General features: G+C 39.5%; 1 protein-coding gene across 1 annotated transcript; it reads right to left on the bottom strand.

The window, feature by feature from the left end:
* Positions 1-17,411: 17,411 nt before the first annotated feature.
* On the bottom strand, positions 17,412-51,432 carry LOC128663469 (histone H2A.V). Its single transcript, XM_053717813.1, has 5 exons — positions 51,208-51,432; positions 39,934-40,011; positions 39,719-39,832; positions 23,907-24,036; positions 17,412-17,749 (listed from the first exon to the last, which is right to left on the bottom strand). The coding sequence occupies exons 1-5, from the start codon at positions 51,208-51,210 to the stop codon at positions 17,688-17,690; spliced, it is 387 nt and encodes a 128-aa protein (XP_053573788.1). The 5' UTR covers positions 51,211-51,432; the 3' UTR covers positions 17,412-17,687.
* Positions 51,433-72,089: the final 20,657 nt, after the last annotated feature.

The raw sequence follows: 72,089 nt of genomic DNA on the forward strand, positions 1-72,089 counted from the left end.
TAGCTAAAGTAGAAACTGTTCCCTCCACCTTAGGGACCGTTTGCCATAAGTCCCTTGTGGTGGCGTCTATTGGAAACATTTTTCTAAATATCGGAGGGGGTGAGAACGGCACACCGGGTCTATCCCACTCCTTAGTAACAATTTCAGTAAGTCTCTTAGGTATAGGAAAAACCTCAGTACTCGTCGGTACCGCAAAATATTTATCCAACCTACACATTTTCTCTGGTATTGCAACTGTGTTACAATCATTCAGAGCCGCTAACACCTCCCCTAGTAATACACGGAGGTTTTCCAGTTTAAATTTAAAATTTGAAATATCTGAATCCAGTCTGTTTGGATCAGAACCGTCACCCACAGAATGAAGTTCTCCGTCCTCATGTTCTGCCACCTGTGACGCAGTGTCTGACATGGCCCTAATATTATCAGCGCACTCTGTTCTCACCCCAGAGTGATCACGCTTACCTTTTAGTTCTGGTAATTTAGCCAAAACTTCAGTCATAACAGTAGCCATATCCTGTAATGTGATTTGTAATGGCCGCCCAGCTGTACTCGGCGCTACAATATCACGCACCTCCCTCTGAGCGGGAGATGTAGGTACTGACACGTGAGGCGAGTTAGTCGGCATAACTCTCCCCTCGTTGTTTGGTGAAATTTGTTCAATTTGTACAGATTGATTTTTATTTAAAGTAGCATCAATACAGTTAGTACATAAATTTCTATTGGGCTCCACTTTGGCATTGCAACAAATGACACAGGTATCATCTTCTGAATCAGACATGTTTAACACACTAGCAAATAAACTTGCAACTTGGAAATACAATTCAAATAGAATAATATTAAAACGTACTGTGCCTTTAAGAAGCACAGAAGATCTATGACAGTTAAAAATTAATAAATTGAAACAGTTATAGCCTCAATCCTTGTAAACAACACAACTTTAGCAAAGGTTTAATCCCATTAGCAAAGATAACAATTTCTGAAAGCAGGAAACAAATTACAGAATAAAAGTTTTTATTTCAGTCAAACTATAATTCTCACAGCTCTGCTGAGAGAAATTACCTCCCTCAAAATAAGTTTTGAAGACCCCTGAGCTCTGTAGAGATGAACCAGATCATGCAGGGAATACAATGAGTTGCTGACTGAAATATTTGATGCATAGTAAAAGCGCCCCTCCCCCACACACACAGCAGTGAGGGAGAACAGAAACTGACAGAAAAAACAGATTTAAGCAACTGCCAAGTGGAAAAATGGTGCCCAAACATTTATTCACTCAGTACCTCAGCAAATGAAAACGATTTTACATTCCAGCAAAAACGTTAAACATAATCTCTAGTTATTAAACAGCTTTATGTCTTTCTTACAGTGTAATTCTAGTGAAGTACCATTCTCCCAGAATACTGAAGTGTAAAGTATACATACATGACATTATATCGGTATGGCAGGATTTTCTCATCAATTCCATTGTCAGAAAATAAAAACTGCTACATACCTCTATGCAGATTCATCTGCCCGCTGTCCCCTGATCTGAAGTTTACCTCACTCCTCAGATGGCCGAGAACAGCAATATGATCTTAACTACTCCGGCTAAAATCATAGCAAAACTCTGGTAGATTCTTCCTCAAACTCTGCCAGAGAGGTAATAACACACTCCGGTGCTATTTTAAAATAACAAACTTTTGATTGAAGATATAAAACTAAGTATAATCACCATAGTCCTCTCACACGACCTATCTAGTTGCTGGGTGCAAGAGAATGACTGGGAGTGACGTAGAGGGGAGGAGCTATATGCAGCTCTGCTGGGTGAATCCTCTTGCACTTCCTGTAGGGGAGCAGTTAATATCCCAGAAGTAATGATGACCCGTGGACTGATCACACTTAACAGAAGAAAGTATTGCACACCAAATTTGGAAGCTTTAACCCTTAAAATAACGGAACCGGAGCCGTTTTGAACTTTAACCCCTTTACAGTCCCTGGTATCTGCTTTGCTGAGACCCAACCAAGCCCAAAGGGGAATACGATACCAAATGACGCCTTCAGAAAGTCTTTTCTAAGTATCAGAGCTCCTCTCACATGCGACTGCATGCCATGCCTCTCAAAAACAAGTGCGCAACACCGGCGCGAAAATGAGGCTCTGCCTATGCTTTGGGAAAGCCCCTAAAGAATAAGTTGTCTAAAACAGTGCCTGCCGATATTATATCAAAATACCCAAATAAAATGATTCCTCAAGGCTAAATATGTGTTAATAATGAATCGATTTAGCCCAGAAAAAGTCTACAGTCTTAATAAGCCCTTGTGAAGCCCTTATTTACGATCGTAATAAACATGGCTTACCGGATCCCATAGGGAAAATGACAGCTTCCAGCATTACATCGTCTTGTTAGAATGTGTCATACCTCAAGCAGCAAGAGACTGCTCACTGTTCCCCCAACTGAAGTTAATTGCTCTCAACAGTCCTGTGTGGAACAGCCATGGATTTTAGTGACGGTTGCTAAAATCATTTTCCTCATACAAACAGAAATCTTCATCTCTTTTCTGTTTCTGAGTAAATAGTACATACCAGCACTATTTCAAAATAACAAACTCTTGATTGAATAATAAAAACTACAGTTAAACACTAAAAAACTCTAAGCCATCTCCGTGGAGATGTTGCCTGTACAACGGCAAAGAGAATGACTGGGGTAGGCGGAGCCTAGGAGGGATCATGTGACCAGCTTTGCTGGGCTCTTTGCCATTTCCTGTTGGGGAAGAGAATATCCCACAAGTAAGGATGACGCCGTGGACCGGACACACCTATGTTGGAGAAAAGTCTATCTTTAAACTTAAAGGGACAGTCAACACAAAATTTCAAATAGGTAATTCCTAAACACTTTCTAACGATTATTCATTTGAACATAGCCCAATTTAGTAGCCTAAAGCGTTTAAGTTTTAGTACTTACTTTTGTTTCGTCTGTTTAAAATGTCCGTCTGCCCCCTCCCATATTTCGTCACCAGTATCTTCATGGTTGTGCAGCTCTAACAGGTCATTTTCGCCCGTACACACTCCCGGGTTTTGCGCATGCGCAGTGCGCTGCTAACGCTGTAACGGGGAGGTTTCAAATAGGGACTCTAAATCCCTTCTCATTTTCCTGGATGAGAATGTGCATTCTGTGAACTGAATTCCGGCTGCAGTTTCATTCCTATCCCATTTCCTCTTTGCTATATGGTAAGTGATTTTCATAATGCTACATTTATAATGCTACCTTTATTTATAATGCAAACGAAACAGTACAATGAAGGAAAACCGGCCAAATAGTGACTCAAATGCAGTATGCGGATAAAAAAGCAGTGTATTCAAACCGAGCGTGGCAATCACAAGAGTAAACTGCTGAAAGGTTGTGTGCTGAAAGATACACTAATGGACTGCAGACTCTATCCACTACGTGTTCATTTCTGGTATTTTTGTTTGCGATTGTTGTAGGGCACTCCTACCTGCCCTCCGGATAGCACTAAGCAGAGCCGTTCACTTTATGGAGCTCCAGAGAAAGAGGAAGTCACATGATCTTCCTTAAATTAATACTATGCCACAAAAAGCGCACGCATTCGGCTGCTCTATCTCCACAGAAAATCAAACCGCTCTGGCTGGGAACAGTTTACAGCCTAAGGAGCCGACCCAGCTCAAACTGTATTTGGCTCCCAGTTATTGCACCAAAGCACACTGACATCTCCATAAATAAGCCCATTAAGTTAACCCCTTCCTCTAAGGGGCTAAACACTGTCTCTCTGTCACATAAAAAACATAATTTATGCTTACCTGATAAATTCCTTTCTTCTGTTGTGTGATCAGTCCACGGGTCATCATTACTTCTGGGATATAACTCCTCCCCAACAGGAAATGCAAGAGGATTCACCCAGCAGAGCTGCATATAGCTCCTCCCCTCTACGTCAGTCCCAGTCATTCGACCAAGAATCAACGAGAAAGGAGTAACCAAGGGTGAAGTGGTGACTGGAGTATAATTTAAAAGATATTTACCTGCCTTAAAACAGGGCGGGCCGTGGACTGATCACACAACAGAAGAAAGGAATTTATCAGGTAAGCATAAATTATGTTTTCTTCTGTTATGTGTGATCAGTCCACGGGTCATCATTACTTCTGGGATACCAATACCAAAGCAAAAGTACACGGATGACGGGAGGGATAGGCAGGCTCATTATACAGAAGGAACCACTGCCTGAAGAACCTTTCTCCCAAAAATAGCCTCCGAAGAAGCAAAAGTGTCAAATTTGTAAAATTTGGAAAAAGTATGAAGCGAAGACCAAGTTGCAGCCTTGCAAATCTGTTCAACAGAGGCCTCATTCTTAAAGGCCCAAGTGGAAGCCACAGCTCTAGTGGAGTGAGCTGTAATTCTTTCAGGAGGCTGCTGTCCAGCAGTCTCATAGGCTAAACGTATTATGCTACGAAGCCAAAAAGAGAGAGAGGTAGCAGAAGCTTTTTGACCTCTCCTCTGTCCAGAGTAAACGACAAACAAGGAAGAAGTTTGGCGAAAATCTTTAGTTGCCTGCAAGTAGAATTTGAGGGCACGAACTACATCCAGATTGTGTAAAAGACGTTCCTTCTTTGAAGAAGGATTTGGACACAAGGATGGGACAACAATCTCTTGATTGATGTTCCTGTTAGTGACTACCTTAGGTAAGAACCCAGGTTTAGTACGCAGAACTACCTTGTCTGAGTGAAAAATCAGATAAGGGGAATCACAATGTAAGGCTGATAACTCAGAGACTCTTCGAGCCGAGGAAATAGCCATTAAAAACAGAACTTTCCAAGATAACATTTTTATATCAATGGAATGAAGGGGTTCAAACGGAACACCCTGTAAAACGTTAAGAACTAAGTTTAAACTCCATGGTGGAGCAACAGCTTTAAACACAGGCTTGATCCTAGCTAAAGCCTGACAAAAGGACTGGACGTCTGGATTTTCTGACAGACGTCTGTGTAACAAGATGGACAGAGCTGAAATCTGTCCCTTTAATGAACTAGCTGATAAACCCTTTTCTAAACCTTCTTGTAGAAAAGACAATATCCTAGCGATCCTAACCTTACTCCAGGAGTAACCTTTGGATTCGCACCAGTATAGGTATTTCCGCCATATTTTATGGTAAATCCTTCTGGTAACAGGCGTCCTAGCCTGAATCAAGGTATCAATAACCGACTCAGAAAAACCACGTTTTGATAAAATCAAGCGTTCAATTTCCAAGCAGTCAGCTTCAGAGAAGTTAGATTTTGATGTTTGAATGGACCCTGTATCAGAAGGTCCTGTCTTAGAGGTAGAGACCAAGGCGGACAGGATGACATGTCCACTAGATCTGCATACCAAGTCCTGCGTGGCCAAGCAGGTGCTATTAGAATTACTGATGCTCTCTCCTGTTTGATTTTGGCAATCAATCGAGGAAGCAGCGGGAAGGGTGGAAACACATAAGCCATCCTGAAGTTCCAAGGTGCTGTCAAAGCATCTATCAGAACTGCTCCTGGATCCCTGGATCTGGACCCGTAGCGAGGAAGTTTGGCGTTCTGGCGAGACGCCATGAGATCTATCTCTGGTTTGCCCCAACGTCGAAGTATTTGGGCAAAGACCTCCGGATGAAGTTCCCACTCCCCCGGATGAAAAGTCTGGCGACTCAAGAAATCCGCCTCCCAGTTCTCCACTCCCGGGATGTGGATTGCTGACAGGTGGCAAGAGTGAGACTCTGCCCAGCGAATTATCTTTGATACTTCCATCATTGCTAGGGAGCTTCTTGTCCCTCCCTGATGGTTGATGTAAGCTACAGTCGTGATGTTGTCCGACTGAAACCTGATGAACCCCCGAGTTGTTAACTGGGGCCAAGCCAGAAGGGCATTGAGAACTGCTCTCAATTCCAGAATGTTTATTGGTAGGAGACTCTCCTCCTGATTCCATAGTCCCTGAGCCTTCAGAGAATTCCAGACAGCGCCCCAACCTAGTAGGCTGGCGTCTGTTGTTACAATTGTCCAGTCTGGCCTGCTGAATGGCATCCCCCTGGACAGGTGTGGCCGATAAAGCCACCATAGAAGAGAATTTCTGGTCTCTTGATTCAGATTCAGAGTAGGGGACAAATCTGAGTAATCCCCATTCCACTGACTTAGCATGCATAATTGCAGCGGTCTGAGGTGTAGGCGTGCAAAAGGTACTATGTCCATTGCCGCTACCATTAAGCCGATCACCTCCATGCATTGAGCTACTGACGGGTGTTGAATGGAATGAAGGACGCGGCATGCATTTTGAAGTTTTGTTAACCTGTCTTCTGTCAGGTAAATCTTCATTTCTACAGAATCTATAAGAGTCCCCAAGAATGGAACTCTTGTGAGAGGAAAGAGAGAACTCTTCTTTTCGTTCACTTTCCATCCATGCGACCTTAGAAATGCCAGAACTAACTCTGTATGAGACTTGGCAGTTTGAAAGCTTGAATTAGAATGTCGTCTAGGTACGGAGCTACCGAAATCCCTCGCGGTCTTAGTACCGCTAGAAGGGCACCCAGAACCTTTGTGAAGATTCTTGGAGCCGTAGCCAATCCGAATGGAAGAGCTACAAACTGGTAGTGCCTGTCTAAGAAGGCAAACCTTAGATACCGGTGATGATCTTTGTGGATCGGTATGTGAAGGTAAGCATCCTTTAAATCCACTGTGGTCATGTACTGACCCTCTTGGATCATGGGTAAGATTGTCCGAATAGTTTCCATTTTGAACGATGGAACTCTTAGGAATTTGTTTAGAGTCTTTAAATCTAAGATTGGCCTGAAAGTTCCCTCTTTTTTGGGAACCACAAACAGGTTTGAGTAGAACCCTTGTCCTTGTTCCGACCACGGAACCGGATGGATCACTCCCATTGTTAACAGATCTTGTACGCAGCGTAGAAACGCTTCTTTCTTTATCTGGTTTGTTGACAACCTTGATAGATGAAATCTCCCTCTTGGGGGAGATAATTTGAAGTCTAGAAGGTATCCCTGAGATATGATCTCTAGTGCCCAGGGATCCTGAACATCTCTTGCCCAGGCCTGGGCGAAGAGAGAGAGTCTGCCCCCTACTAGATCCGGTCCCGGATCGGGGGCTCTCGGTTCATGCTGTCTTTGGGGCAGCAGCAGGTTTCCTGGCCTGCTTGTTTTTGTTCCAGGACTGGTTAGGCTTCCAGCCTTGCCTGTAACGAGCAACAGCTCCTTCCTGTTTTGGTGCAGTGGAGGTTGATGCTGCTCCTGTCTTGAAATTCCGAAAGGGACGAAAATTAGACTGTCTAGCCTTAGCTTTGGCCTTGTCTTGAGGTAGGGCGTGGCCCTTACCTCCCGTAATGTCAGCGATAATTTCTTTCAAACCGGGCCCGAATAAGGACTGCCCCTTGAAAGGTATATTAAGTAATTTGGACTTAGAAGTAACATCAGCTGACCAGGATTTTAGCCACAGTGCCCTGCGTGCCTGTATGGCGAATCCTGAGTTCTTAGCCGTAAGTTTGGTTAAATGTACTACGGCCTCCGAAATGAAAGAATTAGCTAGTTTAAGGACTCTAAGCCTGTCCGTAATGTCGTCTAGCGTAGAGGAACTAAGGTTCTCTTCAAGCGACTCAATCCAAAATGCTGCCGCAGCCGTAATCGGCGCGATACATGCAAGGGGTTGTAATATAAAACCTTGTTGAACAAACATTTTCTTAAGGTAACCCTCTAATTTTTTATCCATTGGATCTGAGAAAGCACAGCTATCCTCCACCGGGATAGTGGTACGCTTAGCTAAAGTAGAAACTGCTCCCTCCACCTTGGGGACCGTTTGCCATAAGTCCCGAGTGGTGGCGTCTATTGGAAACATCTTTCTAAATATTGGAGGGGGTGAGAACGGCACACCGGGTCTATCCCACTCCTTAGTAACAATTTCAGTTAGTCTCTTAGGTATAGGAAAAACGTCAGTACTCGCCGGTACCGCAAAGTATTTATCCAACCTACACAGTTTCTCTGGTATTGCAACGGTGTTACAATCGTTGAGAGCTGCTAAGACCTCCCCTAGTAGTACACGGAGGTTCTCCAATTTAAATTTAAAATTTGAAATATCTGAGTCCAATCTGTTTGGATCAGAACCGTCACCCACAGAATGAAGCTCTCCGTCCTCATGCTCTGCGAGCTGTGACGCAGTATCAGACATGGCCCTAGCATTGTCAGCGCACTCTGTTCTCACCCCAGAGTGATCACGCTTGCCTCTTAGTTCTGGTAATTTAGACAAAACTTCAGTCATAACAGTAGCCATATCTTGTAATGTTATCTGTAATGGCCGCCCAGATGTACTAGGCGCCAAAATATCACGCACCTCCCGGGCGGGAGATGCAGGTACTGTCGCGTGAGGCGAGTTAGTCGGCATAACTCTCCCCTCGCTGTTTGGTGAAATTTGTTCACATTGTACAGATTGACTTTTATTTAAAGTAGCATCAATACAGTTAGTACATAAATTTCTATTGGGCTCCACCTTGGCATTGGAACAAATGACACAGATATCTTCCTCTGAGTCAGACATGTTTAACACACTAGCAAAAAAACTTACAACTTGGTTATAATCTTTTTTAGCAAAAAAACGCACTGTGCCTCAAAGAGGTACTAACGATTAAATGACAGTTGAAATAATGAACTGAAAAACAGTTATAGCATCAAACTTTAAAACAACACAACTTTTAGCAAAGGTTTGTTCCCATTAGTAAAAAACAACACTAATTAAATTTGTACATAAGAAAACAAAACAACGTTTTTTATTCACAGTCACTATAAGAATTCTCACAGCTCTGCTGAGAGAATTTACCTCCCTTCAAAGAAGTTTGAAGACCCCTGAGATCTGTCAGAGATGAACCGGATCATGCAGGAAATATAAAAGTAGCTGACTGGAATTTTTTGATGCGTAGCAAAGAGCGCCAAAAACGGCCCCTCCCTCTCCCACACAGCAGTGAAGAGAAACGAAACTGTCACAATTAAAGCAAAAAACTGCCAAGTGGAAAATAATGCCCAAATATTTATTCACACAGTACCTCAGCAATGTAAACGATTCTACATTCCAGCAAAAACGTTTAACATGAGAATAGTTATTAAAAGGATTAGTGACCTTTAACACAGTAGTTCCGGTGAAATACCATCCCCAGAATACTGAAGTGTATACATACATGTCATTTTAACGGTATGGCAGGCTTTTCTCATCAATTCCATTCAGAAAATAAAAACTGCCACATACCTCAATGCAGATTCATCTGCCCGCTGTCCCCTGATCTGAAGCCTTTACCTCCCTCAGATGGTCGAGAACAGCAATATGATCTTAACGACTCCGGTTAAAATCATAGTAAAAAATCTCTGTCAGATTCTTCCTCAAACTCTGCCAGAGAAGTAATAACACGCTCCGGTGCTATTTTAAAATAACAAACTTTTGATTGAAGTCATAAAAACTAAGTATAATCACCATAGTCCTCTCACACATCCTATCTAGTCGTTGGGTGCAAGAGAATGACTGGGACTGACGTAGAGGGGAGGAGCTATATGCAGCTCTGCTGGGTGAATCCTCTTGCATTTCCTGTTGGGGAGGAGTTATATCCCAGAAGTAATGATGACCCGTGGACTGATCACACATAACAGAAGAAACAAGGTATTAACCCTATATTAAAGTACCTGCACACTGCTTTTTAAAATCCTTACCAAGGATAATGCCAAGTCCCATAATCTGCAGCTTTCAGTGCCAACCTTCCCCAGCACTTCGTTGGATTCTAGCCGTCCGGCAGGAGGACAGCTCACACAGCGTGGAAGGACGCCAATTCCTTACAGAGGCCTGTGGAAAAAAGAAAGATCAAAGAAAACCTACTCTGGCTTTCTATACTAGGGCAACAAATATGTTATGAAAACGCAGCAAGGCCCTCCTTACAAGTTGCTAACTGTTTTAAAACCACCACTACTACGGTTAGACCCAATCCTTGAAACAAAGGAAAGATCATAATAAACCTACTATGGCTTTCTAAAAAAACAATAAAATCTTGCTTGTAGCAAAGAATCTTCAGACACCAAAAACTTCACCTCCTCCATGAACAGAGGCAAATGACTGGGGTTTGTGGGGAGGGGAGTGATACGTAACAGCTTGGCTGTGGTGCTCTTCGCCTCCTCCTGCTGGCCAGGAGTGATATTCCCAACAGTAATTGATGCCGCTGTGGACTCACCATATTTTAGGAAAGAAATATTTATTTTCAATTGTTCTCTCAGAGGCGAGCTAAAAAAAGCCCTTGTGTTTACATAGAGGGGTGCAATAATGAGATGTGTTCTCTCTGAAAGCTCAGACTATTTTAATGGATTGTCATTTAAAGAGCAAAAATAGCTATTTAATATACAAAATAAACCTAAAAAGGTACAATTTTCCATACACTAAACTCTACAGCTAGTATAATAAGTAATTTGCTTTCCCCTTGTGTTTTAATTTTACAGGGTACACTGTCCCTTTAAGAGAGCTGATGGTCACGAATAAACCTCTACAGGTGAATCATTTGCAGTATATCCTCTCTAAAAAACTTTTTTTTATTAAAAAACAGCTACAAAATCCCCAAATCCAGAATTCCAAACTCATTCTGAAATCCAAACTTTAACATTTTAAAAAAATTTAAATTAAAAATTTATATTTTCCCTGTCTCAAGTCACAATCGTCTCTGCCTTTTGTTTATTTTTGTACGTTCTAAAATGTAAATAAGTATATTTAAAACAAATTACCGGATTACAGTAATGTACAATATTTCTGAGGGTATTATTTATACAAAAGTACTAAATATTATATAAAAACTATCTTTAGGTTGCACCTGGAAGCTGTATTAAAGCTATGGTAAATCCTAGAGTTTGTGAAAAGCTAGGGATTCACCAGTGGAACAAATAAAACATAATTTATGCTTACCTGATAAATTCCTTTCTTCTGTAGTGTGATCAGTCCACGGGTCATCATTACTTCTGGGATATTACTCCTCCCCAACAGGAAGTGCAAGAGGATTCACCCAGCAGAGCTGCATATAGCTCCTCCCCTCTACGTCACTCCCAGTCATTCGACCAAGGACCAACGAGAAAGGAAAAGCCAAGGGTGAAGTGGTGACTGGAGTATAAATTAAAAAATATTTACCTGCCTTAAAAAACAGGGCGGGCCGTGGACTGATCACACTACAGAAGAAAGGAATTTATCAGGTAAGCATAAATTATGTTTTCTTCTGTTAAGTGTGATCAGTCCACGGGTCATCATTACTTCTGGGATACCAATACCAAAGCAAAAGTACACGGATGACGGGAGGGATAGGCAGGCTCTTTATACAGAAGGAACCACTGCCTGAAGAACCTTTCTCCCAAAAATAGCCTCCGATGAAGCAAAAGTGTCAAATTTGTAAAATTTGGAAAAAGTATGAAGCGAAGACCAAGTTGCAGCCTTGCAAATCTGTTCAACAGAGGCCTCATTCTTGAAGGCCCAAGTGGAAGCCACAGCTCTAGTAGAATGAGCTGTAATTCTTTCAGGAGGCTGCTGTCCAGCAGTCTCATAAGCTAAACGAATTATGCTACGAAGCCAAAAAGAAAGAGAGGTAGCGGAAGCTTTTTGACCTCTCCTCTGCCCAGAGTAAATGACAAACAGAGAAGACGTTTGTCAAAATTCCTTAGTTGCCTGTAAGTAAAATTTTAGAGCACGGACTACATCCAGGTTGTGCAGTAGACGTTCCTTCTTTGAAGAAGGATTTGGGCATAAAGAAGGAACAACAATCTCTTGATTGATATTCCTGTTAGTAACTACCTTAGGTAAGAACCCAGGTTTAGTACGCAGGACTACCTTATACGAATGAAAAATCAAATAAGGAGAATCACAATGTAAGGCTGATAATTCAGAGACTCTTCGAGCCGAGGAAATAGCCATTAAAAATAGAACTTTCCAAGATAACAACTTTATATCAATGGAATGAAGGGGTTCAAACGGAACGCCCTGTAAAACATTAAGAACAAGGTTTAAACTCCATGGTGGAGCAACAGTTTTAAACACAGGCTTAATTCTGGCCAAAGCCTGACAAAAAGCCTGGACGTCAGGAACTTCTGACAGACGTTTGTGTAACAGAATGGACAGAGCTGAGATCTGTCCCTTTAATGAACTAGCAGATAAACCCTTTTCTAAACCTTCTTGTAGAAAAGACAATATCCTAGGAATCCTAACCTTACTCCAAGAGTAACCTTTGGATTCACACCAATATAGGTATTTACGCCATATCTTATGGTAAATCTTTCTGGTAACAGGTTTCCTAGCCTGTATTAAGGTATCAATAACTGACTCAGAAAATCCACGTCTTGATAAAATCAAGCGTTCAATTTCCAAGCAGTCAGCTTCAGAGAAGTTAGATTTTGATGTTTGAAGGGACCCTGTATCAGAAGGTCCTGTTTCAGAGGTAGAGACCAAGGTGGACAGGATGACATGTCCACCAGGTCTACATACCAAGTCCTGCGTGGCCACGCAGGTGCTATTAGAATCACTGATGCTCTCTCTTGTTTGATTCTGGCAATCAATCGAGGAAGCAACGGGAAGGGTGGAAACACGTAAGCCATCCTGAAGTCCCAAGGTGCTGTCAGAGCATCTATCAGGACTGCTCCTGGATCCCTGGATCTGGACCCGTAACGAGGAAGCTTGGCGTTCTGTCGAGACGCCATGAGATCTATCTCTGGTTTGCCCCAACGTCGAAGTATTTGGGCAAAGACCTCCGGATGAAGTTCCCACTCCCCCGGATGAAAAGTCTGACGACTTAAGAAATCCGCCTCCCAGTTCTCCACTCCCGGGATGTGGATTGCTGACAGGTGGCAAGAGTGAGACTCTGCCCAGCAAATTATCTTTGATACTTCCATCATAGCTAGGGAGCTTCTTGTCCCTCCCTGATGGTTGATGTAAGCTACAGTCGTGATGTTGTCCGACTGAAACCTGATGAACCCCCGAGTTGTCAACTGGGGCCAAGCCAGGAGGGCATTGAGAACTGCTCTCAATTCCAGAATGTTTATTGGCAGGAGACTCTCCTCCTGACTCCATTGTCCCTGAGCCTTCAGAGAATTCCAGACGGCACCCCAACCTAGAAGGCTGGCGTCTGTTGTTACAATTGTCCAGTCTGGTCTGCTGAATGGCATCCCCCTGGACAGATGTGGCCGAGAAAGCCACCATAGAAGAGAATGTCTGGTCTCTTGATCCAGATTCAGAGAAGGGGATAAGTCTGAGTAATCCCCATTCCACTGACTTAGCATGCACAGTTGCAGTGGTCTGAGGTGTAAGCGTGCAAAGGGTACTATGTCCATTGCCGCTACCATTAAGCCGATTACCTCCATGCATTGAGCCACTGACGGGTGTTGAATGGAATGAAGGGTGCGGCAAGCACTTTGAAGTCTTGTTAGCCTGTCCTCTGTCAGGTAAATCTTCATTTCTACAGAATCTATAAGAGTCCCCAGGAAGGGAACTCTTGTGAGTGGAACGAGTGAACTTTTCTTTTCGTTCACCTTCCATCCATGTGACCTTAGAAATGCCAGCACTAACTCTGTATGAGACTTGGCAGTTTGAAAGCTTGAAGCTTGTATCAGAATGTCGTCTAGGTATGGAGCTACCGAGATTCCCCGCGGTCTTAGTACCGCCAGAAGAGCACCCAGAACCTTTGTGAAGATTCTTGGAGCTGTAGCCAATCCGAATGGAAGAGCCACAAACTGGTAATGCCTGTCTAGGAAGGCAAACCTTAGGTACCGATAATGATCTTTGTGAATCGGTATGTGAAGGTAAGCATCTTTTAAATCTACAGTGGTCATGTACTGACCCTCTTGGATCATAGGTAAAATTGTCCGAATAGTCTCCATCTTGAACGATGGAACTCTTAGGAATTTGTTTAGGATCTTTAAGTCCAGGATTGGTCTGAAAGTTCCCTCTTTTTTGGGAACCACAAACAGATTTGAGTAAAACCCCTGTCCCTGTTTCGATCGTGGAACTGGATGGATTACTCCCATTAACAAGAGCTCTTGTACGCAGCGTAGAAACGCCTCTTTCTTTGTCTGGATTGTTGACAATCTTGACAGATGAAATCTCTCTCTTGGAGGAGAGTATTTGAAGTCCAGAAGGTATCCCTGAGATATTATCTCTAGCGCCCAGGGATCCTGAACATCTCTTGCCCAAGCCTGGGCGAAGAGAGAAAGTCTGCCCCCCACTAGATCCGATCCCGGATCGGGGGCCCTCAATTCATGCTGTTTTAGGGGCAGCAGCAGGTTTCCTAGTCTGCTTGCCCTTGTTCCAGGACTGGTTAGGTTTCCAGCCTTGTCTGTAGCGAGCAACAGCTCCTTCCTGTTTTGGTGCAGAGGAAGTTGATGCTGCTCCTGCTTTGAAATTACGAAAGGAACGAAAATTAGACTGTCTAGTCTTGGCTTTGTCCTGAGGCAGGGCATGGCCTTTACCTCCTGTAATGTCAGCGATAATCTCTTTCAACCCGGGCCCGAATAAGGTCTGCCCTTTGAAAGGTATATTAAGCAATTTAGACTTAGAAGTAACATCAGCTGACCAGGATTTTAGCCACAGCGCCCTGCGTGCCTGAATGGCGAATCCTGAATTCTTCGCCGTAAGTTTAGTAAGATGTACTACGGCCTCCGAAATGAATGAATTAGCTAGTTTAAGGACTCTAAGCCTGTCCGTAATGTCGTCCAGAGTAGCTGAACCAATGTTCTCTTCCAGAGACTCAATCCAGAATGCCGCTGCAGCCGTGATCGGCGCAATGCATGCAAGGGGTTGCAATATAAAACCTTGTTGAACAAACATTTTCTTAAGGTAACCCTCTAACTTTTTATCCATTGGATCTGAAAAAGCACAGCTATCCTCCACCGGGATAGTGGTACGCTTAGCTAAGGTAGAAACTGCTCCCTCCACCTTAGGGACCGTTTGCCATAAGTCCCTTGTGGTGGCGTCTATTGGAAACATTTTTCTAAATATCGGAGGGGGTGAGAACGGCACACCGGGTCTATCCCACTCCTTAGTAACAATTTCAGTAAGTCTCTTAGGTATAGGAAAAACCTCAGTACTCGTCGGTACCGCAAAATATTTATCCAACCTACACATTTTCTCTGGTATTGCAACTGTGTTACAATCATTCAGAGCCGCTAACACCTCCCCTAGTAATACACGGAGGTTTTCCAGTTTAAATTTAAAATTTGAAATATCTGAATCCAGTCTGTTTGGATCAGAACCGTCACCCACAGAATGAAGTTCTCCGTCCTCATGTTCTGCCACCTGTGACGCAGTGTCTGACATGGCCCTAATATTATCAGCGCACTCTGTTCTCACCCCAGAGTGATCACGCTTACCTCTTAGTTCTGGTAATTTAGCCAAAACCTCAGTCATAACAGTAGCCATATCCTGTAATGTGATTTGTAATGGCCGCCCAGATGTACTCGGCGCTACAATATCACGCACCTCCCTCTGAGCGGGAGATGTAGGTACTGACACGTGAGGCGAGTTAGTCGGCATAACTCTCCCCTCGTTGTTTGGTGAAATTTGTTCAATTTGTACAGATTGACTTTTATTTAAAGTAGCATCAATACAGTTAGTACATAAATTTCTATTGGGCTCCACTTTGGCATTGCAACAAATGACACAGGTATCATCCTCTGAATCAGACATGTTTAACACACTAGCAAATAAACTTGCAACTTGGAAATACAATTCAATTAGAATAATATTAAAACGTACTGTGTCTTTAAGAAGCACAGAATATCTATGACAGTTGAAAATTAATAAATTGAAACAGTTATAGCCTCAATCCTTGTAAACAACACAACTTTAGCAAAGGTTTAATCCCATTAGCAAAGATAACAAATTCTGAAAGCAGGAAACAAATTACAGAATAAACGTTTTTTATCTCAGTCAAACTATAATTCTCACAGCTCTGCTGAGAGAAATTACCTCCCTCAAAATAAGTTTTGAAGACCCTTGAGCTCTGTAGAGATGAACCGGATCATGCAGGGAATACAATGAGTTGCTGACTGAAATATTTGATGCATAGTAAAAGCGCCAAAAAACGGCCCCTCCCCCTCACACACAGCAGTGAGGGAGAACAGAAACTGTCAGAAAAACAGATTAAGCAACTGCCAAGTGGAAAAATAGTGCCCAAACATTTATTCACACAGTACCTCAGCAAATGAAAACTATTTTACATTCCAGCAAAAACGTTAAACATAATCTCTAGTTATTAAACAGCTTTATGTATTTCTTACAGTGTAATTCTAGTGAAGTACCATTCCCCAGAATACTGAAGTGTAAAGTATACATACATGACATTATATCGGTATGGCAGGATTTTCTCATCAATTCCATTGTCAGAAAATAAAAACTGCTACATACCTCTATGCAGATTCATCTGCCCGCTGTCCCCTGATCTGAAGTTTACCTCACTCCTCAGATGGCCGAGAACAGCAATATGATCTTAACTACTCCGGCTAAAATCATAGCAAAACTCTGGTAGATTCTTCTTCAAACTCTGCCAGAGAGGTAATAACACACTCCGGTGCTATTTTAAAATAACTAACCTTTGATTGAAGATATAAAACTAAGTATAATCACCATAGTCCTCTCACACATCCTATCTAGTCGTTGGGTGCAAGAGAATGACTGGGAGTGACGTAGAGGGGAGGAGCTATATGCAGCTCTGCTGGGTGAATCCTCTTGCACTTCCTGTTGGGGAGGAGTAATATCCCAGAAGTAATGATGACCCGTGGACTGATCACACTTAACAGAAGAAAAGGGGACTTTGTCATGAAGTATAAAATACTTCATGAAGCGGTCACCGCACTGAGCTCCTCAGGCAGCCCACGGCAGAATGCTATTTTGATGTAAGGCGACATTTCCACCTCTTAGCCAATAGTTGTGCAGGCTAGCTAGCGCCAAGCCGGATAGCTATCACGCTATTGGCTAAGAGGTGGAAAAGTCAACTCACAGCAAAATTGCGTTCTGCCGTGGGCTGCCTGAGGAGCTCAATGCAGTGAACGCTTCAGACAAATAAAGGACCTTTCAGCATGAAGTATTTTATACTTCATGACTGAAAATCCTTTATTTGTTCCACTGGAAAACACTAGCGTTTCAAAAACGCTAGGATTTACCATCACTTTAAGACATGTAAATATGGCCTAAGTTACATCAGACATGGTTATTTACACTTGGTCCCATCCCCTCTCCAAACTGTCCCATTTTAAAAATGCAGATATTCCAAAATCTAAACCTTTCCCTGTCCCAAGCAGTTTGGATAAAAGGATTTTCTACCCGCCTTTTTTTTATTAAAAACTTCATTTGTTTTTAAATATGCTGTACAGTGTGAACACTTCTATATATAAATAAATAAAAAATACAAAGAGACAAATAGTTATGTAAAAAATGGTTTATCTGTTCCATTTTTGTATAAAACACACGGGATATACCTAGCCAATCAACACACAAATTTCAGTCACATGACTCAAGAAGCTTTTTCTTTTGTGAAACTTTGAATCTAAACATACAAAGGTTTTCTCTTATGTCTACACTCTGGTGTCTATGCTCTTCCTTTATCTATTTAAAAAAATTAAAACAAAAAAAATTCCACATATCCCCATTTCTGTCCCAGTTACAGTACAATAGTAGAGGGTAGCAGGGTGTTGTCACTTTATGCAGTTTTCTGCTGTCCCTTCTTTCCAATAAGAGACTTGTGGATGTGAGGAATGACACCTGCAGAACCAAAGAAACAATTTAGGTTGTAGAATTCAACTCCGTTATACATTTGAATGAGACATTTTTTTTCTAGAACACAGCATTTCATGAATTAAACTTTGCTCTATCCAAAAAGAGTTAATTTGTTTAATCACAGCACTTTAGTTTTAGACTAAATATCTTAAGGACAATCTAAAGTGCTTGCATAAAAACTTTAGGAACACCACTTAAAGGGACAGTCAACCATAGAATTGTTATGGTTTTAAAAGCTAGATAATCCCTTTATTACTCATTCCCCAGTTTTGCATAACCAACAATTATATTAATGTACTTTTTACCTTTGTGATTACCTTGTATCTAGGAACCTTCTTCCAGCCCCCTGATCACATGACTGTGACTGTTTATTATCTATTGTCTTAAATTTAGCATTGTATTGTGCTAGATCTTAAATAACTTTCTGTGCCTTAACACAGTGTTATCTATATGGCCCACGTGTACTTTCTGTCTCTTTGTGTTGAAATGTGATTTAAAAAGCCTGTGATAAGAGGCAGCCCTCAAAGGCTTAGAAATTAGCATATGAGCCTATCTATGTTTAGTTCAAACTAAGAATACCAAGAGAAAAAAGCAAATTTGATGATAAAAGTAAATTGGAAAGTCAATTAAAATTAAAAGTCCTATCTGAATAATGAAAGTTTAATTTATACTTGAGTGTCCCTTTAAGCATGTTAAGTTAGGTAAAGGTTAATGGAATATTCAATGTTTTTTTTTTTTTTTAAAGAGATAGATCAATGAGCTACTACAATGATCAACCACAGTGTACAAATGCATCAATGTTAGGCTTGAGAAAGAAATAGTAGGCATGACCAATTCTCAGAAAAAACAAACAAATTATGCTTACCTGATAAAATCCTTTTCTTCCGTTGGAAAGAGTCTACAGCTTTATTCATTACTTTTGGGAAATAAGAACCTGGCCACCAGGAGGAGGTAAAGACACCCCAGCCAAAGGCTTAAATACTCCTCCCACTTCCCTCATCCGCCAGTCATTCTGCTGAGGAACAAGGAACAGTAGAAGAAATTTCAGGGTAAAAAAAAAAAAAAAAAAGTGCCAGAAGAATAAAAATACGCACCACGTAGAAAAAGGGTGGGGAGCTGTGGACTCTTTCCAACGGAAGAAAAGGAAATTATCAGGTAAGCATAATTTATGTTTTTCTTCCTAATTGGAAAGGGTCCACAGCTGCATTCATTACTTTTGGGAAAACAATACCCAAGCTAAAGAGGACACTGAATGCCACAACGGGAGGGTACAATAGGCAGCCCATTCTGAGGGTGGAGAGAGAAAGAGAAAAAAAGAGAAAGAGATTACACCCAACCCTCAGCATGTAAACCCGGGAGGCAGGCTACAATGCTAACCTAGATCCTGAAGATGACAACGCATTTCAGAAACCACTCCCAACTGGGCCAGCCCAAGCATCGGTAGGTCTTAAAAACAGAACAGAAGAACCCCAAAACCAGCTCAAAAACGAGTGGAAGAATGGCCACAGCCATCCAAACAGAGCACGGGTGCCAACCCAACTCCTTAGAAACAGACAAGGCCGTAGACCCAAAGGAATCTAACAAAAGGCCCACCATAGTCTTGATACGGAGCCAGCAAGACTCCAGATGGAACGTAACAACCCAGAGAAAAACACCCCTCTCTAAAAGGTTAACTCTCAGTTCCAACCTCCTGAATCCAAGAGAATCCCTAGAAAAAGGACCACACCTCCATAAGGAGGAGAATAAGCCCCCCCACACTAAGAAAAGGGATGGGGCCAAAAAGGCAGAGCATCTGCCCACAAGACAAAGCCACAGGCTAAAGGAGAGATCAATCTCCAATGCAGATTAACTTGGAAGGAATCCCCCTAAGAAATTAGCTTGCTAACACACATCCAATGTGCAATAGAGACACTGGAAACTCATTCGCCTGAAGAGCAGTGAATCCATAAGGTTACAACAGCAAGCTGACCAAGGGAAACCGACCATACAGGCGTAAGTCCAGCCCAATGAGCGTCAGCACTCAGACAACCTGGCCAACAGTGACCAGGTCAATTAGTCCAAGTAAAAGGACATAGCCCAAGTTCCCAGGAACCCTGAACCAGCCCTAGAGCCAAAAAGTCTGGCAACAACTCCACAAAGTTAAACACTGAGCGAAGCCTCAGCAACCGGAAGCACCAAGGAGAAAACAGATCCGAGTCCCCAATTGTTTAAACAAACAATATCCGAGAACTTAACACCACGTCTGATATAAAAAAAGAAACAGACCACAGGGAGATATCAATGCAATATCCAGATCACCAGATAACGAGATAACTTGCAAGTCCCGACCCAAGGAAGAGACCACCGCTTGCCAAAGTCCAATGCTCCAAAAGGAGCTAAGGCGTTAAGTCGTACGATACTAGAGCCTATAGACTGTCACACAGCCGCAGGACAACAAGCAAGATGATACCCTGAGGCCAAAATCACTCGAGCAAAGGCTGGTCTCCACATCACCTCCATACCATCAGAGGATCATAGAGGGAAAATGATGCACAGCATCCCCAGCTTCAAACATAGCCCAAGGAGACCACGCCCAGTGCCCCCAACAGGAAACGACCATATCCCGAAGGGGAACCCAGGTCCCTAAAAGGAAAGCCAACTCACATTAAGACAACAGAAGAAGACCAAAAATTCTCATAAAAAACATCTAGACAGTACACAGTCAATGTGCAATAGCTGCAGCTGGTCACATTCTACAACCCATTCGCAAGGCAGCTGAACTACCCAATAACTACTAGCTGCTGAGAACTAAGTCCAGAAGGACGATTCCCAGGGCCTAAAAAAAAAAAAAAGGCCAAACTGCTCAACTCAGCGGCAAGAGGGTGCAAGCCCACCAACCCTCCACTACATGGGAAGGAGCTTTAGGGTCTAACAACCCCAGACACAAGAGAGAGACACAGCGGAACTCCACTGACCCAGTCATCCAAATTGAAGGCTATAAGGACTGAGACAATCCTTTCTGCCTCACGGACCCACCGGTCCTCTAGAATGCCTAGTTGAACACAGAGGATAACCTGAGCACTCCGCGCCTCTACCTTTACCAGCCAAGCAGAGCGGCGCCACGTGTCCGAACAACTACCAGACAGAACCAGCCTGCAATCCGGGTCCTAACCATCAAGCCGCATAAATTCTCCCTCAGAGGGGAAGAAGGAAAACAGACAGGACATCCTATCGGATGAAAATAAAATAGAAGGCAACCCGTAGGTTTACGCCCCCCCCCCAGAAAAAAAAACAGGCCTACCGCAGGACCAGCCAAACAGAGCCCTGGTCTTCCAAAAAAACTGGAAAAGATCTCAATACATGGACAATCAGGAGAATACATCATCCCCACGTGTCTAATGAGGTTCGCCATTCGAAGAGCAGACTGAGTATTCCTGTATCCGATAAGGATAGGGTCGTTCAATAACTGAAAAACATGAGTAACACGCAAAGGCGTGCAATTCTGTAACGAAAGGCACAACACTCAAGGACAGTCACAACCGCAGGGAACTGTACAGTCCAAGGTGGAATACCCTGGACAACAGGAGCAGGGAAGGAAAGGCACCACCCTGTCCTCAAACTCTATTCAATTTAGGAAATAAAGGTTCATCAGGCAATATGACCCCTGGAACCCCTGAATTCGCCAAAAACTTCCTTTAGAAGAAGCGCAAATTCCTAAAACTAAAGTCTGGTTCCTTCGCAGCTGGAGGTTGAAAGGCAGCCGACTCTGACCCAAAAAGTTCATACTCTGAAGTCTCAGAAAGAACCGCATCCTCGAATAACCCTATCAGTTAAATCCAAAAATTATTTGATGTACTCTTGCGCTTAGCGGGGCGAAGAAAAGCATTAAGGCCGAAGACACCGCCGTCTGAGCTGCGCAGTAACGTCCGGAAAAAAAGGCCCCCCTCTAGATGGAGGATCCGCAATGCCACGGGAAAACTGCATGAGTATAGAGATAACAATGTAGGGTACGCACCTCACTGGACGACAACTCCTCAGAGGTGGACAGCTCTGTGGTATCAAACATGTTTGATATTATCACAATATCAAGGCATATGGAACATAATTGAGAGCAGGAACCAGGGTCTCCTTACCATATCAACAGGAATTACTTCTTAGGAATAGAGGGAGTGCCCTCTAAAGTAACAGAATCCTCCATCGCAAGTGCAATAACCGGAGAACTAGAGAAATAAAACATCTTATTTTAATCAAAACACACCTTTATACCCCAATGGCTGGGGCACTCACCACCTAATTCATATGACCGAGACAGTACTTAGATTTAGGACTCCCCTCTGATAGTCCGGTCAGGAAAGAGGGAATGAATCACATAGTGCACAATGCAGGACTGACCCTGCTATGAGAGAAAGCGCGCCAAGCTTGTAAGCTGCATGGCTCTCAAAGTGTAAGTGAAACCTGTATATTCCATAACAGCCTATGAGCCCAATATTTTACACATAAAGCAGCATAAAATCAAATAAACATATAAGATTATTATTCCCCCCTGTTCAATAATCCCCCTAAGGAGATATTAACCCTTGATTCTATAAAGATAAAAAGGCGCCACACTGTGACCCTGTCTTCTGTGTTAACATTATATAATAAAAAAATTAAACGATCTTACCTGAATCTACGCGGTGGAACAGGAACACAGCCTTTTAAGTGTGACAGGTCATAGCATTGCTCCTGACATGGACTTGAGAGAAAAAGCAGTCTGTGAAACTTGTCAACGCCGATTGCTGTAGGAGCTGTTAATACGAGTCGGGATGGTCTACAACGTTCACCCAGGCACTCAATGAGAAGCTTATAGGGCTACTTAAAACTCCCGTCCCATTGCAAAGAGTAGTATCCTCCATAAGAGACAAAACAAATTCTGACACTTCTCTGCTAACCTCCTGGGACGAAAGGCAAAGAATGACTGGGGGATGAGGGAAGTGGGAGGAGTATTTAAGCCTTTAGCTGGGGTGTCTGCCTCCTCCTGGTGGCTAGGTTCTTATTTCCAAAAAGTAATGAATGCTGTGGACTCTTTCCAATTAGGAAGAAAGAGGGGTGCAGATAATAAAAATACATCACTACTATACACAAACATTCTATGGGGAATTCAAACAATGCATTTGTCTTTAAAGGGACATTATACACTCATTTTTTCTTTGCATATATGTTTTGTAGATGATCTATTTATATAGCCCATAAAGTTTTTTTTTTTTAAAAGTATAGTTTTGCTTATTTTTAAATAACATTGCTCTGAATTTCAGACTCCTAACCAAACCTCAAAGTTTGATGTGAATACCGTCAGCTACCTTCTCCAGCTTGCTCCTGTTTGTGTAAAGGGTCTTTTCATATGCAAAAGAAGGGGGAGGAGGGAGTGTCTTTTTTTTCCATTTGCAATGGGCTTTCCAGCTAACTTTTCAACATAGCTAAACTAAGAGTTTCTAAGTAAGTCTTTAAACAGTTTTATCATGGATTTTTATATCAGTATCTGGGCATCTTGTTCTTTATAGTAGTGTCTATTACATGCAGTTCTATAAAAATGAGTGTATACTGTCCCTTTAAGTAATATAGAACTAAATAATGTATTGTCTTCTTTTATTGTATTTAAAGTCTGAAAATTGTGTTTTCCCGCATCCAAGACACACATTCTTTGGTGGATGTTTAAAACAGTGTAGTGAGGACGCTCTGATGAGGTTTTTCGATAAATACATACAACATGACTTTACTGTAATGTTGAATCTGTTTAACATGGAGACTGAAACAGGAAACTGCTCTCACAAATCAATGAGAAAGTATCCGTATTGACAACATACACCTTAATTTGTGGCAAGGAAATAATCCCTTTTATGCCCTTAGGATGTTCCGTGCAGGGCTTTAACGCCCTTAGGACATCTTTTGGTATTCACCTTTTGCTTTAAAAGGCTAAAGATCGGACTGGGGGAGTGACAAGCATCATAAGCAGTCCCCCATGATCTGGTCCCAGCCTTGAAATCATGTGATTGCATCACTGATTGCCTAGTTTAGTTTTTCAAGCAAGTGTTTACATCAAAACTTTGTTCTGATGTTAAATACTTGCCCCGGGCATGAAGGGGTTAAGAAAATTGAAAGCCACACAAAAAGAAGAGAAACATACCTCCTCCTGCAATGGTAGCCTTAATGAGAGAGTCCAATTCCTCATCCCCACGGATGGCTAGCTGCAAATGACGAGGAGTAATACGCTTCACTTTAAGATCCTTGGAAGCATTTCCTGCCAGTTCCAGCACCTTGAAAGTAATAAAAAAGCATGCACATTCAGGAGACGGATAACTATTAAACTAATTTCACCCTAAATAATATAGCCAATTGTTAAGACTTAAAATAGCTGAAAAATTATAAAATGCTGTAATAACGTTTAAATGGACATTCTATTGTAAAAATAATTTTTTTTTGAAAGGCATTCCTTTAGTGTACCAAAGGGACATATTAAACTGACAAACTACATGATCATATTCATTACAGCATGTTTTTTTTCCATTAGTAATCCTAGATTAAATGGAGAGTACACTGTAAAATAGTTTTTCCATTAATGTATTTTAAATGACTTGTTATACTGCAGAGTATAAAATATTTGAGAAATTCAATTTTCATGCTTATTTGTGTATATGAAGTAGCTGATTTTGTGCTTTGAAACCACAGCCTATTACAATGGGTTGAACTTAAATGTGATTTCAGATCTCATTATGTTCTAAGTTTGTGTAAACAGACTTGCTTCCTTATCTTTTATTTTGCTGGAACACCAAAGCTCAATACATAGAGAGAACAATGGAAAATTATCATTTTATTACTTAACTATCCTGCATCCCACTGAGAGTGTAATCTCTTCTGCTGGCTGTTTTTACTTAGGCTATTCAATAGTCTATACTCCAGTATTAAATTGTTCAGTGTAGGTGGCAATACCACAGGCTAAATCAGCTATTTCAAATGCTGAAATAGGAGTAAAGAAGCTACGTGTAACCAATTTAAGACACTCTAGCAGGTTAAAAGGATCATTGGGAATAACCCTTTGAGTGCTAACGACGGCTCTGAGCCGTCACAAATTTTCCCAGTCAGGTGCAGACGATGGCTCAGAGCCGTCGCTAGCACTCGCCAACCTTGAGGGCAATCTAGGGGCTCCCATCGACTCCCACCCCGGCGATCGGGCCTGTATAGTGACAGACATTGCCGGGGCTTCATGCTTTGCGTGAGGATGTCACGCGCAATGACGTCATCGTACAACTTTATTTAAAAAATACAATGCACAATATAGGGAAAGGGGGCATGCTGCTTAGAAGCCTGTATCTCAGGCACCTAAGCAGCTACAGACCCCCAAGACCCACCGTTGGAAAGGTAATTGCCTAACCTTTCCAACAGTATAATTCTTGGGGATCTGAAAGAAAGAAAAAAAAGTTGAAAAATATATAAATAAAAAACCTCAAATCCAGCTTAGCACCCAGGTGGAAAAGTGCTTAGCACTCAAAGGGGAGATTTTTTTTGGGTGAACTGTCCCTTTAACTGTTTACCACTGCAAAATTGCCCTGCTTGCCATTTGAGCCCATCAGGTAAGCATAAATAGTTTGTTTTTTTTCCTTCTGATAAATTATTTTCTTTGGCAGTGAGAGACCACGAAATCCATTCATAACCTATGGGAAATGCCTTACCTGACACCCGAAACAAAGCATTAAATATCACTAAGAGTTCCACCAAACCCCCTCAGTAGTTCAAGCTGAGGATAAGAAAAAGTAGAGAGATAAAAGGGGTACAGTGGTGCCATAAGACTGCTGCCACTAAATTATTTCAGGGCGGGTTCATGGACTCTCACAGCCAAGAAAGAAAATAATTTATCAGGTAAGCAAAAAAACATAATTTATGCTTACCTGATAAATTCCTTTCTCCTGTAGTGTAGTCAGTCCACGGGTCATCCATTACTTATGGGATATTAACTCCTCCCTAACAGGAAGTGCAAGAGGATCACCCAAGCAGAGCTGCTATATAGCTCCTCCCCTCTACGTCACACCCAGTCATTCGACCGAGAACCAAACGAGAAAGGAGAAACTATAGGGTGCAGTGGTGACTGGAGTATAATTTAAAATTTAGACCTGCCATAAAAAACAGGGCGGGCCGTGGACTGACTACACTACAGGAGAAAGGAATTTATCAGGTAAGCATAAATTATGTTTTCTCCTGTTAAGTGTAGTCAGTCCACAGGTCATCCATTACTTATGGGATACCAATACCAAAGCTAAAGTACAAGGATGACGGGAGGGACAGGCAGGATCTTTACACGGAAGGAACCACTGCCTGAAGAACCTTTCTCCCAAAAACAGCCTCAGAAGAAGCAAAAGTGTCAAATTTGTAAAATTTGGAAAAAGTATGAAGAGAAGACCAAGTTGCAGCCTTGCAAATCTGTTCAACAGAGGACTCATTCTTAAAGGCCCACGTGGAAGCCACAGCTCTCGTAGAATGAGCTGTAATTCTTTCAGGAGGCTGCTGTCCAGCAGTCTCATAGGCTAAACGTATTATGCTACGAAGCCAAAAAGAGAGAGAGGTAGCAGATGCTTTTTGACCTCTCCTCTGTCCAGAATAAATGACAAACAGGGAAGAAGTTTGGCGAAAATCTTTAGTTGCCTGTAAATAAAATTTCAGGGCACGGACTACGTCTAGATTGTGCAGAAGTCGTTCCTTCTTTGAAGAAGGGTTAGGGCACAATGATGGAACAACAATCTCTTGATTGATATTCTTGTTAGTGACTACCTTAGGTAAGAACCCAGGTTTAGAACGCAGAACTACCTTATCTGAATGAAAAATCAGATAAGGAGAATCACAATGTAAGGCCGATAACTCAGAGACTCTACGAGCAGAGGAAATAGCCATTAAAAACAGAACTTTCCAAGATAACAGCTTGATATCAATGGAATGAAGGGGTTCAAACGGAACACCCTGTAAAACGTTAAGAACTAAGTTTAAGCTCCACGGTGGAGCAACAGTCTTAAACACAGGCTTAATCCTGGCCAAAGCCTGACAAAAAGCCTGAACGTCTGGAACTTCTGACAGACGTTTGTGTAAAAGGATGGACAGAGCTGAGATCTGTCCCTTTAAAGAACTTGCAGATAAACCCTTTTCTAAACCTTCTTGTAGAAAAGACAATATCCTAGGAATCCTAACCTTACTCCATGAGTAACTCTTGGATTCGCACCAGTGTAAATATTTACGCCATATCTTATGATAAATTTTCCTGGTAACAGGTTTCCTAGCCTGTATTAAGGTATCAATTACTGACTCCGAAAATCCACGCTTTGATAAAATCAAGCGTTCAATTTCCATGCAGTCAGCTTCAGAGAAATTAGATTTTGATGTTTGAAAGGACTCTGAATTAGAAGGTCCTGTCTCAGAGGCAGCGACCAAGGTGGACAGGATGACATGTCCACTAGATCTGCATACCAGGTCCTGCGCGGCCACGCAGGCGCTATTAGAATCACCGATGCTTTCTCCTGTTTGATCCTGGCAATCAATCGAGGAAGCATCGGGAAGGGTGGAAACACATAAGCCATGTAGAAGACCCAAGGTGCCGTCAGAGCATCTATCAGCGCCGCTCCCGGGTCCCTGGACCTGGATCCATAACAAGGAAGTTTGGCGTTCTGGCGAGACGCCATGAGATCCAGATCTGGTTTGCCCCAACGTCGAAGTATTTGGGCAAAGACCTCCGGATGAAGTTCCCACTCCCCCGGATGAAAAGTCTGGCGACTTAGGAAATCCGCCTCCCAGTTCTCCACGCCTGGGATGTGAATCGCTGACAGGTGGCAAGAGTGAGACTCTGCCCAGTGTATAATCTTTGAGACTTCCATCATCGCTAGGGAACTCCTTGTCCCTCCCTGATGATTGATGTAAGCCACAGTCGTGATGTTGTCCGACTGAAACCTGATGAACCTCAGAGCTGCTAACTGAGGCCAAGTCAGAAGGGCATTGAGAACTGCTCTCAATTCCAGAATGTTTATTGGAAGGAGACTTTCCTCCTGAGTCCATGATCCCTGAGCTTTCAGGGAATTCCAGACAGCGCCCCAACCTAAATGGCGTCTGTTGTTACAATTGTCCAGTCTGGCCTGCTGAAGGGCATCCCCCTGGACAGATGTGGCCGAGAAAGCCACCATAGAAGAGAATCTCTGGTCTCTTGATCCAGATTCAGCATAGGGGACAAATCTGAGTAATCCCCATTCCACTGACTTAGCATGCACAATTGCAGTGGTCTGAGATGCAGGCGTGCAAAAGGTACTATGTCCATTGCCGCTACCATTAAGCCGATTACCTCCATGCATTGAGCCACTGACGGGTGTTGAATGGAATGAAGGACACGGCAAGCATTTAGAAGTTTTGTTAACCTGTCTTCTGTCAGGTAAATTTTCATTTCTACAGAATCTATAAGAGTCCCCAAGAAGGGAACTCTTGTGAGTGGTAAGAGAGAACTCTTTTCTTCGTTCACTTTCCACCCATGCGACCTTAGAAATGCCAGTACTAACTCTGTATGAGACTTGGCAGTTTGGAAGCTTGACGCTTGTATCAGAATGTCATCTAGGTACGGAGCTACCGATATTCCTCGCGGTCTTAGTACCGCCAGAAGAGAGCCCAGAACCTTTGTAAAGATTCTTGGAGCCGTAGCTAACCCAAAGGGAAGAGCTACAAACTGGTAATGCCTGTTTAGGAAGGCAAACCTTAGATACCGGTAATGATCCTTGTGAATCGGTATGTGAAGGTAGGCATCCTTTAAATCCACTGTGGTCATGTACTGACCCCTTTGGATCATGGGTAAGATTGTCTGAATAGTTTCCATTTTGAACGATGGAACTCTTAGGAATTTGTTTAGGATCTTTAAATCCAATATTGGTCTGAAGGTTCCTTTTTTCTTGGGAACCACAAACAGATTTGAGTAAAACCCTTGTCCGTGTTCCGACCGCGGAACCGGATGGATCACTCCCATGAGTAAAAGATCTTGTACACAGCATAGAAACGCCTCTTTCTTTATCTGGTTTGTTGACAACCTTGAAAGATGAAATCTCCCTTGTGGAGGAGAAGCTTTGAAGTCCAGAAGATATCCCTGAGATATGATCTCCAACGCCCAGGGATCCTGGACATCTCTTGCCCAAGCCTGGGCGAAGAGAGAGAGTCTGCCCCCCACTAGATCCGTTTCCGGATCGGGGGCCCTCACTTCATGCTGTCTTAGGGGCAGCAGCAGGTTTTCTGGCCTGCTTGCCCTTGTTCCAGGTCTGGTTAGGTTTCCAGCCTTGTCTGTAGCGAGCAACAGCTCCTTCCTGTTTTGGTGCAGAGGAAGTTGATGCTGCTCCTGCCTTGAAGTTACGAAAGGCACGAAAATTAGACTGTCTAGCCCTTGGTTTGGCTCTGTCTTGAGGCAGGGCATGGCCTTTACCTCCCGTAATATCAGCGATAATTTCTTTCAAACCGGGCCCGAATAATGTCTGCCCCTTGAAAGTTATGTTAAGCAATTTAGATTTAGAAGTCACATCAGCTGACCAGGATTTTAGCCATAGCGCTCTGCGCGCCTGAATGGCGAATCCGGAATTCTTAGCCGTAAGTTTAGTTAAGTGTACTACGGCATCAGAAATAAATGAATTAGCTAGCTTAAGGGTTTTAAGCTTGTGTGTAATCTCATCTAATGGAGCTGTGTCAAGGGTCTCTTCCAGAGACTCAAACCAAAATGCCGCCGCAGCCGTGACAGGCGCAATGCATGCAAGGGGTTGCAATATAAAACCTTGTTGAACAAACATTTTCTTAAGGTAACCCTCTAACTTTTTATCCATTGGATCTGAAAAGGCACAGCTATCCTCCACCGGGATAGTGGTACGCTTAGCTAAAGTAGAAACTGCTCCCTCCACCTTAGGGACCGTTTGCCATAAGTCCCGTGTGGTGGCGTCTATTGGAAACATTTTTCTGAATATAGGAGGGGGTGAGAAAGGCACACCGGGTCTATCCCACTCCTTAGTAACAATTTCAGTAAGTCTCTTAGTTATAGGGAAAACGTCAGTACTCGTCGGTACCGCAAAATATTTATCCAACCTACACATTTTCTCTGGGATTGCAACTGTGTTACAATCAATCAGAGCCGCTAACACCTCCCCTAGTAATACACGGAGGTTTTCCAGCTTAAACTTAAAATTTGAAATGTCTGAATCCAGTTTATTTGGATCAGATCAGTCACCCACAGAATTAAGCTCTCCGTCCTCATGTTCTGCAAATTGTGACGCAGTATCAGACATGGCCCTAGCATTATCAGCGCACTCTGTTCTCACCCCAGAGTGGTCTCGTTTACCCCTAAGTTCTGGCAATTTAGACAAAACTTCAGTCATAACATTAGCCATGTCTTGTAAAGTGATTTGTAATGGCCGCCCTGATGTACTTGGCGTTACAATATCACGCACCTCCTGAGCGGGAGATGCAGGTACTGACACGTGAGGCAAGTTAGTCGGCATAACTTCCCCCTCGTTGTCTGGTGAATGTTGCTTAACATGTACAGATTGGCTTTTATTTAAAGTAGCATCAATGCAATTAGTACATAAATTTCTATTGGGCTCCACCTTGGCCTTTGAACATATTGCACAAAGAGATTCCTCTGTGTCAGACATGTTTAAACAAACTAGCAATTAGACTAGCAAGCTTGGAAATACTTTTCAACTGAATTTACAAGCAATATAAAAAAACGTTACTGTGCCTTTAAGAAGCACACAAAAAAACTGTCACTTTGATATAACAATGAACCGGTTTAGTTATAGCAATAATTTTTTCATATGAAATGCATTAATTTAGCAAAGGATAGCACCCATCAGCAAATGGATTATTAACCCCTTAATACCAAAAAAAAAAACCGATTGACAAATAAATACGTTTTTTATCACAGTCAAAGCACAGTCTCACAGGTCTGCTGTGAGTGATTACCTCCCTCAAACTAGTTTTGGAGACCCCTGAGCTCTGTAGAGACGTCCTGGATCATGCAGGGAGAATAAGGAAGACTGTGACTGAATTTTTAATGCGTAGTAAAAGCGCCAAAAATAGGCCCCTCCCACTCTTAATACAGCAGTGGGGAAGCTCAGTAACTGATTTTATACAAAATAAACGACAGCCAAGTGGAAAATAATGCCCATAAATTTTCACCAAGTACCTCAGAGAAAAAAACGATTAAACTGTCAGTAAACGTTTTAAATATATGAATAAGAATAAAAGCCTGTTGCTAGTCGCTATCACTGCAGAGAGGCTAGAGTTATATGTATACAGTATTTTCTTAGTGAAGTGCCATTCCCCAGAAATACTTTGGTGCCAACATACATACATAACAGCCTGATACCAGTTACTACTACTGCATTTAAGGCTGTACTTACATTATATCGGTATTAGCAGTATTTTCTCAGTCAATTCCATTCCTTAGAAAATAATATACTGCAACATACCTCTTTGCAGGTGAACCCTGCCCGCTGTCCCCTGTTCTGAAGTTACCTCGCTCCTCAGAATGGCCGAGAACAGCAAATGGATCTTAGTTACGTCCGCTAAGATCATACACAAACTCAGGTATATTCTTCTTCTAATACTGCCTGAGAAGAAACAACACACTCCGGTGCTGTTTAAAACAACAAACTTTTGATTGAAGTAATAAAAAACTAAATTTAATAACCACACTCCTCTCACACATCCTATCTATTAGTTAGGTGCAAGAGAATGACTGGGTGTGACGTAGAGGGGAGGAGCTATATAGCAGCTCTGTAATGGATGACCCGTGGACTGACTACACTTAACAGGAGAAATAATATTTTCTTTTTAATGGCAGTAAGAGTCCACAAAATCCATTTATAACCTTTGGGAAACTAATACCCAAGCGGTGGAGTCCACTAAAAATGTAGGGAGGGAAAGGTAGGGTTAGCAGTCATAAATACTAGGCACCAGCGCTTGAAGAACCCTTTACCCGAAAGACGCCTTTGTTGAGGCAAAAACATCAAATCTGTAAAATTTTGTGAAAGTATACAATGAGGATCAAGTAGAAGCCCTAGGTTTATGTTCAACTGATGAATCATTCTTAAAGGCCCAGGAAGAAGACATGGCATGAGCAGAATGTGGCGTAATCAATGATTGAGGCTGCTGACCTGCTTCTATATACGCTATGCGAATCAAACTTCTGAGCCAGAAGGATAGGGAAACAGCTGTGGCTTTCTGACCTTTGCGCTTACCAGAATACAGGATAAACAAGGAAGATGATTGGCGAAAACCCTTGGTAGCATGAATGTAGAACTTAAAGGCTCTAGCCACATCCAGATTAACCAAACAGCCTCTCCTTAGAGGAAGAAGGATTTGGACAAAGATGGAACAACAAGTTCTTGATTAATATTGTGAGTTAAAACAACCCTAGGTAAAAACCCCATCTTTGTCCGACGTATAGCCTTATCAGAATGAAACATTAGATAAGGCAGGTCACACTGGAGGGCAGACAATTCAGACTCAACGAGCAAATAGCTAATAGAAACAACACATACCCAGTAAGTAACATAATATCAATAGAATGCATAGGCTCAAACAGAACCTATTGAAGAATTCTAAGAACAAGATTAAGGCTCCATGGGGGAGCAATAGGTTTGAGAAACGAGTCTAATTCTAGCAATCACCTAAACAAACGTCTGGCAAACAAGCCAACTTCTTATGCAACAAAAGAAGAGCGAGCAAAAAAACAACAACAACAACAACAACAACTGACCTTTAAGAGAACTAGCTGACAGGCCCTTCTTTAAACCATCCTGTAGAAACTGAAGGCTATGCAGAGACTTCACTTGGTGTGCGTAACGCGTTCTCTCGCCTGAACCAGAGTCAATCGCCGCCTCAGAGAATACTCTCTGGGACAAAATTATTCGGTCAATCTCCATGCATTCAGCCTCAGAGAATCTAGAAAACAGACCAAGCCAGAAAGTCTTTCCTCTGAGGTAGCTGCCATGGAGAGCAGACAACATTCTCACAAGGTCTGCATACCAAGGGGTTAATAGAATGGCTAAAATTCCCTTCTGTTTCAGTCGAGCTATTACTCGAGGGAGCAGAACAATTGGAGGAAAAACAAACACTAGATTGAAGTCTTAAGAACTGCTAAAGCGTCCAACTCTGCATGCGGATCTCTCTCTCTCTACCTGTATCTCTGTAGTTTGGCATGACAGGAAGCCATCAGATCTATCTCCGGCCACCCCCACCTGCGGGTAAATTCGCAAAACACCTTCTGGTTTAGTGACCATTCCCTGGATTGCAGAACCTGTCTGCTCAGAAAATCCGCTTCCCAACTGTCAACACCTGGAATGTGAATAGCTGAGTTATGTCTCTGCCAATTGAAGGATACGAGACACGCCTGGTATCACCAGATAACCGAGTTCCGCCCTGATGATTGATATAGGCCACTGTAGTTATGTTGTCTGATTGGAATAGAATAAAACAGAAGGAACACAACAACTGGGGCCACGACTGAAGTGGTGTTGAAGGTGGCCCTGTGTTCCAGAACACTGACTGAAAGGATAGTTTCCTCTGCACACCAGGTTGCCTTGAGCTCTCAGAGAACCCCACACAGCACCCCAGCCTGTCAAACTTGCATCTGTTGTTAAAATCTCCCAAGACGGGAGCTGGAAGCACATGCCCTGGAGAACAGGTTCCTGAGAGCCCCCAGGAAGGACTCATCTCTGGATCCAGAGATATAAGTCGACACAGATCTAAATAACTACCATTCCTCTGCTTGAGCATACATAACTGAAGTGGCCTCAGATGAAAGGGAGCAATAGGAATATTGCCCGAAGCCTCCACCACAAGACCTACCACCTTCATTCACTGAGCCACCAAAGACTGAAGAGTGGATGAAGACAGCAGGCAGCCAGGAGCTTCTCCCTGCGTTGATCTGTGAGATAGGATCTATGATGATCCCCAGAAAAGTTCTCTCTCGTGTTTAGTGTGAGGGAGCTCTTTCATAGATTTAAATTTCCAGCCATGCATCCGAAGATAACAGAGTATCTTCTCTGTGTGAGATGTCACACAATGTAAATATGGCACATGAACCAAAATGTCACCCAAGTATAGCGCCACAGCAATCCCCTGTAGTCTGACTACAGCAAGGAGGGCATCTAGAACTTTTGTAAAGATCCTGGGAGCAGTAGCTAAACCAAATGGAAGATCTATGAACTGGTAATGCTTGTCCAGGAAAGCAAAACATATTGGTGATGATCTCAGTGGATTGGAATGAGAAAGGTATGCATCCTTTAGATCTATTGTGGTCATGAACTGACCTTCCAGCAAGAGAGGAACAATGGACCTGATGGTCTCTATTTTGATTGAAGGAACCCTTAGGAATTTGTCGACACACTTCAAATGTAAGATGGGACAAAAAGGTTCCCTTCCTTTTTGGGAACAATGAATAGGTTTGAATAAAACCCTTTTCTGTGTCTGAGGTATGGGGACAACTTCAAAAGATACCAGATTGTCTACCCAGTGTAGGCTGTTCTTTATTTTAGCTTCCCAGAGATCCTTGAAAGGAGGAACCTGCCCCATGGAGGGCAAGACCGGAACCCTTTTTTGTATCCGTGAGATATGATGTCCAGAACCCAAGGCTCCTGAACAGACTGAGCCTAAACTTAATGAAACAGAGATAATCTGCCTCTACTTGACCTGAGCCCAGGTCAGGGGCCAACCCTTCATCTTCCCTGGGGTCAATTTCTTGGGCTGTTTGTTCTTCAACGGGTTTGGCTTCCAGATACTCCTGGGCGTTTCAGACTGCTGTGAAAGTACTCCTGTCTTGTTCTGGTGAAAGGAGAGACAATGTCCCATAGGACATCTCTTGGTTCTACATTTCTTATCCTGAGGTAGAATGGCCCCCTTATCACCAGTGAAAGTAGAAATGATGGAATCCAGGCCCAGCCCAAAAAAGGATTTTCCCTTAAAGGCCAAGGATAGTAATCTAGACTTTGAAACCATGTTCCGCTGACCAAGACTTCAGCCAGAGAGTCGTCCTGACTTACCCAGCGAACCCAGAGTTCTTGGCATTGAGACGGATGATTTGGATAATGGCGTCACAAATTAAGGAACTGACCCTTTTAAGGGGACTGAATACAGATATTTGACATCCTTCAAAAGGGGATTCTACTGAAATTAGTTAAGATAAGGCATCACACCAAAAGGTGGCAACCCCTGCCACCACCAAAATACCTACGGCAGGTTGAAAGAGTAAGCCTCCCTGAAGGAAGAAGTTACTGAGATAGCCCTCTAACTTCTTATACATAAGATCCTTAAAGGATGTGCTATCTTCCATAGGGATAGTAGCACGTTTAGCCCGAGTGGAAATGGCACCGTCTACCTTTGAGTCCACAACTCAAAACCACTTTCCTGTACAGGAAACATTTTCTTAAAAGTTGAAGGGTACACAAAGTTTTTCCCCACTCCTTGGATATACTGTCCATCACCAATAAAAAGGTACTGGTAACACTTTAGGGGTCATCAACTTGAGTTTAAATACACTGTTCAATTTATGTACCGGTTTTTACTCTGAGAGTTTTAGACACATCCTTTAAGGAACAGTCAACACAAAAGTTGTTTTAAAAATATATATATATATATATATATAAAAGTTTCCAGAGATCATTATTTACAAATGTTTTGTAATATATTGCGTTTATTACAAAAGCACAGTAAGTGCTTTTACTTGCAAACTGGTGAGGAGTTAATCTCACTGGAATAAAAGGAACAGAATGTAGCAAAAAAGAGACACTGCAAGAAGGTACGTTACACTTGCTGCAGTGAGTAAAGCGTTTTAAGTCATACAATGACAGGAGTTGCGTGTAAGGGTGTGAGGTGCAGATGCCGTAAGAAGGACCAAAGCCGATTACAACAGCCGGTGTTCTGTCAGATATCAAATAATTTGCGCCAAGAAAAAAATAAAAATAAAGGGTGGAGCGAGGTTTAGAGAAATATGATCTTAACAGAGTTACTCACAAACAGGTTAAAAAGAAAATGTATTGTCTGCCGAGTGTGTGCTGCTAACATGCAACTTTCATGGTCCTATGAATGGTAGCTGCGTCTAGTATTTGTGTCTCGTTCCCCTTCAGTACAATAAGCACATTGCGCATGCGCTAAAGCAGGTTACGAGGACGATAGAAAATAACAGGGATCACAAGAAGATGATAATGATGTCACTGATGACAAAATTGGGGAGGGGCCAGACAGACATTTTCAAATGGCAGCGGCGCGAACAGTAAGTACTTTTACTTGCAAACGCAATGTTACAAAACTGGGCTACATTGGTAAATAATGATATATATATATATATATATATATAAAAAAAAACTTAAAACGATTTTTGGTTTGACTGTCCCTTTAAGTAAATATCTTAAAGTGAATGTCCTCAGAGTCCCTCGCTGGCTCTCTAGATGAGTTAGAAATGCGTTTGAGGGACGGGGCCGCAGAGAACTGCAGGTGTCGAAATAGGGATAACGGTTTGAGGTTCTACTACTGGCATATCAGGGCAAACAGAACTGCGAGCCCGCAGAACATCCATGATTACCCCAGTTGTCTGGATACCAGGACCCCCTGAATGAGACTGTAGAATAAAAGGCATGAGCTACACAACTGAGCAGGATGACATACTGTGTTTAACCTGCAAAGCATACATTTATCAGCCTCAAATAAAGGGGTAGGGCAAATACCCTCCTGGCTTAGTTCAGAAATTGAGTCATCCATAATGACCACAGAGCAGTCAAAAAAGGGAGGTTATATTAAATTTCAAAGATAATGCTTCGTTTGAGATGCCTCACCACCTCTGTGAGAAGTGCTACTTTCCCACGCTGCCACTCCGGCTGAAGACCGTAGTGTTACACAAGGTGCACAGTGAGAAAGAGGCAGGGACGGGAATGGCGACAAAAAAGCCTGCAACATAAGTGCAGCTTCCTTTAGTCCTCCGGGAATTCCCACTACCGCCAGAGTTATATCTTCTAATGTTGCAGATATCTAGTGTGCGCCGCCCTATCTGTGGAGCGGGTCAATAGCCTTTGCTCCCTCGAGAGCTTGCAACACTTCCACTGCCGTTGAATAACACTACTGGGGTATAGCACACATTGGTAGCAGCGCAAACCGAGTCAGAACCGCAGGTCAAGTCAGAGGACCCTGTGCCACTTCTAAGGTGTTTCGTTACACACCCACATGCCAAAGTGTTGCCGACAACCTCCACCTGAGGTCTCAGTCAGCCATATGTCCCCAAGATAATTATGTACCCGTTTTTCCTGTAAAATGTCCACTGCGTCCTACATTTAGACAAGTCAGAGGGGGAGAAGGGAGAAATGGGACTTACCCAGTTGTTAGATTAAATCTTCATCCAGACTAATATAAAAGAAAAATAAGTGTAACCAACACTGTTTGCCTAGAAAGGGAGGATAGCTCAGACACACTGGAAAGATGACATCCAGAAGCTAAAAAAAAAAACAAAAAAAAAAACACATCAAACTCTACCAAGAGGATTACATGGATTTTAACATCTCCCGTAGCCTCTCTTGTAGGAAACTATCCATTGAGGACAATAAAATCAGAATCTTCAGCAGAGCACCTCTCTCTGCCTACGAGTCAAGGGACTACTGGGAGGGTATGGGAAGTGTGAGGGATATTTAATGCTTTGATTGGGGAGTCTTTGCCTCCTCCTGGTGGCCAGGTGAAGTTTTTACTATAGGTTATGATGGATTTCGTGGACTCTCAATGCCATTAGAAACAGCCCTTGCTCTAATAAAACAAAAGCATTTTATTTTTATGCTAATAGAATGTCTATTTACTCTCATATATATATATATATATATATAACCACAAAGAGTATTTTATTTAGCAGTCACTAAATTATACGTATTGTATCAGGGAAGATTAGAATACCTGGGGATACAACCTCTACACAGATTATAAAATATGTGGCGGCTGTTTAATATTGGCATCTAAATTACAAAAGCATTTTAAGGGCCATTATATCAAAATGACCTACTCTAACATTAGTAATGCTGTATGTGTTTAACTGTGGTCATTAAGTGTTTAACAAGCGCAGCTACGCGCCAACAGCGACGAAGCTGTGGTAGAACAGCATGCATCCCTTCTAAAGGCCTGCAAATATTGGCAAGACCTGTACACGCATGTACACATCTGAATGACCACTGACGTACTGGAGAACCCTAACGATGTTGGTTATGCAAAGCTGGGGGATGGGTAGTCAAGGAGTTGTTTTTTTATTGTTTAAAAAGATAGCCAAGTAGACTACCCCTTTAAAACTGCAATGGCTTTTTAATTAGTAAAATGGACTTTGCATTCAGTATAACAGCTGATAAGACTTAATTGTATTCAATTGGCTGGACAAGATCTCCCAACCCCCACTGGGATGATGATTTTTGCTGATGCCTTTTATTTCTATTGCGAGTACTGCAGTATTATTTTTTTTTTGTTATGGTAATAGTTTCAACAGTTAAACACTGTTATTTTAAAATGACAATAATAAAAATGTAAATTAGTGATTTTTAAACTATTAAAAGGGACACTGAATCCAAATTTTTTCTTTCGTGATTCAGATAGAGCATGCAATTTTAAGCAACTTACTAATTTACTCCTATTATCAAATTTTCTTCACTCTTGATATCGTTATTTGAAAAGCAAGAACGTAAGTTTAGATGCTGTCCCATTTTTGGTGAACAACCTGGGTTGTTCTTGCGGATTGGTGCATAAATTCATACAGCAATAAACAAGTGCTGTCCAGAGTGCTGAACCAAACTGGCTGGCTCCTTAGCTTAGATGATGTCTTTTTCAAATAAAGATAGCAAGAGAATGAAGAAAATTTGATAATAGGAGTAAATTAGAAAGTTGCTTAAAATTGCATGCTCTATCTGAATCACGAAAGAAAAAAATTTGGGTTCAGTGTCCCTTTAAGTACACCCAGCAGCAGTGTTCTCCCCATGACTTTAAATGGGTGCACCAACCGGCTGATTTTTCTGACCACCCAGCTGAAACGTAAGCAAATATTAAGCTATAATTAGCACATTTTCAATATTTTATTGCACAAGTTATCATTAAATACATTTGTTAATATATGCATTTAGATTTGTGCTTTGGATAGCAGAAAATGTTTAAAATATTAGAAAAAGTATTACACTGCCCCCACACAGCTATTTCATAATGCCACCCGGCTGGCAAATATTTCTGTGGAGAACACTGCAGCAGGAAAAATGGATCAATGGGAACATATAAAAAGAGAACATTTTAAAGTATAACGCCCCTTGAAATCAGTATTTTGGATACACAGGGTTAACAACATACACATCATATAGCCAAAGTGTATTGCAAGTTAAAGGGACAGTCTAGTCAAAATCAAAACTTTCATGATTTGGATAGGGCATCCAATCTTAAAACAAACTTTCAAATTTAGTCTTATAAAATTTCTTTTTTTCTCTCTTGGTATTTTTTGTATCATATGCTAATGCCTAAGCCCTTCAAAGCTGCATCTTATCTCAGTGCATTTTGACAGTTTTTCACAGCTGGACAACACTAGTTCATGTGAGCCATATAGATAACATTGTGCTTATTCCGTGGAGTTATTTATGAGTCAGCATTGAATGGCTAAAATGCAAGTCTGTCAAAATAACATACATACAGCTCTCTTTTTATGTAATTTAGCTCTGAAAATGTAAGATTTTCTAGTCTTCAAAACCTAAAAATACACTCTGCTGACATCTTAAGGCTAACCTTGCAACATATATTTCCCCAATTGGCTTTTGCTGATAACTACAAAACAAATGTATTTTATACTAATATGACCATGGTTAGCATCGTTGTCTGCAGACAAAAGCCCAGACTGTGCCCTCTAAGTAAAGTAAAAGGTGGGTGGACTTTGGTTATTGACACAATCTCTACCTCCGCTGTAAGATATTCCAAAATGGCAGCACTGTAAACGGCAGCTGTAGCACCAACTCGGCCGTGGCTTGTCGTGCGAGTCTTCAAGTGTCTGTGGATACGGCCCACTGGAAACTGAAAGATAGACGGAAAAAAAAAAAAAGTATTTTATTTTTGCAATTAAAAATTGTTACACTATAACAAAATTAGCAAACTATAAATTGGCTGATGTTTACCTGTAGTCCTGCTCTTTGTGAGCGAGATACTGCTTTGGCCTTAGCCTTCCCACTGTCTTTGCCAGCCTTTCCCCCAGCCTGTTTAAAAACCAACAATAAGTAATCAGAATTCCAAGCATAAAGACTGTTAAAAACACTAAAAGCTGCTTTATATTCCTAGAGATTTTTGATTTTTTTTTAACTTATTGCCATTACCCAATTCTACATATAACAATTCCTTAAATAACAGCACAGATCCAACCCTCCAATTACAGGAGGATCAGCCAATCAACTGCAAAGGGGCCTGCAGCAAGAATTGAGTATTTAATTGTTCCATATCCATTGCAGTTCTAGCAATACATTATTTTAGGTGCCCTATGTCAATGACTGCCTCTATGCTCAAGATCTTACAACCATATGTGGCAATGGATTGGTTATCCAGAGTAAATGGGAGTAATATTGGGGATAACGATATTAAAGTAAAGGTTATATTCCTTTTTTAGTTTAGAAATTGTGTAGTTATAGTGACACTGTAGAACATTTTATTTTGCCCCTACTTTCTGTAATAAGTCGGGAAAGTGTGCTTTGCCCCCCCCCCCCAATTCTCATTAGAAGCCTAACCCTGATAGATGTGCAATCCATGGCCTACCAAGACCCACAAGCTCTTGAAAATGTTTTGATTCCACATTTGTATTAACTTGAGAAATCTAGGTAGTAGATTTCTACTCCCTAGATTACTTTGAGTTGTTAATTTGTTACTGGCTTCCCAATACTGTTTGACCTTGAACACAGGTTTTCAGTCCCTAACTTACATTGCTCAGAGTAGGAATATCCAATATCTGGTCCTTGAAGACTTCAGACAGGCCAGAATTTCAAGATATGATTCAGTTACTCAGCCACATGCAGAAGAATAATTAAAATCCTCGTCTATAACCCTTGAGGACAGAATTTGGACAGAGATGGCACAGTGTACACGAGTACCCTAGTGAAAGATTAAGAAATTAATTGCTCCCCTGCAACACGACAGGATCATCTTGCAGCATGGAGTTATTGTTCCAAATCCAAATTTTTAAAGGACCACTCAGTGCAGTAGAATTGCAAAATTAACAAGTACATAATACAAATATAATGCAATAACACCTAGTCTGAATTTCAAATAAGCAGATTTTATTTCTGATAAATTTATTTTGTTCTCCCATTTTCTGGCCCCCTGTATCATGTGAGACATCAGCCAATCACAGACAAGTATAACCTGGGAGCTTGTGCACATGCTCAGTAGGATATTGTCCCCCAGAAAGTGTGCATATAAAAAAAGACTGCAAAATGTGATAAAACGGAAGTAAAATTGGAAAGAGTCTTAAAATTGCATGCTCTTTTTGAATCATAAAAGTTTATTTTGACTCGAGTGTCCCCTTTAATCAGGTAATTAATTTATAACTATATAGTAGTCGAAGCAAATTCAAAAAATCATCTAAACTTTAACAGAACATATTCACATGCTATAGTTATGCAAGATTGGGGGGAGCTGTCCATCAAAATTTATTATGTAAAGTAATTATATTCACTTTAGGGTTTCATTCATTGTAAAGAACTGAGCAAGTCTAGCTTTATTTTGGGAATGTTTTCTGGTCAAAGTTGAAAACTTTAACAAGTTTTAAAGGCATTTTTCCTATTATGAAAGAGAACCAATGTTTGTTTATTTTAGAAGCAAACTACATCTGCACACTACTGAAACTGCAGTTTGCATACCAATAGACAAACACTATCAATAGCTGTCATTGCTAATAACAGAGCAAGAGGTAACCAGTGGTAATATAGCAATTAGACTTAAAAAGGTACACTCAAGACCAAATAAAACTTAACGATTCAGAAAGTGCAGCAGTTTTAAGACACTTTCCAAATTTACTCCTATTAAAGGGACACTGAACCCAATTTTTTTCTTTTGTGATTCAGATAGAGCATGCAATTTTAAGCAACTTTCTAATTTAGTCCTATTAACAATTTTTCTTCGTTCTCTTGCTATCTTTATTTGAAAAAGGCATCTAAGCTTTTTTTTTATTCAGAGTCTGGACAGCACTTTATTGGTGGATGAATATATCCACCAATCAGCAAGGACAACCCAGGTTGTTCACCAAAAATGGGCCGGCATCTAAACTTACATTCTTGCATTACAAATAAAGATACCAAGAGAATGAAGGAAATTTGATAATAGGAATAAATTAGAAAGTTGCTTAAAATTTCATGCTCTATCTGAATCACGAAAGATAAAATTTGAGTTCAGTGTCCCTTTAGGTTTTGCACACAATCCGGATGGAGCTTGAGGGCCCGTGTTTCTGGAGAGCCTGCAGGCTCGCTCGAAACAGCAGTTATGAAGCAACGATCTAAAGACCGCTGCTCCATAACCCTGTCCGCCTGCTCTGCGCAGGCGGACAGACATCGCCAGAATTCAACCCGATCGAGTATGATCGGGTTGATTGACACCCCCTGCTGGCAACCAATTGGCCGTGAGTCTGCAGGGGCGGCGTTGCACCAGCAGCTCACAAGAGCTGATGGTGCAATGCTGAATACGGAGAGCATATTGCTCTCCGCATTCAGCGATGTCTGTCGGACAGACATTTGATAAATAGGCCTCTTAGTCTGAACTGCAAATGAGTAATTGATTTTCTTTTCTTATAGATCTCACAGTTATGTCTATTTCCACTACCCCATATCATGTGACAGCCATCAGCCAGTTACAAATGTATATGTATACGCTGAATTCTTGCACATGCTCAGAAGCTGGTGACTCAAAAATAGTAAAAAAAACCTGCACATTTTGTTAATGGAAGTAAATTGGAAAGTTGTTTAAAATTCTGACTTGTGACCCTTTAGCAAAAATATTTGCAATATGTATTTAACTATTTAAATGGTTTGACCTTTTATTTCTGTGTTCCCCTACATTTGTGCAGTGTCCTTTACTTCCAGTCACAGCCTTAGGAGGAGGGAGTCTCTGCAGGACGGCTTATCTTTGTCTAATGTCAAAACTTCAAGGATGGTTATATTAAATGGACATTATAAACTAGATTTTTATTTGCATAAATGTTTTGTAGATGATCCATTTATATAGCCCCTCTGGCTGTGTTTTTGTAAAAATGTATAGTTTTGCTTAGAATTGTGCTGATTTTCAGACTCCTAACCAAGCCCCAAAGTTTTAGATGTATATCATTAGATGAATAATGGGTCTTTCATATGCAGGGGAGAGCTTTGCTCTCAGCCCCTTTCAGTGGGTATCCCAGGCTTATCTCATTAACTGTGCTAAATTGGGAGCTTCTACATTTTTAAAAGGTTTAACACTGGATTTTTATATCATTAACTGTGCATTTTATTATTAATAGTAGTGTCTATTACATGCAGTTAAATGAAAATTGTTGCAAATTGCCCCTTTAAGTGAATAGACTAGATAACAGGGAGTCAGACTTGCTCATTCCTAGATCAATCAGAATGTAAACCAAGTTTCAAAGATGTCAGCTCTCATTTTTTTTTAAAAACACAAAAATCGGTTTGGTTTTTTTAGGTTTACTTTGATTTAACATTTGTTTTACAGAATGAGCACCGTTTAATATCCCTTTAAGGGATTGATAAGAGCCTACATTAAACACTTTTTTTTTTAATGCAAAACCATATAAGGTTAGTCTGAGGCAATATGAGGTATCAAATTATAAGCCAAAAGTAGCTCTTTTAATGGATCCCCCCCCCCCCCCCCCCACAAAATTAATAAAATAGAAAAATAGTAGGGTTGCACTGATACCGGGTTTTTTTTTATGACTGAGTACAAGAACCGATACTTTTTTTCAAATATTCGCCAATACCAATTACTGATACTTGCCCAAATACATACTAAATGATTTAAGATAGCTTCTTTATTAGTTATGAAGAACTGTAACTCAAAAGACATTATGAAATAAGGGTTATTTGTTTGTTGTCACAAAGTTGTAAAAACTCTAAGAAATTTGACAGAACATATTTATAAAATGAAAATATTACAATAAAATATATTAATAACCATTTAATCATGGGGAACAACAATACTATGGGCTAAATTACATTTGACTGGTAAGCTTTACCAATGCTCTCATTACATGCCCAACTCCATTAACGTGCCACAAGATGGCGTATGGGTAAGATCTAAGTACAAGTACTCATGCAAATACTCTGTATTGGCACCAATACTAGTATCGGTACAACCATAAAAAAAAAAAAATTAGAGCTCCACAAATGATTACTATGAAAATGGCAGAAATGTATCCGATTTTTTCCTGTGATCTACTCATGTTCTATTAGAAAACAAAAACATAACAGGTCACCATAGCTATGCAGATTGCACACACACTTACCCAGTGCAATGGATACTTGTATCTTTTGAAATTCTAAATACTAGTTTGAATTATATGATTAGCTTAATGCTTTTTCCCCCCCAAATACAGCAGGTCTATTCAAAATTTGGACAACTTTCCAATTTTTTTTGTAATTTTCTTGCTCTTGATTTTCTTTTTTCCAACATACCTAGACAGGCTTAGCAGCACTACTACGAGAAAGGTGCAGATTGGTGGCTGCACATATATGCCTCCTATAAATAGCTCAATTGCTAGCACCCAGTAAGTGACGTTGATCCTCCAACAAAGGATACCAGGGAAAGAAGCAAATCTGATAGAGCAAATTGGAAAGTTATTTCAAAATGTATGTTCTATCTGAATTATGAAAGAAAAATGTAGTTTTTTTTTTAATATATAAATTGTGAGTAAATTATGTATCCGATATTTCTTATTTTTCCATTGTTTACAGCATGATTGATGCAGTGTATTTTGTACAATTGTTTTAACGAACGGTGTGAGATTTTGATTGGAAATATATGGGTTAAAAGCTGTAGCATTTGCTGATGTCATCTATGACTAAGCGCCGAGGGAAGGTGACAAGTAAGATGTTTGGTGGATATTCCCTCCTTGTGTACTTTTTACATTATCAAAGTATTTTTGTTTTCAAGGATTGATAATTACAGAAGTGCTTTTAAATTATCTTGGCAAATGAAGCCCGCCGTAAAATCCAGCACCCTGCTACAATGTATAATAGTTGGTGCACTCATCCTGGGTAAGGTGAACGATGACAGCAGATCAGTAGCAACAGATCTATGCAATACAATAATCGTATTTGCAAAATGCTTTTGCCCTATCAAATAACCATAACAAAGTGCTAAGTAAAGTTACAAATTATTTATCCTCAAATGTAAAATTAACCGTATTTATAGCAGTATCCAATAAGTAACAATCAAAACTAAAGGAACACTAAAGTCAAAATTAAATTTTCATGATTCAGATAGAGCAGGCAGTTAAACGTTGTCAATGTATTTTTATTAACAAATTGTGCATATTTCATATGCACATATTGAGGCAGCAGCTATTACTGAGCATGTGCAAGATTTTTCAGTGTATTTGTAGGAGTCTGTGATTGGCTAATAGCTGTGACGAGATACAGAGGGATGACAGCACATTTTGAAGTTTGTCAGAAGAGAGTTTACCGTTTGTTTAAAATGAAGTGCTATTGTGTTATATTTTGATTATGCAAATCCACTGTATTTAACAGTCATTTAACCATCTCAAGGAATATAAGTCTCATTTGGAATGCCTAATTTAGATATAATTGGATTCCGACTCGCTGTTTTGCCTTATGACATATTTGCAGCATGTGTAATGTAAAATAACACAAAAGTATTGCAATTACAATTTTTTATCTTGCAATGAATTAGAATACGTACATGCTTTACAAATAGGCTTGTTTTTTTTAATGGCTAATAACCTCCACAACTTGCTGCTTTGTTTAAAAGGAACATTGTACACTAACATCCTCCCCCGTTAATGTGTTCCAAATGGTCAATTTTACCTGATTGAGTGTTTTTATTACTAAATTGTTTTTGCAAACAGCTCATTTACCTTTATTTTGTTATCTGAAAGTTGTTTTTGCTTGTAGAAACCACAATTTACGCTGAAAATATGATCAAATGTATTCTCTTTGAAAATCCATATACATAAGACAATAGCACTGATTAACCTCCCAATGAGAAGGTAGAAGAAAATTAGCATTTCAATAGCTGTTTAGACATGGAAAGCATTAAGAGATCTGGTTTACCCACAGCCCAGTTTAATGTGCATGTCCTTGAGAACCACAACATGGTTTTAATGAGCAAAATCTTATTTAAAATATAAAAACAAACCTGAATTAATAATTTCCCATACATTTAATCCTCTGCAGTAGCTAGAACAAGTGATTTGGCACACATTAAGAAGACACAAATTTTATAGTAAAGTGTCCCTTTAAAAAAAGAGACAATCAACCCTTGATACTTAAAGGGACACTGAACCCAATTTTTGTCTCTCGATTCAGAGAGCATGCAATTTTAAGCAACTTTCTAATTTACTCCTATTATCAAATTTTCTTCATTCTCTTGATAACTTTATTTGAAAAGCAAGAATGTAAGTTTAGATGTTGGCCCATTGCTGATTAGTGGATTAATTTAACTAACCAATCAGCAAGTGCTGTCCATGGTTCAGAACCAACAAATAGATTAAATGCCTACTTTTTCAAATAAAGATAGCAATAAAACGAAGAAAAATTAATATGAGTAAATTAGAAAGTTGCTTAAAATGAAATGCTCTATCTGAATCACAAAATAAAAAATTTGGGTTCAGTGTCCCTTTAAGTATACAAAACTTGCGACTTGTGTTAAGATAGTGTGAAACAATGCAAAGTTATCTATCCTATGCACACAATTGTAGGGCTTCAGCAGATTCTGCAGCACTGAAATAACTATGTTTTACCCTTGCAATAGTTTAAGCACCAGCAATGCACTACTGGGACCTTGCCTACTACTGTGGCCAAGTACACATCTCTCTAATTAGATATCCCAACAGATATGTTTAGCTAGATCTTAGCTCCTACACAGCAATGCACCAACTCATTTACATGGCGTTCTGGGCACGCAATATTAAAATTCTCTAACAGAGATAAACAAACCCAGGAGCCACTGGATCCTAGAAATTTACACATGGCTTGTGTGTGCGTATATATATATGTCAGAGCTGGCGTAAGATGCTCCTATAGAAGAGCCAAGACTTTGGCTAATGCATTATCTCCTTCATCCTTGCCTGAATTGAACAGACCGACGAGTGCTTGGTTAACCCATAAGGGTCTGTTCAAATGCAGACAGAAATGTCGGGTATGTGAGTACATTTTGGCATCTAACATTTTTAAATCTGAAGTTACGGGTGAAACTTTTCCCATCACTAGTTGCCTGAAATGTACCTCAACTTATGTTGTATATGTACTGACCTGCATTTCCTGTCACCTACAGTATGTAGGTTTAACAACAAATGAAGTAAAGGTACGCATTCGCAACCATTTGTCCACAATTCAAGCAGGAGAAGCTAGTACACCTCTGGTGAAACACTTTTCACGATGCCACAATAAGGACATTAAAAGTCTTAGATGGCAGGCTATTGAAAGAGTATGTTGTCCACCTAGAGGAGGTGATCGTGATCGGTTACTACAAAAGAGAGAGATGTATTGGATCTTTAGACTTCAGACCCGAGTACCTTCGGGTCTGAACTCTGAATATGATCTAATTAATTTCTGGAAATAATCATGTGGTCCTCTCATCTCCCTCTCTTGTATTGGCCTGACGTATAGGAATATTATAAATTACAAGAGTAATATTTACACTAAATACTAATATTAATATACAATAATATAGTAAGCCTACCATTTAGGATGAGTCTATAACTCTAACTTTTCCCACTAGAACCATTGCAATTTTAGAATAACTAATATCTTAGATAAAATATTCTCAAAACATATTTGTAAACATTTATAAAACATTCATAAAATCTCCTCAGTTGTCTTTGTAATTCAGAAACCACTTATTCTTAACTCTTTGTATAAATCTGCATCTAGTTAGAATGGCTTTAAGTTATTCTTATAAGCCAAATTTGTGTGATATGTTTCACCAAAATTATGTGGTTACGAATCCCCATTGTGTAATAATGGGCATCATAAATATACCTCATGTTAAATGTGAACACTGGGTTAATAATTCCCATCCTTCTATTTTTCCAGGTAATCTGGTGTAAACTATAATAATGAATTACTCGCTTTGCATTTAATCAGGGTTTAAAATTAAATTTCTTTAGCAGTTTGCAAAAGTAAAAACAAACCCATATAATGAAATGAAATATAAATATAAAGATATTTCCTCTCTAAGTGTTCACAGTTCACATGGGGTTAAGTATTTATTCCAGCTTAAACTTGCCAATTAAATTTTAACCAATTGGATTTTCCCAGCCACCTTAAATAGGTGAGCAGGGATTTTACCTGTAGCTATGATTACGCCGTAAGCGGCGAAACATGTCAGCAGCAGTTTTTTCACAAGTTTTGTTGGAGTTGTGAGACATGCCGATTTCTGATCATGTATTCATGGATTTTTATTTTTAAACTGAAATAAATCGAGTTTTGGATCTGCAAAAAGTCTCTGCAATTTGTTTCTTATTGCTATATATATATATATATATATATATATATACACACATATACACACACACGTGGCCCTCAGTTTACAACGGTTCAATTTGCACCGTTTCAGAATAACAACCTTTTTATCAGTCATGTGACTGCTATTGAAAAGCATTGAGAAGCAGTGCATTGATTAAAATAGCCAGTAGGTGGAACTGTCCGCTTGTATTGCAGCAAAGATATGCAAGCCAAGCAAGCTGAAATTAATCAGTTTAACCAGACCTGAGCTATCAAGCAGCTTGCAAAGGAACAAGATCTTTCTGTCTATAAATCAGTCCAGATTGGAATGCATAGAAATAACTGTTTGCAGAAAAATGCAAGTAAAGTCTGTGTTGTGTAATTATTTTTTTTATTTTACAATGCTGTTTAGCATTTAAAGTCTTCATTCCAAAGCTTTAAAAATGTATTAGGTGTTACTTATGCCAATTTTGAGAGGGGCCTGGAACCTAACTCCCTCACTTCCCATTGACTTACATTATAAACTGGGTTTCAATTTACAACGGTTTCGATTTACAACCATACCTTCTGGAACCTAACCCCGGCGTAAACTGAGGGCTAGCTAGAGATTATATATATATATATATATATATATATATATATATATATATATATATATATATATATACACACACCTACACACACATACATATAAACACATACACATTCCACTGTCCTAAATATTGTTACTGGTTCTTATTTTTTAAACCGATACGTTTCCATCTTGCACGTCCTTCTCCATTTAGGTTGGTTCATTATTTTATATTGATAGTAATCCAAATAAAGTAATCCGATATATTAGTCATTTTAGTTTTTCCTAGGACTGTTAATTGTATACTGAAATAAGGACAGGTTATAGCTTAGTTGACTCTGCTTAAATTTTTCAGCACATATTTTGAAATGTTCTTAAATTAAGAAAAGTTAAAGTGAAATTTATTTAAAGAACCGCTAAATACAGTAGAATTGCATAATAAAAAAGCCAATGCAATCACAAGCTGAATTTCACAAAAGCAGATTTTTTTTCTATTAAATTTATTTTTTTCTCCCATTTGACAGCCACCTGTACAATGTGACAGACATAAGCCAATCACAGTCTAGTGTACATATACCCTGTTAGCTTGTGCATATGCTCAGTAGGAGCTGGTGCCTCCAAAAAAAAAGTGCAAAATTTGAAAAAAAACTCATAAAATTGTGTGCTCTCTCTTAATCATGAAAGTTTAATTTTGACTTGTGCCCCTTTAAGTAAAGTTTAAGTGTTATTTAATATGTTACATTTAGCATGTACTTGTGAAAATGCAGCCCTAGTTCATTAGGAGCATTAAAAATGATAAAAAAAAAAATTACAAGTAAAATTCTCTAAAGAAAACTATTTTTTTACACCAGAATATTCCTTTAAGGGTGGCTGTGTTAAGTAATATAGACAAGTATATGTTTATTTTAAAAGGAAACAAATGACAAATTTGAATGCTACAGTGTCCCATATAGGAAATGGTAAGATGGGTGTGCAGTTTACCTAAAAATAGTATGGAATAGCATAAGTGGCTATCTTGGAATTTAGCAGCATTCCATACTGAGATTAAATAGTAACAGGAAAACAGTTTGTGTCCCATTTTTATTAAAATAGGTCCATAAAACTACCATCAGGCTATATATATATATATATATATATATATATATATATATATATATATATATATATAATATAAAAAAAAAAAGTTAGGTCATATGATTTTTTTTTTTAAACTGGACTGTCACTTGTCAAAGGATCTCGGGTTCTTGGTAATAACAGACTAACAAAATGCTGACATATGAAACACAGCACGTTAGATTGCTACAAAGCTTACCAAAAACTGATACCTAATGTGTAACAATTGGTGCATGATAAAATTGAAGTCATCTTGATGCTCATGTTGGATTATAGAAGTGGTCCAGTTTTCCAAAACCAGTCTGAACTGTGACTTGATTTGGATAACATACAACGTTTTGATTAGAACGTTACTAGATCGTATTCCTAGAATTTAAATCTAATTGTAAACTGGATTCGCAAAGCAAAACTTAATTTCAATATAGAATATAAGATGCGTTTCCCGTTATTTTACTCAATATCTCCTAATCACCTACATCGAGTAGCTGTGCGATTCCTCTGTAGTCATTAGCAGGACGTGAGTACACCAGGTACAAAAGTACCCCCACCAGATATTTCAAAAGCACTTCATTGTCCAAAGAGTGCACCACGGAGGTGGCGCTAGTTGGTAACCCCAATTACAAGGGCAGCACAGGTCTACTGTACATCAGACTTCCTCCGTCCGATAACTGACAAAAATGGTCAGAGGGTCCAGTAATTTATTAAACTCACAAGTCAAACAAGGTGCATTAATCAAACAAGAATGGTTGAAACCATCTGCCAGTCGTCTGCACCCCTAAAGCAGTTACCCACACATCAGCATCCCTTTACTCTGGGATATCATGTACAAAATATAAAGCAGACAGTCTACCATCTCATTGTAGCACGATAATAAAATGTACGACTCAGACTCCAACGTAAAACTATATGTTTTTATTTATGGGTTGCATATGACAGGAGAACGTTATTATTCCCGCCTTTTCTGAACCTAGTATATTGTCGGACGATTATTTACCCCCTTGCCTGAGGGTGGGAGGTAGTATTCGAGGAAGGATAGAGTAATCGATCCAGATACATACCATGTTCCGGAGCTACGAGAGTCGCCGTGAGAATTTCCGGGTGAAGTTACCGTATATCTCTACCCAGATCTGCCTCCGGTACCGCTCGCTACCAACCTCGCACGCACAATAACCCCCCCCTGCCCGTCAGGCCCGAGCGACAGGACGTACTACAACCAATCGCAATGTGTTTTCCTGGTTTGAAAGTGTTGCAGAACCAATCATATGTGTTTTTCTTCTTGATGTGTCTCTCTTTGACCAGCCTCTTGACTTAACGGCTGTTTCCCTCCCAAGGCCCCTCAGCTTTCTTTTGCACACGGCCCGCAAACTAGAGGGTAGGATTACAAAACGTCAGCGAGACAAAGTAGCCTATCACTATCGACAGTGAATAATGATTGGCATTTCTACTAACCAGTCTCCTTACGGGGTATGATAGACAGGTGACGGGCAGAACATCTAGCTAATAGGATGAATGGGTTGTAAAAGGGGATGTGTTCATCATTTCCCGCCCTCGTTGTCTTGTTTGCTTTAGAAAAAAAGGCAAAATGGCGCCTTACAACAGTGGTATGGGAAGTGAAGATATGTGGTTGATAGTAGTACTTCACACTTCTATATCCCATTGACTTGATATTCGTGAAAATATATTTCATTTTTTGCGTCATGGCATTTTATTAGATATCGCTCCAGATTAAAGAAAGCTATACAACGAGAAAGAAACACAACGTGAATATTTTTTTCCACAAAGGGAAGATTTAGTAGATATCATCTTAGTTTATCAGTACTTTATTGGTTTCTTATATTTTTAGGACTGTACTGAAGATAGTTACACTAGTAGATTTAAGTGACGCGTTTATTACTGGAGTGTGGTTGTATGATTTTATACGAGTGCTGACAGAAAATCTATGTCAATAATGTGTTTCGCCTGCATAATGTGTAGTTGATGTGTTTTGAATGGTAAACGTTAGACGTCCCTCACCATCATCATACATTATAAAAAAAAAACAGCTCCTCTAAAACTTCAAAATGAATACAGTGGCTGATTAAATAGCTTAATAGCCAGAATTGATTAACATTTATTTGTACCTATTAAAATATTAATTTAGGTGAAATTACTATATGCTAATTTTTTGACAGCAAATACAAGAGGAAGATTGACATTAATAGGCAACTGATTGCTTTGCAATCTGCAAAATAAAACTGTATAAACTACACATCTAGCATTATTTTTATTTTAAATAAAATAATTTACTTTCCCAAAACCTAAACAAACTTCCATTTAAAAAATAAATAAATAATGTTATATTGCAATAAACAGATGTCAAACATGGTACAATTTTGGTTATGTTTTGAATGGGTCTGTATCAGAAGACCAAAGTACAGAAGACAGAATGCCGCAATCCCCACGTTCAAAATTTCGAAAGTTAAAAATGCTGACACAACAAAATCCCGAAACAATAAAATTCGAACTTGTCAAATGCTGAAAACTAGAATCCCGAAAAAATAAAATCCTGCAGTCCCCCACTAAACTGTCTTTTTGCCTCTGCCTCGGGGGTTCAAGGGGGCGCCCCATCAATTCTCTGGCATACACCCCAGTGAACCTTGGGGAATGAGGTTTACTAGGGGGGCTTCATCCCCCTTGAACCCCCCAGGCAGAGGCAAAAAGATAGTGAAGATGGGGACGTCACAGCATATCGTATCTATGTTTGATGCAGTGACTCAATAGGGGAATTGCAGTCAACAACAAAGATGGCCGCCAGCATCGCAATTACGGAAGTGTGCATATGCGATTTAGTGTAATGGGGTCTGGAAGGCTAAGTCTATGTTATAAGTATATGGGGTTCTGAAAAAGTGATTGTATTTCTCTTGTAAGGTGTATCCAGTCCACGGATCATCCATTACTTGTGGGATATTCTCCTTCCCAACAGGAAGCTGCAAGAGGATCACCCACAGCAGAGCTGTCTATATAGCTCCTCCCCTAACTGCCACCTCCAGTCATTCTCTTGCAGCTCTCGACAAGCATGGAAGCAGTTAGAGAGATGTGGTGTTATTTAGTTATTTTTTCTTCAATTCAAAAGTTTGTTATTTTTAAATGGTACCGGAGTTGTACTATTTTGGTCTCGGGCAGAAAATAGAAGAGTCTGCCTGTGGTCTCTAATGATCTTAGCAGGTTGTAACTAAGATCCATTGCTGTTCTCACACATAAACTGAAGAGAGAGGTAACTTCAGCTTGGGGAATGGCGTGCAGGGTATCCTGCTATGAGGTATGTGCAGTCTAAATTTTTCTAGAGAAATGTATATGCTAGAAAATGCTGTTGATACCAGATTTATTTAAGGTAAGCCTGATTACAGTGATTTAATAACGACTAGTATCATGCTTACTATTAGAGGTAACACTCTTATTATTTTTTCAAACTACTGAAATATAAAACGTTTGCTGGGAGTGCTTAAACGTTTTTTATATGCTTTCTGGTGCTAAACTTTATTGGGGCCCAGTTTTTTTCCATATGGCTGGCTAAAATTTGCCTAGGATAGTTTTCTTAGGCCTCTCACTGTGTAGACAGGAAGTGGGAGGGGCCTAATTTCGCGCCTAGATGCGCATTAACTTTTGCAGACTGAGACATCCAGTTTTCCTAAAGGAGTTCCCTGAATGCTTAGGACCTCTCTGAAGGGTTTTGGTGCTTTCCAAAGTCGTTTGTATGGCAAGGTAGGGCCACAGCAGAGCTGTGGCAGTTGGTTGTGACGGTTAAAAAACGTCTATTTCGTTTTTTTGATCCGTTTTTGAAACTAAGGGGTTAATCATCCATTTGCAAGTGGGTGCAATGCTCTGTTAGCCTATTATACACACTGTAAAAATTTCGTTTGATTTACTGCTTTTTTTCACTGTTTCAAATTCTGACCTTTTTTATTTTTCTTAAAGGCACAGTACCGTTTTTATTTTTTGCTTGTTAACTTTCTGTAAAGTATTTTCCAAGCTTGCTGGTCTCATTGCTAGTCTGTTTAAACATGTCTGACATAGAGGAAACTCCTTGTTCATTATGTTTAGATGCCATGGTGGAACCCCCTCTTAGAATGTGTACCAAATGTACTGATTTTACTTTAAGTTATAAAGACCATATTCTGTCTTTAAAAGATTTATCACCAGAGGAATCTGACAAGGGGGAAGTTATGCCGACTAACTCACCCCACGTGTCAGAGCCTTTGACTCCCGCTCAAGAGGTGCCAAGTACATCTAGCGCGCCCATGGCGTTTACTTTACAAGACATGGCGGCAGTCATGGATAATACACTGTCAGCGGTATTATCCAGACTACCTGGGTTACGAGGAAAGCGAGACAGATCTGGGGTTAGAAGGAATACAGAGCACTCTGACGCTTTAGTAGCTATGTCTGATACCCCCTCACAATATGCAGAAGCTGAGGAAGGAGAGCTTCTTTCTGTGGGTGATGTTTCTGACTCAGGGAAGATGATTCAACCTGATTCTGATTTGGCAACATTTAAATTTAAGCTTGAACACCTCCGCGTGTTGCTCAGGGAGGTTTTAGCTACTCTGAATGACTGTGACACCATTGCAGTGCCAGAGAAATTATGCAGATTGGATAAATACTATGCAGTGCCTGTTTTCACTGATGTTTTTCCAATACCTAAAAGGTTTTCAGAAATTATTACTAAGGAATGGGATAGACCAGGTGTACCGTTCTCTCCCCCTCCTATTTTTAAGAAATTGTTTCCAATAGATGCCGCCACACGGGACTTATGGCAAACGGTCCCTAAGGTGGAGGGAGCAGTTTCTACCCTAGCTAAGCATACTACTATCCCTGTCGAGGACAGTTGTGCTTTCTTAGATCCAATGGATAAAAAGTTAGAGGGTTACCTTAAGAAAATGTTTATTCAACAAGGTTTTATTCTACAAACTCTTGCATGCATCGCCCCAGTCACTGCTGCGGCGGCTTTCTGGTTTGAGTCTCTGGAAGAGGCTTTACAGGAAGAGACTCCATTGGACGATATACTTGACAAGCTTAGAGCACTTAAGCTAGCCAATTAATTTGTTTCTGATGCCATTGTTCATTTGACCAAACTAACGGCTAAGAATTCTGGTTTTGCTATTCAGGCGCGTAGGGCGCTATGACTTAAATCATGGTTAGCTGACGTGACTTCAAAGTGTAAGCTTCTTAATATGCCTTTCAAGGGGCAGACCCTATTCGGGCCTGGTTTGAAGGAGATCATTTCTGATATCACGGGAGGGAAAGGACATGCCCTCCCTCAGGACAGATCTAATAAATCAAGGACCAAACAGACTAATTTTCGTGCCTTTCGAAACTTTAGCGCCACTTATTTTTGTGTAGATATATACAGGGCTTGAGCCCTTCATACATTTTAGACTGGCCCAACGGTTTCTATGGCAAACAAACTGGTACCAACCTTGCCACTTCATATATTTTACCTTTTCTGAATAAGTAACTGGTATTTTAAAATGGTTAAAATCCTTTGTGCCACTCATTTCTGTGTGGATATATACAGGGCATGAACCCCTTCATAGGATAAACATGTTCTCAGCCTGACCCAACAGTTTTTATGGTAAATAAACTGAAGCCAACCTTTCCACTTCATACATTTTTACTTTTCTGAATAAGTAACTGGTATTTTAAAATGGTTAAAATCCTTTGGGCCTGTCATTTCTGTGTGAATATATAGAGGGCATGACACTTTATAGGATAGACATGTTCTCAGCCTGGCCCAACGCTTTTTATGTCAAACTGGTGCCAACCTTGCCACTTCATGTATTTTACCTTTTTCTGAATAAGTAACTGGTGTTTTGAAAGGGTTAAAATGCTTTGGGCCATTCATTTCTGTGTTGATATATACAGGACGTGAGCCGCTTCATACAATCCACATGGTTATAGACTGGCCCAACAGTGTCTATGGCAAACAAACTGTTGCCAATCTTGCCACTTCATATATTTTACCTTTTCTGAATAAGTAGTATTTTAAAAGGGTTAAAATCCTTTGGACCACTAATTTCTGTGTGGATATATACAGAGCTTGAAACCCTTCATAGAATAAACATGTTTTCAGCCTGGCCCAACACCTTTTATGACAAACTGGTGCCAACCTTGCCATCTTTTACATTTTATCTTTTTCTGAATAAGTAATTGATATTTTAAGATGGTTAAAATCCTTTGGGCTCTTCATTTCTGTGTAGCGTCACTCATTTTTGTGTGGATATATACAGGGCGTGAGCCCTTTATACAATCCACATGTTTTAAGACTGGACCAACGGTTTAGATGTATACACACCTAAAACCCAGTGGCAATTCTAATAAATACCAGAAACAACAGATATTGACTTCCGTCCAGAGTCATTGCTCTGGACTTCCGTTTGAGGGAGGAGCAAGCAAGGTGCTGCACGCCGGGCTGCTCTCGTTTGCAGCTTGGACCAACTACTCCCGCCTTCAAGTGTCCCTTGGCCGAGGGGTTCACACTGGCTTGGGCATAGGATCTTGTGATCCACAAAGTGGAAATCAGACACAGGCATCTATAAGCTTCGTGGCTGAAGCAATCTGCTACAATGTTGCTAGGACACTCAGTGACTGTAAACGAAATGTAGCAGTGGCTGTTTAAATTGTTACAAATAACAGCTGACTACCTTCAAATAGACTGAATAGCTTACAGGGGGACGTTATATCTTGCAGCCGTATCCTCTTTTTGTCCTACCTGTTACACCTGTAAGCTGTAAAAATACAACTCTGGACGTTACAGACTTGCTCTGATGCATTAGAAGGCCACAGTGACGGGTGCGCCTACTAGACTCCTTGACTCCCTGTGTTACGCTGGGACTGTACAGTTAACAGAGTTGAAGTCCATTGCCATTCCTGACTACAGGCAGCAGAGAAATATTTGAACGGGGCTGCCCAAAGGGAACGAGTCCCCCAAGGAAAGTGAGCACTGAAGAAGTTTGGTCCCTGCAGAACAGAGCAGACTTGACGCCGGGAGGAGGGAATTCTGTGAAACACTACCTCCCCACAGATTATCACAGTATGGCTGGTTTACCTACATTCCGGTGGAGGTGAGATGTTCGGTAGCTCCCTGGCGAGCGCTTAGGCCGAGGCAACAGTGGGTAAACCTGTAACTGGCGGGTGAATCTGGCCGTCCTAGGGAGCTGCGTCGACAGCGCGAAGCATAGTCCTGGCGGAGAAGTTTGCCCCGCAGAGAGTGAGCGGTGAGCTTGGATCCTCGAGCGGACGGATGTCGCCCTGGAGTATGGCAAGTAAGGCCCCGTGAGCAGAGGGTGGTTGCCAAAGTTGAAAGCCTGAATGCAGGAGGGACGAAGGTCTGGTGATAGTGCACTGGAGCGCTCCCGCCTGTTTCCCTAAGGTACATTTTTTGATTATTTCTATTGGCGGTGTGACATTCAAGGAGCGCTGAGAATAAGATAAGTTGAAGGGGCGACTCTCGACACTTTCCACATGCCCGGAGCACGGGACACATGAAATGGGTAACAATTTTATTCATCTGATTGCATAAATGAACTAATATAGGGGGGCTAAGAGTACATTCTGATTTATAGGGGACTTCCATTGTATGCTCTTTCCCTACCTGAAGGTGGCTGGGGTGTTTCTATCAGCTTGCAAGTAAAAATTCTGGCTGATTTGATGCATTTTGCCATGGTCACTCTCCCTCAGAGCCTTGGAATTAACTCGGCTGTCCCTGTACCTATAGAGAGAATTCATAGAACAGGTGTAGTACGCCCTGTGAGAAAAGATCATAATCCCACTAGACCTATAGTACTGAAGTTTTTAAATTTTCAAGATAAAGTGACCTTTCTCCGGTAGTATAGGAAAATGTATCCATTTATGATAGATCAGCATAAAATATTAATCTTTCAAGATTTTTCCAGTGAGACGGCAGCAAGGCGTAAAGAGATGTCCCCATTCTGTTCCAAGCTCTTAAATGAAAACTACAATGTCAGAATGATATACCCGGCTAAGCTGGTACTAACAATAGATGGGATACAAAAAGTATTGAATAATGGCAAAGAGGCTCAGGCTTTTTGCAATGAGCAGGGTATTCAATGAACAGAGTGAATAAAAACTCATAACAGTAAGGTAGTTAGGATTCGATATTGATGTAAAGATGATATGGAAGGGACTAAATCTATGGTTGTATGTGCCGCTGGCTTGTTTGTATGTGGATGTGCTTGGTATGTGTGTTGGTGGATTGTTTGTGTGTGGATGTGTCTGGTATGGCTTTTCACTTTTTTTTTTTCTCCCTTGCTTTCCCGCTCTATTTGTCTGTTCTCCCCTTCCTGCCGCTCTCATGCTCCTCTCCCATGATAATGTATGGAGGCCATATAGCTTAGTTCCACAACTTAAGGAATGAAGGTGGACACGAATCCTCTAAATTTCCTTTCATGGAACGTAGGCAGGATAACCTCGCCAATTAAGAGGAAAGCCATTATTAGACAGCTAGGGATCTATAAACCTGATTTAGTAATGCTGCAGGAAATTCACCTAAAAGACCCTGAGATTACGAAATTAAAAACTAAATGGGTGGGGGAAGTCATTGCATTAGCTGGGGAAGGCAGGAAGAAAGGATTGGCAATTCTGATTAACAAACAATTAACTTATGAGATATTTGGTATAGAGCAAGACCTTGGAGGAAGATTTCAAATTCTTAAGATAAGAACTAATACGACTTCCTTTATAATCTGTAATGTATACGGCCCCAATGTGGTAGATATTCACTTCTGGAATGGTCTCATAAATAAATTACTGGGATATGTGGGACAGAATTTAATAAAAGTGGGAGACCTTAACCTAACACCTTTTCCCAATCTAGACAGAGTTGGGAAGAAGGATCTATACAGGGGGGATAGGAAGACACGGATATTCCAAAAGCTATGCGGTCAACTTGGGGTGAGGGATATCTGGAGGATCCAGCATCCAGACACTAAGGCATATACATGTGCATCATCAAGCTATCAAAGCCTATCTAGAATTGACATATTCCTAGTAGCAGAGGGCTTGGTAGGCTCTGACTGTAAGACTGACATTAAAGATATTGTGTTGTCAGATCACGCCATCATGGCTTTGGAGTTTGCCCGCATGGCATTTAAAAAGGGCAATAATAACTTATTCTTCCCTAAATACCTAGCAACTAACAGTAAATTTCAGAATTTTTAAAAAACAAATGGGCAGAATATCATAGTTTCAATGAGAATTACGTAGAGAAAACAGGAATTTATTGGGAAGCAGCAAAGGCTGTCCTTAGAGGGCATATCAAAGCTTATTTATGTACACTCAAAAAAAAAAACAAAGCAGACAGAGTTACAACTCTCAAATACAGTGAGAAATCACTTTAATACATATATTGCTTCCAGATCCCATGGTAATTGGAAGAAATATATTGATGCCAAATCACAGTGGGATATCTTTTTAAAACAAAAGGCAATGCAAGAGGGCTTAAAACAGAAGGCTCTATATAGAGGGTTTACCGGTAGGGCTGCAAAGTATCTGGCTAGAATTGCTAAACCAAAAGACAGTAATCGGATTACAGCTGTCAGACAGAATGGGAACAGATTTAAGCAGACAGAAGAAATAAAGAAAGTATTTTATAATTATTTCCAGGGAATCTACAAGGCAGACCCTCCCAATCATGTAGACAGAGATGTATTTTGTTCTAAGTTAAAACTCCCAAGAATCTCGTCAGAGGAAGCACAAGATCTAAATTTGCCAATCACATTGCAAGAAATAAATACGGCTATTAAACAAGCTAATCTTAATAAAGCCTCTGGACCTGATTGCCTCCCTATAGAGTTCTATAGAATGCTACAAGAGGAAGTGACCCCAATTTTTTGTAATCTGTTCAATAGCTATTATAGCTCACAGTTAAGATGCTCTAGATATTTCACTGCATCTAACGTCTCGCTTATTCTTAAGAGAAATAAGGACCCAGAGAGGGTTGAGTCTTATAGACCTATATCACTACTAAACACAGATTATAAATTACTAACATCGATTAAAGCCACTCGATTACAACCGGTTCTTAGAGGTATTATACACGAGAATCAAGTTGGTTTTATGCAGGGGAGAAACCCTGTAAAAAGCATCCATAAGACTATGCTGGTTCTAGACTATCTTTGGAATAACTTATCAGGGAAAGTTGGGAAAAGACTGGATGCTGCTATATTGGCGTTGGATGCAGTGAAAGCATTCGATTATATAAATTGGGGTCACTTGTTTGCAACGATAGATAAATTCGGGTTCAATGGTCATTTTAGCAATTTCATTAAGTTAATTTACAGTAACCCGGTTTCGTCTATGATCGTAAACAATGCATCCACAGATTTTTTTTCTCTCTATAGAGGCACAAGGCAAGGCTATCCACTATCCCCCCTTTTATTTAATAATTCACTTGAGCCATTGGCTATCATGTTGCACGACCAATTAGATGGTATCTCTATTCGGGGGCATAAGTTTATTCTCTCATTATACGCAGACGATTTACTGCTTTTTTTAAATAGTGTGGAAGCTAACCTACCAAAACTGTTAAAAATTTTGCATTTGTTTGGCTCAATATCAGGGTATAAAGTCAACTCGAGTAAATCCGAGTTATTATGGATAAGGAAACCGTCAAAAGGCAATGTGAAGCATCCCTTTAAAGAAACCAATCATATAAATTACCTAGGTATAGTTCTAACTAATAATCCGTCAGAGTGGTATACTCTGAACTTCCCAATATGCTTGAAGGAAATCCAGAAACACTTAGACAATTGGATTAATCTCCCGATTTCACTCATACCACGTATTATGTTAATTAAGACAATTTTATTTCCTAAGTTACTGTACCTCCTACAGAATATCCCTGTATTGCTTAAAAACAGAGACATCTCGAAATTTAATCAAATGTGCTCTAAGTTTATATGGAAGGGGGGGAAGCCACGGATTGCGCTAAGTAGGTTAATGAATGTTAATGCGGCCGCAGGGTTATCATTCCCTAACATTAAATATAATTTGATCACACTTTTAAAATATGCTATTGATTGGATTACTGGAAAATAGTATGTCACCTTATATCAGTGCGAATCCAGTATTATTGCCCCATTTGATCTGAATGCCATATTGCACTGCCCAATTAGGAACCTGCCCTGTAATGTTGATAATTTGATAACGTTTAAAAATATTATCAGGGCTTGGCAAAAATATTGCCTGGAAATTGAGGTTATCCCATTTGCGACAGAATTTCTAACAATTCAAGGAAATCCAGAATTTCAACCTGGGTATGAGTCTCAAGTCTTCCAGGGTTGGCGGGAGAGAGGCTTAAGATATGTTAGACAGCTCCTGATAGAACCTGGTATAATCGACTCATTTAACTCTAATTAGATGTAAGCACGGAATCCAGAATAAGGATTTTTTCGCTTATCTCCAGATACGACACTATCTAACCCATGTTCAAACAGAATGTAAACCTAAGTGGAGTAAGGGCCCTTTAGCGGTCGGGATGAAAATATATCAAGCAGGTGGCTTCTCTATATCTACTTTTTACAATATTCTGAACACCAATATTAAAACCAGACAAATTAAGTATATACAGCAGACATGGTTAGGACATTTTACGGAGGTAGATATCACAGATATACAGAAAAGCCTCCTAACAATTAATGATACCTGGGTTCCCACAGTGTGGCGCGAATCCCATCTAAAATTATTATATAATGTATACATTACTCCAGGCAAAATGACTGTGTGGTATAAAAAAGTTTTTTTATGCACAAAATGTAGTAAAGAGAGTGCTGATATCCTGCATTGTTTGTGGCACTGTCCTAGGATCACACAATTTTGGAATAAGATATTTTATTGGATTAAGCGGGTAGTTAATCCTAGAATGAATATAGGCCCGCAAGACATTGTGTTTCTAATTAAACATGCGACGGGGGGTAAGGAATACAAACTTATCAATACACTGTTGATATTAGCCCGCAACATCATATTGAAAAATTAGAAGGCTGCGCATGCGCCAACATTTTCAGAATTTAAGAAAGCAGTTATTTTGCAAATAACAATGGAACAGTACAATATACAAAATTTAAATGATGAGCAGGTTCAGTCTTTCTTTCATAAATGGGAGGTGGTTAATTAAATCACTCCCGAATAGTACTCAAATTCAACTGGTGAGTCCAATGAGTAATTCCATTTTTGTGCTGCAAAATACATTAATAGGTCGTTTCCCTAAAGAATGGTCAAATAGTTAAGGGAAAAGGGGAATTGTTTTTATTATTGTTCTCTCCCTTCCCCCCCCCCCCCCTCCTTGGTGTGGCTTTCTGAATGTGGCGTGTTGATTGGGCTGGTATGAATGTACATGAGTGGTTGGATGTATGTGGTCAGTATGTTACATCTATGGATATCTGAATGTAACCCAACACAGATAATACGCAATCTAGATAACAAACAATGTTAAGGGGAAGGTTCTGTTTTCACCCTTCTGGGGGAACTTGTCTTCTAGCACATGGTCTAGATGTGATGCATCTGACTATTTATTTTTCATTTTTCCCCTATTCATCTGATTTTCTTCTCCTAGTTTTGTACCCTAGGCATTAATTTTAGGTTGGACCGATAATGGTCCTGTTCTGGTTTAAGTTCAAATGAATGTATATCTATCAGCGCCACAATAATACCATACAAGCTATATCTGATATAGGCGGAGTCTCCCAACCAGACTCCAAAAGTTAAGAGTAAAAAGAAATGCCAAGATACAGCGCTACACTACCCTCAGATGAGGGTTGGGTTGCTAAAGATGGTGTCCACGACTAGGAATGTGTATACATCAAGGTTAATATATAATATTGTGTTACACAAAGAATATATATAAAACCATGTGAAAAAGTACTTAAAAGGTAAAAGATTAAAAACAAAATATATATATATATATATAGGATGTGATATTAAAATGTATTAAACAAACATTTTACTAACATAAACTGACAGTTAAAAATACAGTTAAAAATAGATTCAACAATCTAATGGATTGCCCCATCCAATGTCCAAGAAGTTATGTCCTATGTAACATACAAGTGTTTAAGTCCCATACCAAAATGTCCAAAGCAAATGTTCAAGGTTAATATCCAAAAAAAATAATAAAAATAAAAATGATAATATGTCCAAAGTTGGTGTAAAAATCAAAAAGGTGAAAAAATGTAAAAAATATAAAAAATATATTAAATATTTTTTGAAAAGATGAAAAAATGAATAAAAATATATAAAAAATATATGAGTTGTGATCAGCAACCCATATGGAAGGAATATAATATATGTGATAGTGAATAATTCTCGTGAGGTGTACACCTAAAAAGTGTGTATAAAAATGTGTGTATATAAAAGGGTGTGGTAAAAAATGTGTCATAAAAAATGTGTCATAAAAAAGGATTCAAAATCCTGGTGAAATAAATAAAGTCCAAATTGCTCCAAAAAAATGTGTATATAATTCCAAGTATTCCAAATGTGAGTGTAGAAAGTGCTGGGTTGATGTTCCTCTTCTTAAAAGGTTATCAAATGTAATGGGATATCCTCCTGTACCTAAAAAAGTGTACAGAAAATAGACATAGTGCAATAAAATCACTTTAGAATGACAACAACAGTATTCTACTCACCAGATATATTCTGAGCTGCAATACCAGTGTATAGCCAACGCGTTTCGGTCCTCAGGGACCTTTCTCAAGACTGGTAGCAGCTGTCTGGCTTCTACACCTTAAGTGTGTTTTGATAGCCAATGGGATGGTTTGTGGAAATTGCGCCAAAAATTCGCGGTAAAAATACATTTCCAGAAATTGATAATTATATTGTCCCCCATTTCTATTATCCGAAAGGGGAAAGAATATATATCATGTGTATTTGCCGGTGGAAGTGCCAACTCATTTTGGCATATTGGGGTTATAGTATATTGACTTGGCAAAATGCAAAGTTGCCTATATGAGTGTAAATATATGTAATGGCATTGTTCCTTGTAGTTGTGTCATTACATAAAAAACAATCTCTATGTGAATAAGTTTAATTATATAAAAAGATAAAATGATAAAAAATAATAAAAAATATATGACATATGAATAAAAATTGGGATTGGGATTGGAAGCTCAGAATGTCTGGTATAGAATAAAAATACAAATATCTGGTATAAAAATAAAAATGCAAATACAATATATAAAAAATTGTAAGATACAAATAAGGGCATATGGATATCCATATGTTGTGGGTACAAAATTATAAAACCGTTATGTTGGAGTTATATATTTATTACCTAACATTACGTAAACAGGGGTAGACATTACTTAAAACAGGAGTTGGTATTATATTGCATAGTAGTGTGTTTGGAACCTATTACTGTCAATAATATTTCTATCCTGAGGATCTCAATGTCCTATATAGTTTCAGGAGTCTGCCAATAGGTTTGGGGGTAGCTTATAAGTACAAATATATAAATATCTAAAAAATATAGAAAATTTGTGTAAAAATATTATTATAAAAATATTATGTAAAAAATATATTATGTAAAAAATATATATATTGTAAAAGCTTTTGGAACCTTGATTTTAAAAAAGGTTTTGAACCCCAAAGAAACCTTTTTAAAACTTTTTTTTAAAAAACATTTCCTGATTTTCTGGTGTCTTTTGGAGAGTTGGGAGTGGGAGAGAGTTTGTTTTTTGCTTCTCTTATAATAGGTGGAATATTTCCGTGTTGCTGTTAAGACCTTTGGGAAAGATGCAGTCTAGCAGGAAGATCCACTCCCAACTCTCCAAAAGACACCAGTTTTTTTAAAACTTTTTTTTAAAAAACATTTAAAAATTGCTTTGGTTTTAAAATTTCTTTAATTTTTAATTTGATTGGTTGAGAGTGGTGCTTGTGTTTGAAACAGTCTACTTTCTTCCCATCTTTCCATCTTTCCTGATTTTCTGGTGTCTTTTGGAGAGTTGGGAGTGGATCTTCCTGCTAGACTGCATCTTTCCCAAAGGTCTTAACAGCAACACGGAAATATTCCACCTATTATAAGAGAAGCAAAAAACAAACTCTCTCCCACTCCCAACTCTCCAAAAGACACCAGAAAATCAGGAAATGTTTTTTAAAAAAAAAGTTTTAAAAAGGTTTCTTTGGGGTTCAAAACCTTTTTTAAAATCAAGGTTCCAAAAGCTTTTACAATATATATATTTTTTACATAATATATTTTTTACATAATATTTTTATAATAATATTTTTACACAAATTTTCTATATTTTTTAGATATTTATATATTTGTACTTATAAGCTACCCCCAAACCTATTGGCAGACTCCTGAAACTATATAGGACATTGAGATCCTCAGGATAGAAATATTATTGACAGTAATAGGTTCCAAACACACTACTATGCAATATAATACCAACTCCTGTTTTAAGTAATGTCTACCCCTGTTTACGTAATGTTAGGTAATAAATATATAACTCCAACATAACGGTTTTATAATTTTGTACCCACAACATATGGATATCCATATGCCCTTATTTGTATCTTACAATTTTTTATATATTGTATTTGCATTTTTATTTTTATACCAGATATTTGTATTTTTATTCTATACCAGACATTCTGAGCTTCCAATCCCAATCCCAATATTTATTCATATGTCATATATTTTTTATTATTTTTTTTATCATTTTATCTTTTTATATAATTAAACTTATTCACATAGAGATTGTTTTTTATGTAATGACACAACTACAAGGAACAATGCCATTACATATATTTACACTCATATAGGCAACTTTGCATTTTGCCAAGTCAATATACTATAACCCCAATATGCCAAAATGAGTTGGCACTTCCACCGGCAAATACACATGATATATATTCTTTCCCCTTTCGGATAATAGAAATGGGGGACAATATAATTATCAATTTCTGGAAATGTATTTTTACCGCGAATTTTTGGCGCAATTTCCACAAACCATCCCATTGGCTATCAAAACACACTTAAGGTGTAGAAGCCAGACAGCTGCTACCAGTCTTGAGAAAGGTCCCTGAGGACCGAAACGCGTTGGCTATACACTGGTATTGCAGCTCAGAATATATCTGGTGAGTAGAATACTGTTGTTGTCATTCTAAAGTGATTTTATTGCACTATGTCTATTTTCTGTACACTTTTTTAGGTACAGGAGGATATCCCATTACATTTGATAACCTTTTAAGAAGAGGAACATCAACCCAGCACTTTCTACACTCACATTTGTAATACTTGGAATTATATACACATTTTTTTGGAGCAATTTGGACTTTATTTATTTCACCAGGATTTTGAATCCTTTTTTATGACACATTTTTTATGACACATTTTTTACCACACCCTTTTATATACACACATTTTTATACACACTTTTTAGGTGTACACCTCACGAGAATTATTCACTATCACATATATTATATTCCTTCCATATGGGTTGCTGATCACAACTCGTATATTTTTTATATATTTTTATTCATTTTTTCATCTTTTCAAAAAATATTTAATATATTTTTTATATTTTTTACATTTTTTCACCTTTTTGATTTTTACACCAACTTTGGACATATTATCATTTTTTTTTTTTTTTTTTTTTTTTGTATATTAAACTTTAACATTTGCTTTGGACATTTTGGTATGGGACTTAAACACTTGTATGTTACATAGGACATAACTTCTTGGACATTGTATGGGGCAATCCATTAGATTGTTGAATCTATTTTTAACTGTATTTTTAACTGTCAGTTTATGTTAGTAAAATGTTTGTTTAATACATTTTAATATCACATCCTATATATATATATATATTTTGTTTTTAATCTTTTACCTTTTAAGTACTTTTTCACATGGTTTTATATATATTCTTTGTGTAACACAATATTATATATTAACCTTGATGTATACACATTCCTAGTCGTGGACACCATCTTTAGCAACCCAACCCTCATCTGAGGGTAGTGTAGCGCTGTATCTTGGCATTTCTTTTTACTCTTAACTTTTGGAGTCTGGTTGGGAGACTCCGCCTATATCAGATATAGCTTGTATGGTATTATTGTGGCGCTGATAGATATACATTCATTTGAACTACAAATCCCTCTTTTCCCTACCACTTTCTAACAGCAGCCTAATAAATAACAGTCCATCAGACTTACCTATTACCATTGGTCATAATATATTCACATCTATACATAAACTTATAAAATGGAAGATATTCCATCCACTACAAATAATATTACCACATCTACCATCAGTAGCCTTAGGACAGATATAAATTTTGATATAGTCCAGGCCTTAAATAAGGATGCAAACCATAAAGATGGAGAAGTGGTAGATATAGATGCGACCTTTAAGAACCTAGAGAAACTCTTAGTATCTGAAACTAAATATACTGCTGAGATCTCTTTTTTAAAGAAATGTTTGGAACTGAATATCATTCCAAAGGGTTTAATGATACAGAAGAACTGTTCATTTAATATTGAGAGTCAGGAGTTTGCCAACAGATGGGAAACAGCCATCAAAGAAATCTCACAAAAATTGATGCAGATAATTATAGACTATCGAGGATATCTTTTGATAGCCCTAGATAAAAATATAAAGGAGTAAGAAAATAAGATAGAGCACATCAGAGACCTGAGTGTATTTAAAACTAAGCAGGAACAATTATGTTCTAAGATCAAAAAGATTAAAGATGACATCATATCTAAAAAGACTAAGAAAATCCATAGAGACTTAAACCTAGCCACTCAAAAAAAGTCCGATACGACTTTAGGGATTGAACCACATATAGAGACTAATCCAACACAGACACAAGAGGAAGAATGGACCGAAGTCGCCCCAAGGGGAAATAGGAATAGAGAAAGGAACAGAAACCCACACAACCAATGGGGACAAAATGACAATAGTAATCATCAACCTATTCCCTATAATCAGAATAATAACACATTCTATGAAAGAAACCATCAAAACCCCAGAGACCAACACCACAGAGGGCTCTACCACTCTAGGAGCTACAATAATAGAAATTACAATCATAGGAACTACAGAGATTATCCTAGACCTAGAGAAATGGAAGATTGGGGCCAGATACAACAACCACATTTTAGACCACCCCAGTTTAGAAGTTACCAACATTATCATAGGACCCCATATCAGGGATATGATAATCGCTTCAGACAAGGAGACTACAGGGGGACATACCAACATGTACAAACAAGAGGTGGGGAGTTTAGGGGTAGATCACCCACCAATTTTCACAACCCAATACATACTAGATTCCCATCCTATGAGAGAGGAGATACCTACCAGAATAGAGACAACTATGGTTACAAACACAAACAATTGTACCCAAAAGTACATTTTGGAGATAATCAGAGTTATCAGCATAGAGAATCTCACAACAATAGATCTAGAAATACTTGGGTTGACACTCCCACACCAAACACTAACAGATTTGAGAATCTGAGAAATATGGATATGTTAAACAGCCCTGCTCCTCCAGCCCTGAGGAATTCGAACACTCAATCATCAGGCACTACCATAAATCATGATAATCAACAACATTTTTTAGGGGAAGGCCCTCCAGCACTCTTAGACAGAAACAAACAGTCAAAGAGAAAAAACAGAACACAAGATGTAGAGGAGTTCACAACTCCAAGTCAAAAAAGAAAATCCATAGAGGCAGAAGAGCAGGGATAAGGCTAAAAAAGAAGTCTCAAATAACACCTCAGGCACATACTAGATGCGAAAATGCACAAATAACTTTACCCTCTACTAGCTCTAACGACAATGTCTCAAGGGATCTAAAGAATAGAGGGATATACAATTTGAGCAACACAAATCTAAGCCATAAGGACAAAGAAGTATTGGCCTTAGGTCTATCCTATGCTCCATCAAGGGGTCTGGATAAATTCCAGACCTATACACATGTTAAACAATTGGTAAGAAAACTTACCCTTAAAAGATTTTTTTGCAAATCTGCATTAGAAAAAACCAATTCACATTCCAATACAAACATAAATATAAGAGAGAATGGGCACCAGACACAAGATAAACCTAACTACACAGATCTGAAACCAAAGTCCACTTTCTTCCCCATTTCACATAAAGGACCTCACATCGAAACATTTGAAAATGTAGTATGTGATGACATAAAGAGATTAAACAACAACAACATTAGGAAGTTCCACCAAAATATGACTAAGACACAAACAAATACCATCAAGAGTCTAGAAGACAACAAAGACATTGTAGTAAAATCGGCTGACAAGGGAGGGGGCATTGTAATCCTAAACAAAATAGATTACAACAAAGAATCAGACAGGATTTTGGGAGATTCTGAGACTTATGAGGTACTAAACTCAGATCCCACAAGAAGATATAAAGAAGAGCTGGACTCCATACTTCTGTCAGCAAAAAGGAAAGGTATTATCAACAATCAGGAATACAGGTATATATCTATGAAACATCCAAGGATACCTGTATTCTATTACCTTCCTAAAATACACAAAAGGTTGGATAACCCCCCCGGAAGGCCGATCATATCCGGTATTGGCTCCATCACCTGCAACCTATCAGAATACATCGATAGAAGACTTCAGAAACATGTACAACAACTACCTTCCTATCTCAAGGACTCCACAGAAGTCCTGAACCTACTCAATAGTCTAGAATGGGACGACCGATACATATTAGCTACCTGCGATGTCACTGCTCTTTATACGAGTATCCCACACGACTTGGGTTTAGAAGCAGTGGAGTACTTCATGAAAAAGGACAGAGAATTGAGTCAGGAACAAAGGGAGTTTGTTGTGGAGGGTATCTCCTATATCCTCAGCCATAATTACTTCAACGACAGAGGAGTGTTCTACAACCAGATATGCGGAACAGCTATGGGGACCAGGTTTGCGCCTAGCTACACCAACTTATACATGGGTAAATGGGAGAACCTCTTTTGGGACTCCTGCCCAGCAGGCGCAGACCTGGTCCTATACAAAAGATACATAGATGACATCCTCATTATATGGAGAGGTTCTGTGGAAGACCTCCAACACACTATTAATGTGATGAATAATAACACCATGAACTTGAAATTCACGCACGAGATAAGTAAGAAAAATATCCACTTTCTGGACTTAGACATAACGATAAAAGAAGGAAGAGTGTCTACTTTTACGTACTTTAAGGATGTGGACTGTAGCAATTACATCCATCAGACCAGTTGCCACCACCATAGATGGAAATCAAACATCCCGAAAGGACAGTTAATGAGGATCAGAAAGAATTGTTCGGACAGAGGAAAATGGAAAGAACAGTCAAAAATCCTAAAAGAAAGATTCGTGGACAGAGGATACGATGTGGAAACCATAAACAGAACGATTGAAGAAGTGGAGAAAATGGATAGAGGGTCTATGCTGAAATACAAAAATAAGGACAAGACTCCAGAAAGGGACATTACCATACAGGTACCTTTCATCTCTGAATACAGCGAAAATAGGTTTCTAATCGAAAAGATAATAAAGAAGCACTGGCACTTTCTGAAAGAGGACAATATAATTGGGAAAGATCTAAAGGAATCCCCAACATTCATTTACAGAAAAACAAAAAACATTAAAACAATGATCGCTCCTGGTGTCCCCAAAGTAACTAGGAAAACCACAATGAAAGATCTACATGGGAAACCACTTAAAGGTTTCTTTCCCTGCCTGACATGCAAGGCTTGCGAACATGGCAAGAAGAGTAGCATATTCAAATCCAATATAACACAGGAGTCTTTTAATATGAAAGAGATGATCAGATGCCAGGATTCAGGCATCATATATCTAATCGAATGTGGATGTGGACTACAATATGTAGGGCAAACCTCTAGGAAACTGCAAGATAGAATCCGCGAGCATCTTTTACAGATAAAATGGGGAAAGGAAGATTTTCCACTATACAAACATTTTAAAGAAAAACACAAAGGAAGCAACAAAACGTTCAAATATATGGGCATTAGTAGACCCACCAAAAATTGGAGAGGAGGGGATTTTGAAAAACAACTTCTGAGAGTAGAATCAAAGTGGATCTTCCTGCTAGACTGCATCTTTCCCAAAGGTCTTAACAGCAACACGGAAATATTCCACCTATTATAAGAGAAGCAAAAAACAAACTCTCTCCCACTCCCAACTCTCCAAAAGACACCAGAAAATCAGGAAAGATGGAAAGATGGGAAGAAAGTAGACTGTTTCAAACACAAGCACCACTCTCAACCAATCAAATTAAAAATTAAAGAAATTTTAAAACCAAAGCAATTTTTAAATGTTTTTTAAAAAAAAGTTTTAAAAAGGTTTCTTTGGGGTTCAAAACCTTTTTTAAAATCAAGGTTCCAAAAGCTTTTACAATATATATATTTTTTACATAATATATTTTTTACATAATATTTTTATAATAATATTTTTACACAAATTTTCTATATTTTTTAGATATTTATATATTTGTACTTATAAGCTACCCCCAAACCTATTGGCAGACTCCTGAAACTATATAGGACATTGAGATCCTCAGGATAGAAATATTATTGACAGTAATAGGTTCCAAACACACTACTATGCAATATAATACCAACTCCTGTTTTAAGTAATGTCTACCCCTGTTTACGTAATGTTAGGTAATAAATATATAACTCCAACATAACGGTTTTATAATTTTGTACCCACAACATATGGATATCCATATGCCCTTATTTGTATCTTACAATTTTTTATATATTGTATTTGCATTTTTATTTTTATACCAGATATTTGTATTTTTATTCTATACCAGACATTCTGAGCTTCCAATCCCAATCCCAATTTTTATTCATATGTCATATATTTTTTATTATTTTTTATCATTTTATCTTTTTAT

This window comes from Bombina bombina, chromosome 6, assembly GCF_027579735.1.
Source record: "Bombina bombina isolate aBomBom1 chromosome 6, aBomBom1.pri, whole genome shotgun sequence".
NCBI lineage: Eukaryota > Metazoa > Chordata > Amphibia > Anura > Bombinatoridae > Bombina > Bombina bombina.

Excerpts from the sequence above, each read along its gene's own strand:
- LOC128663469 (XM_053717813.1), bottom strand. Across the intron at positions 39,833-39,933 it reads CACAAAGAGCAGGACTACAG|TTTCCAGTGGGCCGTATCCA; the intron begins GTAAACATCAGC and ends TCTATCTTTCAG. Across the intron at positions 24,037-39,718 it reads TGGAATATCTTACAGCGGAG|GTGCTGGAACTGGCAGGAAA; the intron begins GTAGAGATTGTG and ends ATTACTTTCAAG.